The sequence below is a fragment of the Macaca nemestrina genome, chromosome 1 (assembly GCF_043159975.1).
Source record: "Macaca nemestrina isolate mMacNem1 chromosome 1, mMacNem.hap1, whole genome shotgun sequence".
Lineage (NCBI taxonomy): Eukaryota > Metazoa > Chordata > Mammalia > Primates > Cercopithecidae > Macaca > Macaca nemestrina.
Window position 1 is genome coordinate 627,499 of NC_092125.1, and position 66,572 is coordinate 694,070.

Here is a 66,572-nt window from a genome sequence, read left to right on the forward strand (position 1 = left end):
CAGTTGACTCCACTTAGATCAACGTCATTTAGATCACCGTTCTCATTTACCTGGTCTCTATGTTTTTGGTCTTGCACATCTCCAATTGATTACCACACAAATAACATTTCCAAAACGCAAATCTGACCATTTCACTATTGTTTTTAAAACCCTGGGCCACACAAGGGCAGGAAAGGAGGCTAAAATGAAATAAGAAGGAAGGATCTCCTGGAGCATTGATCTCTTGCTTGGTGAGAGCCTGTCTTTGCCCATGCTGTGCTTTTCCCTTCAGCATGTCTCTGAGCACGTTTCCCTGGCTCCGCTATCACACACTCAGCTGAGGGTAATTCCTAGTCACTATTCATTCAGCACTGAGCCGCAGAGTCTCCTCTCAGCTCCTTGTTTGAACTCAGCTGTCACAGATGGAATTAGTGTGTCTTTATGAGCTGTACCCTTCACACAAGAGCATCAAAATGATTTATTACATTTGTTTGCATAAATTACATATATTTCTCCAATTCCTTGGAAAAAGTAGCCATGTGCTATTCCAAATTTAATCTTATTTAGCTATTTTTAATAAAGCACAAAATGTTTGTTGAATAAATGAAGGATTGAATGCTGATGCCGTCAACTCTCATTGTTTGTATAACAAGTTACATGTTTGAAATCTCAGCTCAGGAATCACCCTGGGCAGGTAACCTTCCCTAAAACTCCTTCCACTCAGGTGTAATATTTTTTCTGCAGTCCATTATGTGGTCTTACATCCTCGGTATACCATATGGCACTGAATATTTCAGAGGCAATATCGACTAGGTGCTGTCAGAATCGGACCATGCAGAAAAAGGTAGCCCTCAATAAGGACGTGATGACTGGATTTTCTCAGTAATTACTAGACATAATGAAATGAGCATGATTTCTAAGATGTCATAATTCCACCAAGCAGAAAGAATATTTTCAAAAAGGGAGAAAAGCCTGGTATTATTTGTAAATGATTTGAAATTTACAGAAAACTATCACAAATAGAAAATAGTACAATTAATACATATACACCCTTCACCTGGATCCACCTGTGGCAGCAACATTCAATTCATGACCTTTTTGCCTTTAAATATTTTATTATGCATTTCCTAAGGTTAAGGATTTTTTTTCACAAAATTAGAGAGCAATCATCAACTTCCAAAAATGTTCCATTACTAAAACACAATCGTATAAGAATTTTGGGTGGACAAGGACAGTAAAATAGAGTTTCCACACAGTGGAAGAATTCCTCAACATGAGATGAATATGAGATGAGACATCATTGTATGAGTCTAAGGAACAACATGGGGATAAAAATCCTAAGTATCTGATGGGTAGAGAAAAGGAAAATAAATCTTTATATCCAAATGTCCCACTTTTTAATTTCCTAAAGGACAATTCTCACAGTTAACATTTTCTTCAGAGCCCCCATGACATCCTTATTCCTAAGACTATAGATTAAAGGGTTCAGCACTGGAGTGAGGATGGTGTAGAAGACAGATACCATCATGTCCTTCTCAGGGGTGTGGTAGGAGCTGGGGAGCATGTAGGTGTAGATGGCAGCCCCGTAGAAGAGGATGACCACAGTCAGGTGGGAGGAGCAGGTGGCAAAGGCTTTCTTCCGGCCCTCTGCTGAGTTCATCCTGTGGATGGTGAGGAGGATGAGTAAATAGGAGCTTGAAATGATCGTCACAGGGATGAGGAGCATGAGGACACAGCATAGGTACATGAGGGTCTCATAGAGGGAGGTGTCCGAGCAGGACAGGACCGTTACAGCAGGGACTTCACAGAAGAAATGATGAATCTCCCGGGATCCGCAGAAGGGGAAGGTCATGGTGATGGGAGTGAGCATGAAGCCATCCACTGAGCCCAGGAGCCAGCAGCCCGATGCCAGGAAGAGACACACCCTACGGGTCATGAGGACAGGGTAATGGAGAGGATGGCAGATGGCCACGTAGCGGTCATAGGCCATGGCGGCTAGAAGGAAAAATTCCGAACCTACTAGTGTCACATAGAGGAACATCTGCATCCCACACTCAGGGGCTGAGATCTGATTCACACCCATGACCTGGTCCAGGAGCATCTTGGGCACAGTGACAGAAATGTACACCATGTCCATGAGAGACAATTGACTGATGAAAAAGTACATGGGGGTGTGGAGGTGAGCGTCAGAGTGTATCAGAAGGTTCAGGACAGCATTTCCAGACAATGCCATCAGGAAAACCACAAAAATGACCACACACAGTAGAGCTGGATGTTTGGATCGTCTGAAGAGTCCCATCAGGATGAAATCCGACCATCCAGTGTGGTTGGCCATCCAGGTGGTGTTGGCCATGAGGTTTCACCTAGGCCACCAAGAAGAGTTTTGGAGTTAGTGTAATGCATCCCTTTGTAACGAGTGTTTAGTGAGTACTCACGTTCGTGTATGCTGATTGTGCTAACCTGAGTAAGTCCTGTGGGTCTGGGGAGTTGAGTATATAAATGACATATAACAAGTTTACAAAACAAACTAAGAATTCACAACTCTAGACCAAGAGAATTGGTAACTGATAGTAAGGTTGTCATGGTTCAAATTAATAAACTTCCCTGATAGTGTCATTTATCAACAAGTGCTGGAAATTTGCAGAACCACCCTCCTCTGCTAACACAAATGTGACTCATTGAAAGATAAATCAAACTCGTTATTTCTAGAGTTTTTGTCGTAGAGGGCTGGATTGAATTAACATCTCTGGTTTAAGAAAATAGGCATCTTCAAAATACTCTGAGGTATATTTGATATAAGAAAGATGTAGCAAGTAACTAAAGCGTAACTTGGAAAAGTTATACCAGATGTTTGAAACTCCTCCCCCCATAGGATCGGGCCATGCTGTGAGGCTCTGTGATTGCATGAAGCGAGCCTCACATTCTCGTGAGCAGGGAAGGGTCCTCACACACGACTGACCCTTTAGACATTGAGGGACATGAGTAAGGAGCACACACACAGACTCCAGCCATAGGTCCATCTTTTTCTCTATCTGCCACTCCCTTTCTCCAGTCTACATCAAAAAGGATAAAAATCATGTTTGAGCTCAGGTGTGATGAGGGTAAAATGAGGAAATGTAATGAAAGTGCTTAGAATAGTAAAGTTTCCGATAAATAAACACATATACTCTTAAAGAGTTAATATCTATACTATTCTGCACAACCTACCTAAGATGGTTGCTACTATTATTATATAAGATGCATTACTTCCATTCTCCAGATTCAGTGCCTATTCATACATTTAAGAGGCTGATTTTCCAAATAAAAATGGCAGAAGGTCTGCAAAATAAAGTATATGACCCACTTGAAAAAAAAACACTTTGGGTTTTATATGTGTGTTTATGTGTAAATATTCTGGTTTTATATAAATATAATGTAAACATATTTATGTAAACATACACAGGTTTATAATATATAAATATAACTATATTCTACATTTCTTATTTTAACCCTGGTTATGCAGAGCTTTTTGGAGAATCCCATGTCCTTCCTGTCTAGTATGTGGTCCTCCAACCTCATCTCCTTATAGCTCCTCTCATTTTAAAGCTCATTAAATCTTAGCAAGGAAGAACTAGCATTTGGAGGGTCACTGCTGTTTATCAGACAAGGCTTTAGTTGGTTTTGCAAACATCATGTACTTCACTGCCTGCCACAATCAATCTTTCCTACCCACTGAGCAGCAGGGAGGAAAATCAAACACTGAGATACCTCCGACTTCACCTCACTGTTTCCTTCTCTACCATGACACTCACAGCCTGTCTGTGTTATATGCTAAAGATGAATCAAAAACGAATTGAACTTCAGTGCACTTAAAGTCACAGTCAATCTATTCAGGAAAAATTAATTTGTCAATGTGATTTAAAGTGGAATTTTTAAACAGCTACAAAACAAGGGCAATAGACACAAAATATACCTGGCCTTTCTGAAATAGTCCATAACAGCTTCTTCCACGTTTTCTCTGAAAGAAATTAAACTTTTCCAACTTTTCAACTTCTGACATGTTAAATGTTAAATTTTGATAGCCCTTGTCAAGAATAAGGACAGAGTAACTCCTCTTTCTGGGAAGACTTTAGTTGCAGATATGATGCAGAGACATTTTGGAATGAATTTACAAGTTTCAAATACATTTTGTATTCATGTAATAATTGTAAAAACTAGCTAAGATGTTCAATTCACCAAAAGTTCCGATATTCTGGGAGGCTTTGATGCTTTAACATAAATATCCAACAAATCTGAGACACATTTTATCTGTCTATTTCTATACATATGAATAGATGATAGGTAGGTAGGTGAATGGATAGATTATTTGTATCAACCACGGTCCCCACTGGCAAATGGTGGCTGAGATCTGTGCACAATTTAAAAACATTCCTATAAACTGCAAAACACACCTGCTGATCTTGTCTGTATTTGTGGCCAAAGTGAAGCAAGGACCAGAGTGACCAGCACATGTGAAGCCCTAAAACGTGTTTGCTCAGTAAATTGGGGGGTAACAGGAGGGCAGGGAGATGCGGGGTTTGCTAAGCAAATCTTTGCACTTTGGTAAATGGGGATCACTATCATTAAGCCACTCAGAAAGCTCACCCAGGACATGGGACAGATATGCAAACACTGTGTCCACATGTAGTGACTGGCCCCCTGTTCATTCTTATTCTTCTGTATCTGCTTGTTTGGGTTTCATGTAAATTGCTTAATGCATGTTTAACTTGGGGATTTATTATAAGTATAAATGGATTCATATCAAATCTTTATTTGAAGCAGACACCATCCCAGGAATTGTTCTAATACCAATATTAAAATTGTTTAATACTTTACATTTCTTATTTCCCAAGAGCCTATGAGTTACTTCGTCATAGTATTTGCTCTTTTTACATATTAAATTCAGGTTCTCAGGGTGCCTGCCTAATATCACACACCTAACCTGAGAAAGAACGCGTGTCTCAGCCCAAGAGTGGGACCCAGAGCACGTGACTCTGCCTCAGTCTCTAACGGACACCATCCTCCCTCCGCAGTCCATACTTGGGTTTAGGCCACGCTCTGTGGGTTTTATTAGGGAAACATAAAATGATTGAGACATTGTTTCTAGAGTTTTGTAACCCTCAGAAATCATCCCCACTCAAAAGAAAATCAGTCACTTTTCCTCTATAAAACTTTAGTGACAGGAAAATAAATGCATCTTTGTATAAAAATCCAAAAATATAGAAAAAGATTTTTTCCATAAATGGAAATTAAAAATCCATTTACAATTATGTCACAGTAAATAAGTGTTATTATAGAAGTTTTAAGAAAGAATCACATGTGTTTTTCTCCATTAAAAAATAAGGACAAAATGAGGAAATACTGTGAAGAACTAACAGAATGTTTCAGAAGCAGAACAAGTGGAGAGCCGTGATTACCCTTTTGTTTCTATCAGTACTGCCTGGCAGAACTCACCAACAGACGCTGTCTTGAACCTCACCCTAGACGAGCTGGTGGTGTGTGGTCAGGTTAAGAGCACAAAGAGAAGTAAGGAGGTGACATCATGCCTGCTTTTACCATGTCCACCAGGGGAGTGGATGAAAGCTTTCCGTTGACACATCACCTCTGGGATTTGAAGAAGAATGCAATTAAGAGAGCTAAAGAGGTCAGTAGGTAGCTCTCCTGAACCATTCTGGTTTTCTTCTAATGGCTTTTAAAATTTTTACCTCTGTTTATAAATGCATACTCTTAACCAATATTTATAATAATCTCAGATCTCATCATCAAAATCTTATCTGTGAAACATATGAGTTAGTTAATAGACTTAGCCTTTTCCACTTTACAAAATATATTCTATATGTATGTATAGAATAATAAGATGTATATATTCTATATGTATGTATAGAATAATAAGAGCTAGTCCTGATGAGAGATACGGTGTCTGGGCAAGGGGTTTGTGGTGGAGGAGGTAAAGTTGGATTGCTATTTATACACACAGGAATTTGGGGGCTGGGCAGGTTGGCATGGAACGCTGAAACAAATTTGGGACTCCAGTTGCCCAGTACACATCGACCATGAAGATTATGCAAGGCTAGTGCATCCATGAATCCAGAGTTCATAAGAGAAGGCAGTCCTGAAATCATGGGTGTGAGAACCAGTGTGTATGGAGGAAACAATGGGATTGCACGAGGAAGGAGGGTCAACATCCTATGCCAGAAGCCAGAGCAGGGGAGGCTAAGTTTACACATGATCTCTTCTTTTCCATTGGTCTTCCACTGGATTCCTTTAAAATACCTTGTTTTATTGGGTGTTCCCCTCATGACGATTTTAAACATCTAGTGAAACAATTCTTGTCTTCCTGTATGTTCATGTTCAAAATAGTCAAGCTTTTAACAGTTATTTTTTCCTTTCAGTTGATCTATTTGGCTAGGTTCAAAAGATCTAACTAATCGTACTGATTGGAATACAATAAAATATATTTGGAAAGAGCTGATATTGTTAAAATGTTGCAGATTTTTATAAACAAGCGTGATAGGTCTCTCCCAGGCATCCAAACACTTAGAGGTCAAGTCTGGATTTTAAAATAATTTTAATAAAATTCTTCCACAATAATTCAGATTATTGAGATTTTTATATTTTTTGAAGAGAATATTTTTAAAATACTTAAAACGTATTTTAAATATTTTATTTAAAATACTTAAAACATATTAACAATGACAAGAGCTATTGATATATATTTTTTTCAACAGTAATATTTATGGTGGAAATCCTGCTTAAGTTTTACCTTTTTTACATTTTAAATGTAAACTGAGAAAATATTTATAAAAGCAAAAATAAAATGTGAAGAGCTATAAACATATAAAACATGTCAAAAATTTTGTAATCGATCCTGAAGACGCCATCAGAGATATAAAGAAATGGAAAGATACATGCCCAGAACAAAGGAAGAGGGGCCACCACCTTTATGGACTGCAGGTCAGGATATCAAGCCAAAGAGGACCTCAAGTCCTAAAATCTAATGTAACTTTCCCTGACAGGTTTCAGGCTTGCTTTGGCTCCAAGATTTCTTTATTACTTCCAATTTCTCTTTCAGAATAGGAATGTCCATCCTACACATCAGTGTCACTGTTGTATCTTGACAGCAGATAACTTGCTGTCTGGTTTCACAGGTTTTAAATTAACTTACTGAGTAAAATCCAAGTTGAAGAATGTGCTAGAGAACTATTCTTAATACAAAGATTAAAAATATTAGCATGATGGTAGAAGAGGAGCTCCTATAATCATATCCCCTCAAAGCAGCAATAATATAGCAGCCAACCAGGCACAAAAGTCCCTTGGCCGGGAACTTCTGGATCTTGGTAGGAAGTGTCAAAACTGTGGTGAATCCCAGCACTGAAAAGAGCTATTTTGAGAAGGCAGGAACTCACCCAGGTGGCAAGCTCACTGACTGTGGTCCTGGCTACAGACACAGAAATAACATCCCTCCAGACTCAACTAGAGCCCTGTTGGGCATCGGTCCTGCCACCTGAACCATCTGCCAAGGGACCCAGAGGCAGTCACACTGACAAGTACCTCAGGTAACAGGCCTGCTGACCTTAGTTCTAGCTCTGGACCCTGAAGCAGTCCATGACCAAGCTCCAGCCTCCCTCAGCTATAGTCTGAGAGACCTGCCAGGAGACAACCCTGTTTCATGTGCCTAGAGGCGGGCCCACAACTCTAGGTCCAATGCCAATCTTGAAGCAGCTCTGTTACTTGGCACCCTTTTTCCATTGCTCAAGAGCAGTCCTGCCCACTCAGTGACCTCTTGGGTGACACATTCATTGATGCCCCAAAAAACAAGACAGCCGACATCAGTCAGCTGGAGTTCCTGAATCAGCCCTCTTATCCAGCTCCAGCTTCCATTCAACCACAGCTTGGGGATATCTTACATTTACAGGTACTACGCAGGAGGTACACCCATCCATGCAGGACAGAAGACCTCAGACTCAGCTGTGGTCCATGACAGCCCTGAGACTCAGTTCCAGGTCCTCTCAACTGTGGTCTGGGGACGATCTTTCCTGCCCAGAGACTTTCCCACCAGGGTAATGGGAGTCCTTCGAGGGACTGAATAGAATCCACACCCATCTCCGTACCTGGTAACAGGCCTGCCCTCTACAGAACCAAATGTGAACCCTGAAGCAGATCCTAGTGATCCTAGTGATAGCCCTATTGACCAAGGTGCTAGAGCCAGTCCACTCTACCCAGGGGCCAGACAGGATTTATCCTCAACTCCACTTCTGGTAACAAGCTGCCAACTGAAAATTCTGCTGTAGACCCAGGAGTAGCCACATGACATAGCTCTAACCCTGTTTAACTACAATCCTGGAGGTAATTCTTATTAGCCTAGAGAAAGAACAGAAGAATGTCTTTACCTACTGAAACCAGTCTACACAGACCAGAAGAGCTGTTGGCACCTTCAGATGTGTACACATCAATGCACAGCTACTTGAGTCACAAGAAATCAGGCAAATGTGACACCACCAAAGTAATAAATACCACCAAATAGTAAAGCTCCATTAACCAACCCCAAAGAAATGGAAATCTATGAATTGCCTGACAATTTTAAAATCATATTAAATAGGATCAAAGAGCTTCAAAATAACAGAAATCTAAAGGTAATGAAAAAAATGTATAAACAACTTGAGAAATTTAATAAAGACTTTGAAATCATAAAAGGAAAAAATTCATGCATTGAGAAGATTTGTAGTCAAATTTGCAACACACTCTAGTACTGTAATGGAGGTGTGTATATCATTTAACTTCAGTGTAAAGCTTGTGAAGTATTCTGAATACAATTACAGAAGTGAAAAGTTCAACAGAATACTTTAACAACATGTTTCATCATACAGAGAAAAGAAGCAATGAACTTGAAGTTAGATCATACACTTAGAGGAACAAAAATTTTTTTAAAATGCAGAAACATCTGGGAACTATGGGACAACATCAAGCAAATACGTATGTGCATTATGACATTCACAGGAGGAGAAGAGAGAAAAACAAAGCTAAAATGACAAAATTTAACTTTGTGAGGGATAGGAACACACAGATTCATAAAGTTCAAAAGAACCCAAGCAAGAACAAACCAAAACATTATACCTGAGACATATTATGATCAGTTTGTCAAAAGTCAAAGACAATTCTATAATTCGGAAAAATATGGATGAGGCCAGAGGACAATATTTTTTAAAAGCCTGATATAGGACAAATGTTGCACAATTTCATTTATATGTGAAGCGTCCAATAGTCAAACACATAGAAACAGTAAAATGTTGGTTACCAGAGTTTGGAGTGATGAAGGAAAAGAGAAGATGTGGGTCAAAGGATACAAAATGTTATTTAAGTAGGAGAAACAAGTTCAGGAGGTTTATCGTATGTCATGGCGACTGCAGTTTCAACAATCATATACTTGATAATTGCTAAGAAAGTAAGTATAAGAGTACTCAGCACATGAAATGATCACTTGAACACAGGAGGCGGAGGTTGCAGTGAGCCAAGGTCACGTCACTGCACTCCAGCCTGGGTGACAGAGTGAGACTTCATCTCAAAAAAAAAAAAAAAAATCTCCCAAGAAAAGCCTAGGACTAGAAAACTACTTGGTGAATTTGTCCAAGCTCTTCAAGAATTAACACATATCCTTCTCTAATTTTTTCAAATATTTGAAGAGGAAAAACACTTCCAAATTCATTACTGAAGCCAACATTCCCTTTAAACCAAAGCCAGGTAAGAACACTAACCCCCAAAATATTATAGGTCAATATTCCTGACAAACAGCTTTCACAATATTATAGGTCAATATTCCAAGACAGCTTTCATAATTTGATAAAAATTAACAAAATACTAACCAACCAAATTAAGCAGTGCATTAAAAGCATACTTCACCATAATCAAGTGGGATTTATTCCTAGGATGTATAAACCAAAAGTATCTGAGACATGTCTCAACAGTTTGAAAGTTCATTTCACCAAGGTTAAGGACATGCTCAGAAAAAAGAACACAGAATTACAGAAATAGACTGTGGTCTGTGCTTTTCTTTAAAGATAATTTTGAGGACTTTAATATTTAAAGGGGAAAGCAGGCTAGAGGGGAAAGAGGGAGAGTGTGATAATCCACAGGTTGTAAGAAGAAAAGCAGCAAAGGAGCGGGTAGGTGAAGAGTCATGTATTCCTTTCTCACTCAGGAGAAGGATCCTCGCTTTACGCGAGGTGAGGAGAACATGGAGTAACTGCCTGTTACTCTAACCTTTTATCTGTAGCTAACCAATTAGGAAAACACACACACACACACACACACACAAAACAAAACAAAAGGAAAGGCAGTTTCTTGCATAACAGCTTTCAGCTTAATATCTTTTTTCCTTTTGGCATAGTCAGTTGGGGTCCCAAGTTCCCCCCCACCCCCAGATGCCAAGATGGTTGAACATACACCAGTCAACAAATATGCCACATTAACAGAATAAATGACAAAAACAATTGTTCACCTCAATAGACATAGAAAAAGCATTGGATAAAATTCAACATCTTTTCATGATAAAACACTCAGCAGATTTGTTATAGAAGGAATGTACCTTTACATAAGAAATCTCACAGCTAAATCATACTCCATGGCGAAAAACAAAGATTTTCCACTAAGATCAGGAAAAAGACACGAGTGCTCACTCTCACTGCTTCTATTCAACACAATACTGGAAACTCTAGCCAGAGCAATTAGGTAATAAAAAGAAAAAGGGCTTTCAAATCAGAGGAAGTTAAATTATCTTGCCATCTGTTTGCACATGACATGATTTTACATATAAAAAACTCTAAAGACTCCATCAAAATCCCTTCAGAGTTAAAGAATTCAAGAAAGTTGCAGGATACAAAATCAACATATATAAATCAGTAGTATTTCTATACACCAAAAAGGAACCATCCAAAAATGTAATTAAGACAAGAATACCATTCCCAATGCCATCGAATAGAATAAAATACATAGGAATAAATACAGTGAGGGGGTGAAAGATCTGATCACTAAAGACGAGATAAATAGTGGAAAGATCTCTCATGTTAATGGGTTAGAATAACTACTATTCTTTAAACGTCCATATTACTCCAGAAAACGTCTAATTCAGTGTAACCCCAACTAAAATTCCACAGGCACTTTTTCCATAAATAGAATAAAACAATTCTAGAAATTTTGTGAATACTCAAAAATATTGAATAGCCAAAGCAATATTGATAAAAAATAAATAAAAAAGAACAAAGTCAGAGGCTTCAGACTGATTTCAAGCTATATTACAAATTATAGAAATAAACCCATGCTTATACAGCCAATTAGTCTTTGATGAGGGTGCCAAAAATGCAGCATGAGGAAAGGATAGTCTGTTCAATAAATGGCATTGGGAAAACAGGATATATACATACAGAGGAATGAAACTGGACTCTTATCCTACACTATGCCCCAAAACCAAATCTAAATGGATTGAGGACATAAGTGTAAGACCTGGATTGTAAAAGTCCTAGATGGTGACTGGGGGAAACGGCTCTTTGACACTGATCTCGGCTATGATATTTTTGATGACATAAAAATTAAGGCAACAAAAGCAAAATAAACAAGCAGGACTGCATCAACCTCCAAAAACTTCTGCACAGAAAAGGAAACAACAAAATGAAAACGTAATCTCTGCAATGGGAGAACATATTTGCAAACCATATTTTGGATAAGGAGTTAGCATCCAAAATATAAAAATAAACTGACATGAATCAATACCAAAAATCAAACTGGGGGGCGGAGCAAGATGGCCGAATAGGAACAGCTCCAGTCTCCAACTCCCAGCGCGAGCAACACAGAAGACCGGTGATTTCTGCATTTTCAACTGAGGTACTGGGTTCATCTCACTGGGGAGTGCCCCACGATCGGTGCTGGTCAGCTGCTGCAGCCCGACCAGCAAGAGCTGAAGCAGGGCGAGGCATTGCCTCACCTGGGAAGCGCAAGGGGGAAGGGAATCCCTTTTCCTAGCCAGGGGAACTGAGACACACAACACCTGGAAAATTGGGTAACTCCCACCCCAATACTGCGCTTTAAGCAAACAGGCACACCAGGAGATCATATCCCACACCTGGCCGGGAGGGTCCCACACCCACAGAGCCTCCCTCATTGCTAGCACAGCAGTCTGTGATCTACCGGCAAGGCAGCAGCGAGGCTGGGGGAGGGGCGCCCGCCATTGCTGAGGCTTAAGTAGGTAAACAAAGCTGCTGGGAAGCTCGAAGTGGGTGGAGCTCACAGCAGCTCAAGGAAACCTGCCTGTCTCTGTAGACTCCACCTCTGGGGACAGGGCAATAACAAACACAGTCCAAACCTCTGCAGACGCAAACGACTCTGTCTGACAGCTTTGAAGAGAGCAGTGGATCTCCCAACACGGAGGTTGAGATCTGAGAAGGGACAGAGTCCCTGCTCAAGTGGGTCCCTGACCCCTGAGTAGCCTAACTGGGAGACATCCCCCACTAGGGGCAGTCTGACACCCCACACCTCACAGGGTGGAGTACACCCCTGAGAGGAAGCTTCCAAAGCAAGAATCAGACAGGTACACTCGCTGTTCAGAAATATTCTATCTTCTGCAGCCTCTGCTGCTGATACCCAGGCAAACAGGGTCTGGAGTGGACCTCAAGCAATCTCCAACAGACCTACAGCTGAGGGTCCTGACTGTTAGAAGGAAAACTATCAAACAGGAAGGACACCTACACCAAAACCCCATCAGTACATCACCATCATCAAAGACCAGAGGCACATAAAACCACAAAGATGGGGAAAAAGCAGGGCAGAAAAGCTGGAAATTCAAAAAAGAGGAGCGCATCTCCCCCTGCAAAGGAGCGCAGCTCATCGCCAGCAACGGATCAAAGCTGGACGGAGAATGACTTTGATGAGATGAGAGAAGAAGGCTTCAGTCCATCAAATTTCTCAGAGCTAAAGGAGGAATTACGTACCCAGCACAAAGAAACTAAAAATCTTGAAAAAAAAGTGGAAGAATTGATGGCTAGAGTAATTAATGCAGAGAAGGTCCTAAACGAAATGAAAGAGATGAAAACCATGACACAAGAAATACGTGACAAATGCACAAGCTTCAGTAACCAACTCGATCAACTGGAAGAAAGAGTATCTGCAATTGAGGATCAAATGAATGAAATGAAGCGAGAAGAGAAACCAAAAGAAAAAAGAAAAAGAAATGAACAAAGCCTGCAAGAAGTATGGGATTATGTAAAAAGACCAAATCTACGTCTGATTGGGGTGCCTGAAAGTGAGGGGGAAAATGGACCCAAGTTGGAAAACACTCTTCAGGATATCATCCAGGAGAACTTCCCCAACCTAGTAGGGCAGGCCAACATTCAAATCCAGGAAATACAGAGAATGCCACAAAGATACTCCTTGAGAAGAGCAACTCCAAGACACATAATTGCCAGATTCACCAAGTTGAAATGAAGGAAAAAATCTTAAGGGCAGCCAGAGAGAAAGGTCGGGTTACCCACAAAGGGAAGCCCATCAGACTAACAGCAGATCTCTCGGCAGAAACTCTCCAAGCCAGAAGAGAGTGGGGGCCAATATTCAACATTCTTAAAGAAAAGAATTTTAAACCCAGAATTTCATATCCAGCCAAACTAAGTTTCATAAGTGAAGGAGAAATAAAATCCTTTACAGATAAGCAAATGCTTAGAGATTTTGTCACCACTAGGCCTGCCTTACAAGAGACCCTGAAGGAAGCACTCAACATGGAAAGGAACAACCGGTACCAGCCATTGCAAAAACATGCTAAAATGTAAAGACCATTGAGGCTAGGAAGAAACTGCATCAACTAACGAGCAAAATAACCAGTTAATATCATAATGGCAGGATCAAGTTCACACATAACAATATTAACCTTAAATGTAAATGGACTAAATGGTCCAATTAAAAGACACAGACTGGCAAACTGGATAAAGAGTCAAGACCCATCAGTCTGCTGTATTCAGGAGACCCATCTCACAGGCAGAGACATACATTGGCTCAAAATAAAGGGATGGAGGAAGATTTACCAAGCAAATGGAGAACAAAAAAAAGCAGGGGTTGCAATACTAGTCTCTGATAAAACAGACTTTAAACCATCAAAGATCAAAAGAGACAAAGAAGGCCATTACATAATGGTAAAGGGATCAATTCAACAGGAAGAGCTAACTATCCTAAATATATATGCACCCAATACAGGAGCACCCAGATTCATAAAGCAAGTCCTTAGAGACTTACAAAGAGACTTAGACTCCCATACAATAATAATGGGAGACTTCAACACTCCACTGTCAACATTAGACAGATCAACGAGACAGAAAGTTAACAAGGATATCCAGGAATTGAACTCATCTCTGCAGCAAGCAGACCTAATAGACATCTATAGAACCCTCCACCCCAAATCAACAGAATATACATTCTTCTCAGCACCACATCATACTTACTCCAAAATCGACCACGTAATTGGAAGTAAAGCACTCCTCAGCAAATGTACAAGAACAGAAATTATAACAAACTGTCTCTCAGACCACAGTGCAATCAAACTAGAACTCAGGACTAAGAAACTCAATCAAAACCACTCAACTACATGGAAACTGAACAACCTGCTCCTGAATGACTACTGGGTACATAACGAAATGAAGGCAGAAATCAAGATGTTCTTTGAAACCAATGAGAACAAAGATACAACAGAATCTCTGGGACACATTTAAAGCAGTGTGTAGAGGGAAATTTATAGCACTAAATGCCCACAAGAGAAAGCAGGAAAGATCTAAAATTGACACTCTAACATCACAATTGAAAGAACTAGAGAAGCAAGAGCAAACACATTTGAAAGCTAGCAGAAGGCTAGAAATAACTAAGATCAGAGCAGAACTGAAGGAGATAGAGACACAAAAAACTCTCCAAAAAATCAATGAATCCAGGAGTTGGTTTTTTGAAAAGATCAACAAAATTGACAGACCACTAGCAAGACTAATAAAGAAGAAAAGAGAGAAGAATCAAATCGACGCAATTAAAAATGATAAAGGGGATATCACCACCGACCCCACAGAAATACAAATACCATCAGAGAATACTATAAACACCTCTATGCAAATAAACTGGAAAATCTAGAAGAAATGGATAATTTCCTGGACACTTTCACTCTTCCAAGACTAAACCAGGAAGAAGTTGAATCCCTGAATAGACCAATAGCAGGCTTTGAAATTGAGGCAATAATTAAGAGCCTACCAACCAAAAAAAGTCCAGGACCAGATGGATTCACAGCTGAATTCTACCAGAGGTACAAGGAGGAGTTGGTACCATTCCTTCTGAAACTATTCCAATCAATAGAAAAAGAGGGAATCCTCCCTAACTCATTTTATGAGGCCAACATCATCCTGATACCAAAGCCTGGCAGAGACACAACAAAAAAAGAGAATTTTAGACCAATATCCCTGATGAACATCGATGCAAAAATCCTCAATAAAATACTGGCAAATCGGATTCAGCAACACATCAAAAGGCTTATCCACCATGATCAAGTGGGCTTCATCCCTGGGATGCAAGGCTGGTTCAACATTCCCAAATCAATAAACATAATCCAGCATATAAACAGAACCAAAGACAAGAACCACATGATTATCTCAATAGATACAGAAAGGCTTTTGACAAAATTCAACAGCCCTTCATGCTAAAAACGCTCAATAAATTCGGTATTGATGGAACGTACCTCAAAATAATAAGAGCTATTTATGACAAACCCACAGCCAATATCATACTGAATGGGCCAAAACTGGAAAAATTCCCTTTGAAAACTGGCACAAGACAGGGATGCCCTCTCTCACCACTCCTATTCAACATAGTGTTGGAAGTTCTGGCTAGGGCAATTAGGCAAGAGAAAGAAATCAAGGGTATTCAGTTAGGAAAAGAAGAAGTCAGACTGTCCCTGTTTGCAGATGACATGATTGTATATTTAGAAAACCCCATTGTCTCAGCCCAAAATCTCCTTAAGCTGATAAGCAACTTCAGCAAAGTCTCAGGATACAAAATTAATGTGCAAAAATCACAAGCATTCTTATACACCAGTAACAGACAAACAGAGAGCCAAATCAGGAATGAACTTCCATTCACAATTGCTTCAAGGAGAATCAAATACCTAGGAATCCAACTTCCAGGGGATGTAAAGGACCTCTTCAAGGAGAACTACAAACCACTGCTCAGTGAAATCAAAGAGGACACAAACAAATGGAAGAACATACCATGCTCATGGATAGGAAGAATCGATATCGTGAAAATGGCCATACTGCCCAAGGTAATTTATAGATTCAATGCCATCCCCATCAAGCTACCAATGAGTTTCTTCACAGAATTGGAAAAAACTGCTTTAAAGTTCATATGGAACCAAAAAAGAGCCCGCATCTCCAAGACAATCCTAAGTCAAAAGAACAAAGCTGGAGGCATCACGCTACCTGACTTCAAACTATACTACAAGGCTACAGTAACCAAAACAGCATGGTACTGGTACCAAACCAGAGATATAGACCAATGGAACAGAACAGAGTCCTCAGAAATAATACCACACATCTACAGCCATCTGATCTTTGACAAACCTGAGAGAAACAAGAAATGGGGAAAGGATTCCCTATTTAATAAATGGTGCTGGGAAAATTGGCTAGCCATAAGTAGAAAGCTGAAACTGGATCCTTTCCTTACTCCTTATACGAAAATTAATTCAAGATGGATTAGAGACTTAAATGTTAGACCTAATACCATAAAAATCCTAGAGGAAAACCTAGGTAGTACCATTCAGGACATAGGCATGGGCAAAGACTTCATGTCTAAAACACCAAAAGCAACGGCAGCAAAAGCCAAAATTGACAAATGGGATCTCATTAAAGAGCTTCTGCACAGCAAAAGAAACTACCATCAGAGTGAACAGGCAACCTACAGAATGGGAGAAAATTTTTGCAATCTACTCATCTGACAAAGGGCTAATATCCAGAACCTACAAAGAACGCAAACAAATTTACAAGAAAAAAACAAACAACCCCATCAAAAAGTGGGCAAAGTATATGAACAGACATTTCTCAAAAGAAGACATTCATACAGCCAACAGACACATGAAAAAATGCTCATCATCACTGGCCATCAGAGAAATGCAAATCAAAACCACAATGAGCTACCATCTCACACCAGTTAGAATGGTGATCATTCAAAAGTCAGGAAAGAACAGGTGCTGGAGAGGATGTGGAGAAATAGGAACACTTTTACACTGTTGGTGGGATTGTAAACTAGTTCAACCATTATGGAAAACAGTATGGCGATTCCTCAAGGATCTAGAACTAGATGTACCATATGACCCAGCCATCCCATTACTGGGTATATACCCAAAGGATTATAAATTATGCTGCTATAAAGACACATGCACACGTATGTTTATTGCAGCACTATTCACAATAGCAAAGACTTGGAATCAACCCAAATGTCCATCAGTGACAGATTGGATTAAGAAAATGTGGCACATATACACCATGGAATACTATGCAGCCATCAAAAAGGATGAGTTTGTGTCCTTTGTAGGGACATGGATGCAGCTGGAAACCATCATTCTTAGCAAACTATCACAAGAACAGAAAACCAAACACTGCATGTTCTCACTCATAGGTGGGAACTGAACAATAAGATCACTTGGACTCAGGAAGGGGAACATCACACACAGGGGCCTATCATGGGGAGGGGGGAGGGGGGAGGGGGGAGGGATTGCATTGGGAGTTATACCTGATGTAAATGACGAGTTGATGGGTGCAGCACACCAACATGGGACAAGTATACATATGTAACAAACCTGCACGTTATGCACATGTACCCTACAACTTAAAGTATAATAATAAACTAATTTAAAAAAAAAAATCAAATTACCCAACTTAAAAATGGTAAAGACAGTGTGAATAGGCATTTTTTCAAAAAGGGCATACAAATAGCCAACAGGTGAATGAAAAGATGTCCAACATCACTAATCATCAGGGTCATGCAAATCAAAACCACAATGAGGTATCAGCTCACACCTGCTAGGATGGCTGTTACCAGACCAACAATGTGTAACACATGCTGTCATGTGTGTGGAGAAAATGAAACCCTTGTACATGTACATTGTTGGGAGAAATGTAAGTTGCAACAGCCTGTGTTGAAAACTGTATGGTAGTTCTATAAAGACTAAAAATAGAGCGACTATATAATTCAGCAATCCCACTCTGTACACTTTCCTGAGGTCAATAATGTATAATTATATAAATAATGTGATGACAACATAACTACTAACATTGTTAGTCTGTCGTCTCTGGTGTCCATTTGAGCAGTTTTGCCCATTTGTTTAATTACAGCGATTTCTGAAACCAAATTTTACCGACCTCTAACAATCCCCTCTTACATTATGAGTGAGATTTCTGCACCACTTGGTGGAATTTACTTCCACATTCAGATCTCTGTACATAAACGCAGACAAACTGCCTTCATGCCCTGCAGGAATAATTTTCAGTGAGAAGCAAAAGTGTTCACTCGATGTGTCATGTAAACCGAGTACTTGTCAGTTCTCTCCAAGATGCCGCAGGCATGGAGCACCTGGCTTCCATTCACTGTGAATCGGGCCAGGTCAGGGCTGTGCCAAGGGGAAGTATATTAACAGCTTCGAGATTCAGCTCGAGATCTGGCTTCTTGCATATTAATTAGAGCAAATGTATTTCTCTAATTTCTCACATTCCAGAAACATTAGACACATGCGTTGTTTTGTTAATGAAAATGATAGTGAGCTGATGCTCACAGATCAACAGAAGTTCTCTCTGTAGCATGATATACGTCTGGCAAACTGAAGGCTGGTGACAAGTTTACAACTATTTTGCTGGTTTTCCCAGTTTCAGAAGAAACATGCTGAGGGGGTTAAGCTTTCCTAAATCTCCAATATCCCAGAGACTGTTACAATATTTACTCTAAATGTAGTAGACAATTGTCTGGAATAGACTAAAGAAACTAAATGTGGAAATACTTTTATTTACATACAATAGAATAGATGAACCTATTATCTCTTTGAATTTTAAAATGGATTCATTTTTCCTTTAGGTGGTTTTGGTAGTCAAACAGTGTTAAAATTATTGGCGTTTACATGATAAAACTAACTTTAGCCTTTGGAAAAAATGTGTTTCTTTCTACTTACTGAGATACAATAGCAGAAACGTTGAAAGCCAGAGGCTGCCAAGTGAACCGAGGTTTACAATGTACTGCAAAGTGAGGAGCAGCCGACACTCCTCTAGGGCTCTGCTAGGATTCCAAGTCTTTACACCGAGTCTCCTCCAGGGGTAAAGTGTTTACAACCAAGTCTCAGACTAAAATGATCAGTGAACCTGGGATGGGAGAGGAGATAACAGGCACCCTATAAGGTCTTTCATAGGTCAGCTATTGCAGCACAGCTTTAAAAAGAGATATTAAATCTAAGGAGATAAATAGGAGCAATGCGCAGTGTGGAGGGAAAAAGCCAGGTACAAGCAAGAGGGAAAATATGAGTGGCTTTGTGCTGGGGACCCTGGAACCTGAGGGCAAAAGAGGGGAGAGACAGAGAATAAAGGAATTCTAGAAAGAGGAAGGGGACGATGCTCGCTATTTACAGCTTTTCTTGGTTCATTCTTGGCTGCATCATGCTCCTCAGAGCCCCGGTGACATCTTTGTTGCAGAGACTGTACACGAGGGGGTTGAGCACAGGAGTGAAGATGGTGTAAAAGGTGGACATCGTCACGTCCTGCTCAGCTGTGTGGTAGGAACTCGGGAGCACGTAGGTGTAGAAGGAGGCACCAAAGAACAGCAGCACCGTGATCATGTGGGAGGAGCAGGTGGCCAAGGCCTTCCTGCGGCCGGTGGCAGAATTCCTCCTGTGGAAGAGGCACAGGATGAGGGTGTATGAGCTGGAGATGATCGTGATGGGCACGAGAAGCATGAGGATGCAGCACAGGTACATGAGTGTCTTATAGAGGGAGACGTCAGAGCAGGAGAGCTTCAGCAGGGCAGGAGTCTCACAGAAGAAACTCAGGAGTTTCCTCGACTGGCCAAAGGGGAAGCTCATGGTAATGGGGGTGAGCAACAAACCATCAACCATTCCCAAACCCCAGCAGGCTGACACCAGGAGCTGGCACACCCTCTGGTTCATCAGCAGCGGGTAATGGAGGGGTCTGCAAACAGCAGCATAGCGGTCATAGGCCATGGCAGCCAGGAGGAAAACCTCAGCTCCAGCCAGGGTCAGGTAGAAGAACATCTGGGTCCCACAGCCTGCCGGGGAAATGGTGTGATCTCCAGTGACCTGGCCCACAAGCATCTTGGGCACAGTCACGCATATGTACATGAGATCCATGAGAGCGAGCTGGCTGATGAAGAAGTACATGGGGGTGTGGAGGCGGGGCTCTGAGTGGATGAGAAGGATGAGGAGGGCATTCCCAGTGAGGGCCATCAAGAAAAGAATGAAGGTCAAAGTGTAGAGGAGGGCAGCATGCTTGCTTTCAGCAAAGAGTCCCGTGAGAATGAAATCGGTGCTTGCAGTTTGATTCTGAGAAGTTGGATTCCCTGAGCACATGACTGGCTCACAGTTTCCACTTGAGGGAAAAAAAAGAGTCATTAGTTTTGAATCTTTCCTATGTACATGACTTTCCTAACCTTTCTCTGGTAAGACATGCGCTTTGAGTTATTTTTCTAAAACTTGAGTTAAACTGATGTAAAATCCTAAGTTCAAATCTTAGAGAGATCAAGCCGCATGTTGGCCACAAGCTAAAATGAAATACGAAACAGATGTGGAGAGGTGACTCTTCATGAGCCAAGTCAAGAGTGAAGACATGTGCACTCTTTACGTCTTATTTATTTCCCCCCAGAATTAATACACATACACTGGCCTTGTGGGATGGCTCGAGACCTAAGTAGGGAATGTACATTAGGTCTGTCACACAGTGTTAGTGTTGGGTTGAGCTTTTCACGAACTTTTGGATACAGTAGCTCAATCCAGGACTCAGTGATGGAAATCACAGCTGATGTTAATGTTGTTAATGGTACAAATATCATAACTGATACCATGAAATAAGCTGAAACTTTGAAATCTCCTTAAATTTCTCTACCATGATACATCTCCATTAAAGTCCACTTTCCTCATGAAAACTTTTCAGCTTACTCTGCTGTTCCTCACAAGATTGAGTTCCAGAGGCAGCGCTGCCTGGGGCAGAGGAGCAGAGGGAGAGTCCCGCCTGCCTGCGGAGAGCAGCTTGGGGTGCAGAACTAGTGCGGAGCAGGAGAGCAGCAGGAGGGAGTGAGCCCTCTCCCAGTCCCCGGTGACATCTAAGGCATTTAATTTATTAACTGTCATGCAGAGAAATATTTTTACAAAAAATCACAGCAGTAAACGGGGCAGATGCCCTAAATATCAAGTATTTAGTTGAAATATAAAAATATTTATTTTCATTTTGTTGATACCATTTATCCCCCAAAATCATGCCTAAAATGTCCAAAATTCCGTGCGTAGTGATTGAAAAATGAAGTTAAAGACAGCACATGGGGCAGTTGTGTCGAATCTTTCATAAAACCGCAGCCCTGCAACCAAGCCTAGGGTCCTCTTGTCCTGCATCTCCTTTGCATAATAGACTAAACCGCCACCCCTCCCATCAATTCAGAGCTTTGCTCAGTAACTGCTTTGTCTGAGTATTTCTGTGTCTCATTTTCCAGTTGAATTGTTTCAATCACGCTTGACACAATTGTCTCAAAGTTAAGAAGCCCAGTAACTTCTAGACTAATGAAGAGTCAAGGAGACCCATGACTGAGGCCTGGTCATCCTCAGGGTTGCTGTACTGTAGGTTAGAGAAATAATGCTGAGGAAAATACTAATAGTGACTGAGGCACGTGAAAATGCAAAGTGAAATATAATGCACTCTTCCTAGGGCCGAAAAAGAAAAAACAAACCTGGGACCTTCAGGAAACCTAAAGTCAGAATTAGGAAGATACAGCAACAAGAGTCAGGTATCTTTGTTCCTTACTTACCCCGTTTATAAAGCACTGAAGAGACGGGTTACCGACACACCTTTCAACAAAGAGAAACACGGCACATACAGCACAAACCTTTTGCTCCACCTGTTCTACTGCATCAGAGAATAAATCGAAGCCACGCCAGCTCAGTGAAGCTGCTTTCACCATGCTAAGGGCAAAGCAAGGGCTTTAAATTCAGAATGCAAAACGAGAAAATTACATCAGTTTCTTCACTTTAGGGAATTGAGGTGAGTGTTTATTGCTTAATCATTTGCATTTTTTTTTTTTCCCTGCTTATTCAATCTTCCCTGTACTTGGCATCGTCTCTTCCCTGGAGCTTCTACTTTAAGACCATCTCAGAATCCACCATTTTCGTATTTTTGTTTTGTTTTGCTATTTTTGATTGATAGATTCTAACTTTCCACTCGCGGTCCCTGTGGGAATTAAACATATTTTCCATTTATGCGGTGCGTCTATCCAAAAGCAAATCCATCTTTTTCATGACATTGTACATTTTTTAAACTTCATTTTTCTAGTTTAAAATTCTATTTTCATATCAGACATTTAAAATCAGCTCTTTGTAAAAGCAAATCTGAATTTCGCAAAGGGAGGATCATGCAAAACCAGTGTCAGAAGTCTGTAAACTAAATATAAAATCCTAAGTCCCTTAATCAACTGAACAGACCCCTCTCTAGGCCAATAGGACCTCAGGAAACCTGAAAAGCTTAATTCCAGGACATAAGAAGGGAGACACACTTCATTATACCCCCCTCTTTTGGAGTTTAGGCACAACTGGCCAGCATTAACATTGAAAGAGAGATCCTAAGACTGACAAAACAGACTCTTAGTGGCAACAAGGTACCAAATTCCAACCTGACTCTGCTATAGCATCACATGACAGATAGCAGACCCCGAGGGAAATCAAAATATTCCACCCCAAAGTGTGTCTTTGACATATTTTGAAATGGTCCTGCAAAGCCCTCTTTTGTGGGGAAAATTTGCATCTATAGAGACTCTCCATTAACACAGCTGGGGCTTTCCCAGACTCAGGAGAAAATATTTGAGTCTGACAACCTTTGAGGTTCTAAAAAACCATTGTCCATTGATTATATTTGCTTCTAATTAATTGTGTAATCTTAGTGAAGACACTGAAAGCTCCGAGTGTCACTTTGTCAGAATCAAATAAAAGGAGGAGTATTATGTACTTGCTATGCTTCTGTGAAACTTAACATCTGTGAATCTGATGACCGAATGTGATCTAAGATTTCTCCATGACAGGGTGACCTTCCACATCACCGCTATCCTTAAAGGCTCAGAGACTTCCCTTGAAATATTAGTCTAATCGAATTTACATTATATAATTTGGGAATGAAAAAGAACGGGAAAGGGAGCCACTTTTCCCAGTGCCTACAACGTTCCAACGCTGTGCTTAGTCCTTCTCAGTATGTCAAATGCACAAGTACCGAGCAGTGTACTCATCCCTGTGTGCAGTCACCCGCTGTACAGTCATCCCTCAGTATCTGTCCTCAGTATCCGGGACATCCTGAAAATACCAAAATCCGTGATGCTAAAGCCCCTAATATAAAATGGAAGAGTGTTTCTATACAACCTACACAAATCTTCCCATATGCTTGAAATCATGTCTAGATTACTCGTAACAACTAATGCAATATGAACACTATGTAAATAGTTGTTACATTTTTTAGGAAATAATGACAAGAAAAAGTTCTGGAGGATGGAGCAAGAGGACAGAATAGAAGATTCCACGGATCATCCCCCTGCAAGAACACCAATTTAAAAACTACACAAAAACCACCTTTACAAGAACCAAAAATCAGGTGAGCACTCACAGTACATGGAATTAAATTCACATTTCTGAATGAGGCCCTGAAGTAGTCAGAAAAACAGTACTGCATCACTGACACTACCACTCCTTCATCCCCCAGCAGTGGTGGTGTGGTATGGAGAGCTTCTCTGTGCACTGGGGAGAGGCAGAGCCAGCAATTTTAAGACACTGAACTCAGTGATGCCCTTGTTATAGCAGAAAGAAAACCCAGACCAAATGCAGCTGACACCCACCATGGAACAAGGATTTAAACCAGCCATTGCTAGAGGGGAATTGCCAATCCCAGTGTTTGGAACTTACTTGAGCTACCCAAGACTCACCATGAAGGGCTAAAGTGCTCCGGAGCCACAGACAAACCTGAAGGGGAGTCTAGGTCACAAGAGTTGCAAGTCCTAGTGCTGAACTGGGCCCAGAGCCAGTGGACTGGGGTGTCACCTGACCTGTTAAAACACAAGCCAGGGCAGGTAACCTCATCCCCTAACCTCAGGCTCCACAGCCTGCGACTCCAAAGGAGGCCTCTTTCTTCTGCTTGAGGAGAGGAGAGGGAAGTGTGAGGAGGACTTTGTCTTGCATCTTGGATACCAGCTCAGCCACATCAGGTTGGATACACCAGCCAGAGTCAAAAGACCCCCTTTCCAGGTCCTAAATTTCTAGACACACACTGGGTCAGAAGGAAATCTGCTGCCTTAAAGGGAGGGACTCAGTCCTGACAGTATTCATCACCTCCCAACTGAAGAGCTCTTGGGCTCCAGATAACCAGTAGTGACACCCAGGTACTACCATCAAGGGCCTTGGGTGACACTCTGAGACATGCTGGCTTCAGGTGAGACTCAGCATATTACCAGATATGGTGGCTATGGAGCAAGACTCCTTCTGCTTGAGAAAAGTGGACAGAAAATTAAAGGAAATTAAAGGAGACTTTGTCTTGCACTTTAGTGCAACTATTGTTACCATTGTTATTCAAAATACTATTGGAAGTCCTAGCTAGAGCATCAAACAAGAGAAACAAATATAAATAAATATATATATATATGCGTGGGTGTGTATATAGATATATATGTACACATATATACATATATATGTATATACACACACATATATATATGGCATCAAACTTGAAAGGTGAGTAAAATTATCTTTGTTCACAGATGATAGGACCTTATACTTGGAAAAACCTAAAGTCTCCCCAAAAACCTATTAGAACTAATAAATTCAGGAAAGTTGCAGGATACAAAATCAACATACAAAAGGCAGATTTCTAGATGTCAATAGCAAATAGATTAAAACAGAAATTGAAAAAGTAATCGCATTTAGCACAGCCACAAATAAAATTAAACAGGAATTAACCAAAGAAGTGAAAGAGTTCTATAATGATAACTATAAAACATTAATAATTGAAGAAGACACTAAAAAATGAAAAGATATTCCAGGTTCATGAACCAAAAGAATCAATATTGTTAAAATATCCATGGTACTCAAAGCAGTCTATATTCAACGTTATCCTTATGAAAATACCGATGACATTTCTTACAGATCTAGAAGACACTATCCTAACATTTGCATGAAAGCACAAAACACCCAGAATAGCCAAAATTATTCTAAGCAAAACCACCAACCAACCAACCCACCAAAACTGGAGGAATCCCATTGCTTGACTTCAAATTATACTACAGAGCTACCATAACCAAAACAGCATGGGTCTGGCATAAAAACAGATACATACACCAATGACATGGAATAGAGAACTCAAAGAAATCCACACACCTACAGTGAACTCATTTTCTACAAAGTTGCAAGGAACAGACACTGAGGAAAAGATTGACTCTTCAATAAGCAGCACTGGGAAAAAAGTGGGTATCTATATGAAGAAAAATGAAACTAGTACCATCTTCTCACCATATACAAAGATAAAGTCAAAATGGACTAAAGACTTTAAGACCTCAAACTATGAAACTACCACAAGAAAACATTGGAGAAAATCTGCAGGATATTTGTCTGGGCAAGTATTTATTGAGTAATACTCCATAACACAGGCAACCCAAGCAAACATGGACAAATGGGAGCACATTATGTTAGAAAGCTTCTGCACAGTGAAGGAAACAATCAACAGAGACAACCCACAGAATGGAAGAAAACGTTTGCAAACTACCCACCTCACAAGGAATTAATAACCACAATACATAGGGAGCTCAAACAAATCTACAGGAAAAAAATCTAATAATCTGATTTAAATATTGGTAAAAGATTGAACAGACATTTCTCAAAAGAAGACAGACAAAAGTCAAAAATAGGCACATAAAAAGGTGCTCAACATTGATCTGAGAAATGCAGATCAAAGCTACATTGAGATATCACCCAATTAAAACAGCTCTTATACAAAAGATAAGCAATAACAAATGCTGGTGAGGACATGGAGAAGAGGGAACCCTCATAAACTCTTCGTGGGAATGTAAAGTTGCATTTAAAGTTGTATTTAAAGGTACAACAGAGACCAGTTTGGAGGTTCCTCAAAAAACTAAGAACAGAGCTAACATATTATCCAGCAATCCCACTGCTGGGTATGTACCCAAAAGAAAAAATATACTGAAGAGATACCTACACACCCATGCTTGTTGCAGCTCCGTTCACAATAGTTACAATTTGGAGGCAACCTATGTGTCCAACAGATGAATGAGTAAAGAAAATGTGGTACTTACACATGATGAAGTACTGTACAGTCACAAAACATAATGAGATCCTGTCATTTGCAACAACATAGATGGAATTGGAGGTCATTATGCTAAGTGAAATAAGCCAGGCACAGAAAAACAAACATTGCCTGTTCTCAGTTATTTGTGGCACCTAAAAATCAAAACAATTGGACTCATGGAGACATAAATTAGAAATATGCTTAGCAGATACTGGGAAGGTCACTGGGGGGGATGAAGGGGTAGGTGGGGATGGTTAATGGATACAACACAGTTGTTAGAATGAATAAGTACTAGCATAATAGAGTGACATCAATAATAATTGTACATTTAAAAATAATTAAAAGGGTATAATAAAATTGTAACACAAGATAAATGCTTGAGAGGATACTCCATTTTCCATCATGCATTATGCATTGCATTCCTGTGTCAAAACATCTCATGTACCCCATAAATGTATAGACCTACTACATAACAAAAAAATAAAATTTTTAGAAAAGTCTGTACCAATGTGACCATCATAAGCCTAATTATATTTTCAATCCATCATTGGTTAAGTCCATGATTGGTTGAATCCTCAGATGCAGAACCCAACACATAAGCCCAACTGTAGAAGCAAATACAGACACCAGGAAACAGAATGAGCGTATTCTCTCCTTGGCTGGTAACCACCCTGTCTTCCAACATTGCTTCTTCCAATATCTCCGAGTATCTTTAAACCACACACTTTCATATTCCTTCATAACTTCTCGTATCCTGCTTCCTTGCTGTGAATTTACCAAATGCATTTCTGTATAAACTCTACCAGTCATAAATGCTCAGATAATATGACAATTTCTGTATGAAGGCTTGCTCTACTCTTAATCAGTGAGAACTCTCACACCTGAGACATCACAATCCTTTTGTACTCTTCACACAAGCCTCAACTCACTTACTCTTTTATTTTATTTCTAAGTTTCAATGAAAATTCCACATGAATAATATGTATATGTATAATTAAAAATTAATGGGCTATCTAAATGCTGCATAGGTATGAAAGTTAAAAAACTAAGTGTTTAAAAATCACAGGTGGAGGGTTAATACGTAAAATTGCAAAATTCTCTCTAGATACATTTTAGGTACTGTTATGAAATTCTTAATGAGCTGTACACTTATGATTTTTTATGGATAGACTTCAATAGTTGTATAAACTTCATGTATAGCCACAAATACAAACATATTCAAGAACATAAAATGACAAAATGGTCAAATTTATCCATCATCTTAGGTCCTTGAGGGACTTTTGATGTGTGGACCCCAAGTACCATCTGACAGATTTACAGTGTGAACATCACATAATGTTTTTGTGCAGCTTGAGATGTTACTATGGCATTACCTTGTCCATTCCAATCCATAATTATATTTAAAGTTGCAACAGTGCTCCCTATTTTATGTTCATAACATATCATCTGGCATGACCATGTCATACATTTTACCTATTCACTGTTTGGGGCTTTGTTATCGCACGAGGAGTCCAAAATATATTCATTTTCTTCTCTATTGTTTCCTAACATTAGCACTGTGCCTGGCATATGTTACTTTTGCACCAACCTAACAGTAAAAATTGATTATTTGTTAAATAAAGGAAGAAGGGAAAATGGTTAGAAAGATTAGTGCAACTCTTTTAGAGATGAATTTAGTAATATCTCATAACATTGAAGATGTTCTTTCTTCACTACCTAAGACTTCCAAGGAGATTATACAAGGATAGACACTCTGGTACTTTATAAAGCATGAAAAAAGTGGTAAACCTAAGTATTCATATAAAGAAAATGCACATATGATCAATATTAATACCAATTTGTGAACATTTCAATAAGTTGAAGAAAAATATATGTTGTAGAATGATCAGTGTGCTACCATTTAAATATATCCTGCTAAAATATTACATTTGGACACATATCTGCAATAAAAATATTAAAAATTGATTTTTTTTTAGACAGACACCTACTGTCGAAAAAATTAGTCTGAGGAGATTAAGACAGGGAATTCAAGAGCACAGATAAGACTTTGATGTATCTGTAAAATAGATACCCTCCTGTTTTTGAGTTAGGATCTTGCTCTGTCACCCAGGCTGGAGTGCAGTGGTGCAATCGTGGCTCACTGCAGCTTCAATCTCCCAGATTCAAGTGATCCTCTCACCTCAGCCTCCTGAGTACCTAGGATTACAGACACATGCCACTATGCCTCCCTAATTGTTTAAATTTAATTTTTGTAAGAATGAGGTCTCACTATGTTACCCAGGCTGGTCTCAAACACCTAGCCTCAAACAATCCTCCCACCTCAGCCTTCCAAAGTGTTGGGATTATAGGCAGAAGCCACTGCTCCTGGATGATGTACCTATATATATGTGTGTGTGTATATATGTGTGTGCATATATATCTATATATATAAAGATATATATATATAGATATATAAAATTTCAATAGGTTTTTGGGGAACAGGTGGTGTTTGGTTACATTAATAAGTTGTTTAGTGGCAATTTCTGAGAATTTGGTGCACTCATCACCCAAGTAGTGTACACTACTCAATGCGTATTCTTTTATCCCTCACCTGCTCCCACCCTTTCCCAAGTCCACAAAAGTCTATTGTATCATTCTTATCCCTTTGCATCCTCATAGCTTAGCTCCCACTTATGAGTGAGAACATACAAATGTTTGGTTTTTCATTCCTGAGTTGCTTCACTTAGAATAATGGTTTCTAATTCCATCCAGTTTGCTGCAAATGCCATTATTTCATCCTTTCCATGGCTAAGTAGTATTCATATATGTATAATTTTTTTTTCTTTATCCACTCATTGATTGATGATCATTTGGGCTACTTCCATATTTTTGCAAATGTGAAGTGTGGTGCTGTAAACATGTACGTGCAAGTATCTTTTTCGTATAATGACTTATTTTCCTCTGGATAGATACCCAGTAGTGGGATTGCTGGATCAAATGGTAGATCTACTTTTAGATCTTTAAGGAATCTCCACACTGTTTTCCATAGTGGTTGTACGAGTTTACATTTGCACCAACAGTGTAAGTGTTCCCTTTTCAGCACATCCACACCAATGTCTAGTTTTTAAAAAAATTTTTGATTATGGCCATTCTTGCAGGAGATGGCATTGCATTGTGGTTTTGAATTTCGTTTCCCTGATAATTAGTGATGTTGAGCATTGTTTTCATGTTGGTTAGCCATTTGTATATTTTATCTTGAGAACTGTCTATTTGTGTCCTTAGCTCACTTTTTGATGGGATTGTTTTGTTCTTGCTGATTTGAGGTTCTTGTAGATTCTGGATATCAGTCCTTCGTTGGACGTATAGACTGAAGATTTTCTCCCACTCCATGGGTTGTCTGTCTACTCTGATGATGTCTTTTGCTGTGCAGAAGCTTTTTAGTTTAATTAAGTCCCATTTATTATTTTTTGTTGTTGCATTTGCTTTTGGGTTCTTGGTCATGAAATCTTTGCCTAAGCCAGTGTCTGCAAGATCACATTTTCTCACATTATCTTCCAGAATTTTAATAATTTCAGGTCTTAGGTTTAAGTCTTTGATCCATCTTGAGTTGCTTTTTCTATAAGGTTAGAGATGAAGTTCCAGTTTCATCCTTCTACATGTGGCTTGCCAATTTTCTCAGCACCATTTGTTGAAGAGGGTGTCATTTCCCCACCTTTATGTTTTTGTTTGCTTTGTTGAAGATCAGTTAGCTGTAGTATTTCATTTTATTTCTGGGGTCTCTATTCTGTTCCATTGGTCTATAGACTGATATTTATGACAGTACCAAGCTATTTTGGTGACTATGGCGTTATAATATAGTTTGAAGTCTAGTAATGTGATGCTTCTGGTTTCATTCTTTTTTTCCTAGTCTTGCTTTGGCTATGTGGGCTTTTTTTTGGTTCCATATGCATTTTAGGATTGTTTAGGATTGTTGTTCTGTGAAGAACGATGGTGGTGTTTTGATGGGAATTGCATTGAATTTGTCCATTGCTTTTGGCAATATGGTCATTTTCAACTGTTGATTCTACCTATCCAAGAGCATGGGATGCGTTTCAATTTGTTTGTGTCATCTACGATCTCTTTCAGTAGTGTTTTCTGGTTTTCCTCATAGAGGTCTTTCACCTCCGTGGTTAGGTATTCCTAAGTATTTTTATTTTGCAGCTATTGTAAATTGGGTTGAGCTCTTGATTTGAATCTCGGTTTGGTAGCTATTGCTGTATTAACAGAGCTTCTGAGTTGTGTACATTAATTTTGTATTCTGAAACGTTGCTGAATTTGTTTACCAGTTCTAGGAGCTTTTTGGATGAGTCTTTAGGGTTTTCTAGGTAGACGATTATACTATCAGCAAACAGCGACAGTGCACCTTCCTCTTTACTGATTTGGATGCCCTTTACCTTCTTTCTCTTGTCTGATTTATCTGGCTAGAACTTCCAAAACTATATTGAATAGAAGTGGCGAAAATGGGCATCCTTGTCTTGTTCCAGTTCTCAGAGGGAATGCTTTCAACTTTTCCCCTTTCAGAATGTTTGCTGTGGGTTTGTCATAGGTGGCTGTTACTACCTTACAGTATGTCCCTTGTATGCTGATTTTGCTAAGGGTTTCAATCATAAAGGGATGGATTTTGTCAAATGCTTTTTCTGCAACTATTGCGATAACCATGTGACTTTAGCTTTTAATTCTGTTTACGTGATGCATCATATATATGTATTGACTTGTATATGTTAAACCATCCCTGCATCCCTGTTATGAAACCCACTTGATCATGATGATTTATCTTTTTGATATGCTGTTAGGTTCTGTTAGCTACTATTTTGTTTAGAGTTTTTCCATGTATGTTCATCAGCGATATTGGTCTACAGTTCTGCTTGTTATATCCTCTCCTGGGTTTGGTATCAGGGCGATACTGGCTTCATAGAATGATTTAGGAAGGTTTCCCTCTCTCTCTTGTGGAATAGTGTCAATCGGATTGATGCCAATTAATTCAGCTGTGAATCCATCTGGTCCCAGACTTTTTTTGTTGGCACCATTTCAATCTTCCTGCTTGGAACTGTTCTCTCTTCAGAGTTTCTATTTCTTCTTAGTTTAATCTAGGAGCATTGTATATTTCCAGAAATTAATTCATCTCCTGTAGGTTTTCTACTTTACACACATAAAGCTGATCATAGTAGCCACGAATAATCTTTTGTATTTCTGTGGTATCGGTTGTAATATCACCTGTTTCATTTCTAATTGAGCTCACTGGGGTATTCTCTTTTCTTGATTAATCTTGCTAAAAGTCTATTGTACTTATTTTTTTAAAGAATCAACTTATTGTTTCATGTATCTTTTGTATATTTTGTTTCAATTTCATTTAGTTCTCCACTGATCTTTGTTATTTCTTTTCTTCTGCTGGGTTTGGGTTTAGTTTGTTCTTGTTTCTCTAGTTCCTTGAGGTGTGACTTTAGATTGTCTGTCTGCTCTTTCAGACTTTTTGACGTAGGCATTAATAGTATGAACCCCATGTGATTCAGGAATTCCATTACTAAGAATGTATCCAATTTAAATGGGTATGTCAAAGAGATATCTGCACTCCCATGTTCATTGCAACATTATTCACAATAGCCAAGATATGGAATCAACCTAAGTATCCATCAATGGATGAATAGATACAGAAAACAAGACATATCCACAGTGAAATGTAATTCAGCCTTTAAATAGAAGAAAATCTTGTTCATTTGTGTCAATGTTGTATATTGTTATTGTATATATCAAAATTATATAGTTGCATATATAATATATACATATGTATTATATGTAATATATTATATTATATATAATACAAAATTATAATTACCCATGTACTATATATGTGTTGTATATCAAAATGGCTAAGTGGGTACGTTTTAAATGTCTCACCACAAAAATTGGTAAAATGTTCATTAATCTTTACAAATATACACATATCCAAATATCACATTGTACCCCATAAAATATGTATTTTAGTATTTCAATTAAAAATATTTTTGAAAATAATGCAATAAGAACACAAAGTGGAAAAATGATTATAGACCTTTTGATGTGGAACTGAAATCAAACACGGATATTAACCTATGATTTCTACATACATTTATAAATAAATAGATGGTGTCTACTTCATTGTTTACTCTTTCAACATTTTGTAGACATAATTTGAGACTTTTAAATTCTGTCTTCTTGAAATAGACTCGTCAATATTTAGCCTTTCTTCTTTCTTAATGATCTACAGGGATAAATTTTTCTGTAACCACTGGTTTAGCTGCATCCTACACTTTTTTTTTTTTTTTGAGACGGAGTCTTGCTCAGTCACCCAGGTTGGAGTGCAGTGGCGCGATCTCGGCTCACTGCAAGCTCCACCTCCTGGATTCATGGCATTCTTCTGCCTCAGCCTCCCTGGTAGCTGGGACTACAGATGCCCCCCACCACACCCGACTAATTTTGTTTTGTATTTTTTAGTAGAGAAAGGGTTTCACAGTGTTAGCCAGGATGGCCTCGATCTCCTGACCTCATGATCCTCCCGCCTCGGCCTCCCAAAGTGCTGGGATTACAGGTGTGAGCCACTGCACCCAGTCCATCCTACACATTTTATGTCATGTCTATATTATTGTTCTGTCAAAGGCCCACCTGTATTTGATTTTGGTGAGAATCCCATGTGCACTAGAAAAGAACATGACTTTTATTATTGTTGCAAGCATTGTTCCATATGTACAAGTTTTGTGGCCATTATGTTGTATAAATCTTCTGTAACTTTAGTGATTTGGAGGTTTATGTACTCTATCACATATTGGTGTGTTAACATATATACCATTACATTGAGCAATGACTGGGCAAAAGGAAAAATCAAAAGAGAAAATCTCAAGACAAAAAATACAATATGCTAAAACTTATGAGATGGACCAAATCTAGTACTAAAAGTTGATTGCAATGAATAGCTATATTAAAGAATTCAAATTAGCCAACTTCATACCTCAAGAAACTAGAAGCAGAAAAGCCTAAGTCCAAAGTTATCATAAAGAAATAATATTAAAGTAGTAATAAATGAGACTAGAAAAACTAGAAAAATCAGCAAAACTAAATTTTTTTTCAAGTAAAAGGTGATAAAACTTAGCCTAAGAAAAAAAAGAGTATCCTCAAATAACTCTCAAATAGCTAAAATAAGAAATAAGGAGTCATTAGAACAAATGCCTCAAAATGAAAAGGATTATAAAAGACTATTATGAAAATTATGCACTTATAAATTAGATTATCTATAAGAAATCAAACTTCTTTATACAACCTACGAAAACTAAATCAAGAGGAAATAGGAAGCCTGAGCAGACCAATAACAAACAAGATTAAATTAGTAAACAAAAACTTCCCAAAGACCAGAACCAAATGGCTTCATGGATGAATTCTAAACATTTGAAGAACAGCAATCCTTCTTAAACTCTTTCAAAACACAAAAGAAAGAATGACCCAAACTCATTTTATGAGGCCATGATACACTTTTATCAAAGCCAAAGATAATCACAAGAAAATAAAACTACAGGTCAATATCACTGATAAACATAGGTGTAAAAATCTTCAACACAATACTAACAAACCAAATTCAATAGCCCATTAAAAAGATAATAAACCATGGCCAACTGAAATGTATCTCTGGGATGCAACAATGCTTCAACATAGGCAAATCAATCAGTGTGATATAACACATTAAGAGAATAAAAAAATTTGCAGCAAAAGCATTTGACAATTCATGTCAAAACTCTGAAAACAGGTATAGAAGGAACTTACTTCAACACAACATACCATATATGAAAAGCCCACAGTTAACATAATAAAAAATGAAAATGTTTCTCCTATTATATGGTACAAAGCGAGGATGTCCATTGTCACCACTTCTGTTTAACATGGTACTGAAAGTCCTAACCAAAGCAATTAGACAAAAAAGCATCAAAATTAGAAAAATATTAAAATCATTTCTATTTGCAGATGATATGGCCTTAGGGTTTTTATATACAAGATGATACCAAAAAACTATTTGAATGAACAAATTCAGTGAAGTTGTAGAACATAAAATAGCACACAAAAATCAGTGATATTTCTGCAAACAATGAGTTATTTGGAAGGAAAATAAGAAAGCAATCCCATTTAAAATAGCAAAAAATAATGCATTTAGGAATACTTAATCCAATGGGGCAGACAACTTGTACACTAAGAATCATAATACATTAGTCAAAGATATTGAAGGAGACACAAATCCACGGAAAGACACTGTATTCATTGATTTGAAGAATTAACATTGTTAAAAACGTCCTTATTAAGCAAAACAATCTATAAAGGGCAATCTATAAAATATCAGTGGTATTTCTTTACATCTAGAACCAAAGATCTCAAATAGCCAAATCAATCTCAAACAAGAGCAAAACTAGAGACATCACATTTATTTCAAAATATATTACAATGTTATGGGAATTATCACAGTAAGGAACTGTCATAAAAAAGAAAAATGGACATATAGACCAATGAAACAACAATAGGGAGAACAGAAAGCAAGCATATTTCACCCGAGCATATTTGGCCAACTGATCAACAAAGTGAAAAGACAACCTACAGAATCGGAGAAAATATTTGCAAACCATGTATCTATAAAGGAGGTAATACCCAAAACTTATAAGGAGCTTAAACAATTTAGTAGCAAACACCAATTACCTTGATTTAAAATAAGCAAACGACATGGGTAGGCCTTTCTTAAAAGACATAAAAATGGCCACCAGGTAAATAAAAAGAGCTGAACATCACTAGGCATCAGGCAAATGCAAACTAAAACCACAACGAGGTATCACCTCCCACCTGTTAGAATAGCCATCATTACAGATGAAACAAGAGGGAAAGTGGAGAAAGAGAAACCTTTGAACATTGTTGGTGAGAATGAAAACAGCAATTATAAGCAAACAGCATAGCATTTCTTCAAAGAGTTAAAAATAGTACTATTGTATGATCTCGCAATCATGCTTCTAGGTCATTGTTCACCCAAAGAAGTGAAATCAGGATCTCAAAGAGGTATCGGCACACCAGTGTTTATTGAAGCATTATTCACAATAGCAAAAATAGAAAAATAACTAAATGAATGAATGAAAATATACATACACATATTTGCACAATGAAATATTCTTTATTTTTTAGCCCCAAAGTTACTCCTACCGTTTGGGACAACATGAACCTGAATATTACGCTAAGTGAAAAAATACACAGAAAGATGAATACCATATATTCTCACTTATCTAAAATAGGCTAGCTCACAGAAACAGAGTAGCATGTTGGTCCCCAGTGATTAGGAGTTTAGGGAAATGAATAAGGATTGGTCAAATGGTACAAAGTTCAGTCATGCAAAAATGAATAATTTCTAGAGGGCTAATGTACAGCATGGTGACTACAGTTAGCAATAGTCTTGTACACTTGACATCTGTTAAGGGGATAAATCTTGTACACTTGACATTTGTTGAGAGGATATCTTAAGTGTTCTAACCACACCACCCCCACCCCCCAAAACAAAACTATGTGAGGTGATGGAAATGTTAACTAGCTTGATGGTGGTCATGATTTCACAACGTATACATAAAATCAATGTGTACAGCTTTCACCTATACAATTTCTATTCGTCAATTGTACCTCAATCAGGTTGAAAACAAGCCAGACGAAACACATTAAAAAAAAAAAATCTGCCATTGTGATTATGGATTTCCATTTTTTCATTTTTTATGTATTGTGAAGATTTGATATTAGTTCTATGCAAGATTAGACTTGCAATATTTTCCTGGTGTGTTGGTTCCAGTCATGACTATCTCTACTAGTGTTTATTGTCTCAAATGCTGCGTTATTTCACAGTTTTTTTTTTTTTTTTAAACATTTTTCATTCTTTGGTTTGTTATTGCCTGCTACATCTTTCATTCTTTTTTTCCCCCCCTTGGGCCAAAGAATTTTATTGCCAGTTCAGGGGAAGAGCCCTTCCTTCCTGTCCCCCTAACCCAGGAGACACCCTCTGAAGAAGGGCAGAAGCCCCGGAGCCTGCCGCCTCAGAGGCCCTTGGAGGTGGAGAGTTTGTTGGAATGATCTCCCTGGCTCTTGAGCAGGCTGCGGTAGGTGGCGACCTCCTGCCCCCGCCGTGACCTCATGTCCACGAGCCGCTGGTTCTCCTGATTCTGCTGCCGTCAGCTCGCACAGTGGCCAACCGGCCCTTCAATACGTCTCCTCAGCGCCCGGATCTGCGCCAGCTGGGCCCCAAAGCGCGCCGCAGTTTCCACCAGTGTGGCTTCCAAGGCAGCTTTCAGGCCGAGCTGCGACTGCAGCTCAATCTCAAGACCCTGGAGGGTGCCCCGCAGGTCGGTGACATTGGACCTGCTCATCAGGAGCTGCTTCGTGTGGCCAGCGACCTCCCGGTTCGGCTCCTCAGCCCCGCTGGTGAACCGGACGTCAGCTCCTTCCGGTTCCGCCACGACCTCACATTGGCTTGCAGGTCACTCGGGATCTCGGCGAGATCAGTGCCAGGGGCGGAATCACCTCCACACTGACCTGGCCTCCCGCTTGGCCCCTCAGCCACCAACTTCCTCCTCGTGGTTCTTTTACAGGGAGGCCAGCTCCTCTCTCAGGCCACGGATCTGCATCTCCAGGCGGGTCCTGCCTAGGTCAGCTCGTCTCGCACCTGCGCACTTTGATGGCGCCTAGCGCATGCGCAGAGCTTTCCGTCTCAGGATTGGCCCGGAAGTGCTCTGCGGCCGCACGGGCGTTGTCAATCTGCAGGACAGTCCTGCGGTTCTCAGTGGTGGCCCCAAGAATATCTTTTCCCACAGGGTCCTCGATGGTCTTGTAGGAGCTGCTGGAGTCGCAGGAGGGCCCGGGCCCAGGCCCCTGCTTCTGGTACCAGTCGCAGATCTTCGTCTCCGGCTCGCCATGGTCCACACATTCAGGGCACACACCTTGTCCAGGCAGGAGCCAAGCGGTGCTGAGGTTCTGCGTGAGCTTCTCATTCCCCGCCATCAGCCCGTCAGATCCATCCATAGCACCGCTGTAGCCCCAGGAGGAGGATGAGGACACCAAGCAGGCGGAAGACACCTACACAGCTGCCGGAGCCCCACTGCATGCAGTCTTCTTCTAATACGCCATGTCTTACCAATTACCAAATTTATATTCTGTATACACCCTCCTTTAGGTGCTAAAAAGATGAAGTTTATTTGTTTTGCTCATGAATGCATCCTCAGTTTGTAGAACAGGGCCTGGCAGACTTTGGGGGCTCAGTAGGTATTGGTTGAATGACAGAATGACTTGGGGCCTAAAGGAATGTAACAGTCATGGAAAGTTATCTTTGTATCCTTGTACTTACAGATGAAAAAGAGCATTCTGAAGAGAGGGAAAGCTATGTGAAAACACTGGATATAGAAAGAACTAGTGATTCCAGGATTGGAGTATGGCCCTCCCAGATGGAGAGACGCAGTGTGGAAAAGGCCACAGACTCCACAAGAGGTAGCACATGCAGTGGTCAGGGGCAGGGACTCCAGCCTGCTTGCCTGGACTTACATCCCTGTTGAGCACTTTCTAAGCTGCATACCCTTGTTCAAGTTTCTCAAACCCACAGAATCTCAGTTAAATCAACTGTAGAATAAAGCTAATATTGGGCTGTGAAAATAAAAGTGTTCCATCCATGTCACACACTAAAAATGGTGCCGGATCATAAGCACACAAGGTGTTATCATTGTTAAATAAGTTAATACGAATACAACCATGTGCATACATAAAACTGATTCGAAATTATATTCTAAGTATATGTCACCATTGGCTTGAACAGGGCAGAAGTGTGAGAAACTTCCATATTTCTCTGGTTAAGAAAGTCTAAATGAACCAATTCTACTCCAAACAAATGTGTTCTGGATAGCCCATGTGTCTGGTCTAATTTGAGGTTGGACTTCTTATGCTCACAGAAAATAACTTGAGAACATTCTAGAAATTCTGATGGAAGAAAAATCTCAACTGTACATTTAGCATCTCTGAGGTCTTGAATGTGTTTAGCCCCAAATGCCTATAGATGAATGAACCTCCTTCCCCTGAGGATCTCCTCCTTGGGGCAAGTCAGGGGAAGCCTCAAAGGCTGTTTTGTCACTTGTGAAATGTGGATGACCTTAGCTTCAACCACAGAGGGTGAGGGTCTAATGAGGTGGTAAAATGAAGTCTTTAGCACAGAGTGGATGTGGAGAAACAATCTGAATGTGGGGTTATTTCATATTCAGTGAGCCCATGATATCAAAACAAATTTTCTCTCTGGTAGAAGGTGCTCAAGGGTCGTAAACACATTTATTTTCATATTTCTCAACTCCAATCTAAAAAAGGACTGTTGGCCCTGAAGGACTGGACTACAGATCAATGCTATGAGGGAAGAGGGGAATAAGTGAATATCCTCTCAAGTGTGATTATAGGAGAGAAGAAGAGTGGACAGAAACCCCCTGAATGGCAACTCAGGGAGTCAGACACCACCACAATATGCTGATTGTTTTATAGGAAGGACACCTAAAGTGAAGAGAGAGACCCTAAGAAGAGAGGACCAACCTACGTTCTTTCACACTTTAATATGGAGCTTTCTGCATTCTTAGCATTTTTTTCAAAGCCCCTGTGACATCCTTATTCCTGAAACTGTAAATGATAGGATTCAACACAGGTGTAAGGATAGTGTAGAAAAAGGACACCATCATATCTTTCTCCGGGGTGTGGTGGGAGCTGGGGAGCATGTAGTTGTAAATAGCAGCTCCATAGAAGAGGCTGACCACTGTCATGTGGGAGGAGCAGGTGGTGAAGGCCTTCTTCCGACCCTCAGCTGAGTTCATCTTATGGATGGTGAGGATGATAAAGTAGTAAGACACAGAAATGACTGTCACAGGGATCAAGAGCATGATGACACAGCACAAGTACATGAAAATCTTGTAAAGTGAGGTGTCTGAGCAAGAGAGCTTCAAAACAGCAGGGACCTCACAGAAGAAGTGGTGAATCTCATGAGATCTGCAGAAGGGGAAGGTCATGGTGATGGGAGTGAGCATGAAGCCATCCACTGAGCCCACGAACCAGCAACCTGATGCCAGGAGGAGACATACCCTCTGGCTCATGAGCACAGAGTAATGGAGAGGATGACAGATGGCCACGTAGCGGTCATAGGCCATGGCAGCTAGAAGGCAGTACTCTGCACCTCCCAACTGCAGGTAGAAGTACATCTGGGTCCCACACCCAAGGACCGAGATGGTCTTCTCTTTGGCCAGCTGGTTCACCAGCATTTTGGGGACAGTGACAGAAATATATGTCAAGTCTATGAGGGAGAGCTGGTTTATAAAGAAGTACATGGGAGTATGCAGAGAGGAGTCAATGTGGATCAGAAGTATCAATGTAATATTCCAAGTCACAGCCATCAAAAATATACTGAAGATAAGCAAGCAGAGGAGGCCAGGGTGTGAGATCTGGCTAAAGATTCCCAACAGGAAAAAGTCACCACCCAGGGTCTGGTTGGCCAGCCACATGTGGTATGATCGCTTGAAGTGGCTTTACCTGGAGGACAAAAGTAAACTTTATGTTATTTATAATCCTGTGTGTGCCACAAACTATATTTGCTTCACTTCAACTTTTAAAATTCCATGTAAAAATCAGAGTTTATTTCTGACGTCAGCTGTGAATTTGCACTAAAGAGACAGCACGTTAGATTGTGAATCTGATTCCCATCTAGAATGGGAATGAAATATTATATTCTCAGTGAAGAGGTCCATACAGCTGACATTAAAATACTTCCTATAGGAGATGATATAGTCACTAGTATGTTATTTTTACTTGTATATGTTCACATTGGTTATTTTTTGTGTGTTAGTATCTTACAGTTGCATGTGCCTGTATTGCCCGAATTCCATTCCCATGGGATTTTACAGCTAATAATCAATATAAATATTTCTATATTTGACCCTCAAGAGTCATTTCTGCAAAAAAGGATTAGTAATACTTGTTTCTTATTAAATATCTTGTTACAAATCTATGAACATACAATTTTTCAATATTTAAAAGCAATATATTAAGCAACCAGTAATTGTAGACATTTTAAACATAAAATTCCAAACCTTTATAACAGGTACAAATTTAGTCAAATTTCTTTAAATGTATTAAAGACACTAGTACAACTTGTCAATTTTTCTAAATGATTTAAATGCTTTTACACACATATGATTTATAAAATACATTTTTTTACTTCCACTTATCCTCTTACAAAGACATTAATCTTGTGATTTATTTATTCATATTTTCATGATTTCCATCAAGATGTTCTGATCCATTGTGGTTCTGCCAATCTTTTAAGATATCAAAAAAATTATGGCTATATCCTCAGGGGTCCCTGAAGTTGCAATATTTTAAAGACTACTCGAGCATATTAGTGAGAGAGAGGAAAACATAGAACAAGGAATTCTACCTGTAACTGGCTGTGAACAATCGAGATAACTCACTATCTTCAAATCATCCAAATTCCAGTTTCTTCTCAGAGCATCTAGTCAGTTAATCACCTTGTAATAGACTGTAGAATTCTACCTGGTTATTTTTGGGGATCAGTGGTGCTGGTCAGCCCTTTTCCATTGATAGCACTCTTTCTCTTGTTCAGAATTCTGTGATTTACATGTGGATGCTATTATTATTCGCTAAAGAAAATGCCTATCTATCCTTTATAAAATGAAGTTTTAGATACTAATGTTCAATATATTAACGTGTCAAATGTTTATTTAAATCAAACACATATTCATCCTTTTATATTGCAACTTCTCTTATGTAACCTTTACATTGCAACTTACACTTTATTCTTTATCATTAAAATTTATGAATAAGAATTATTGCAATTGGTACCATTATTTCCTTTTTTATTTCAAATATCTTGCCCTGGCCAAGGCTAATCTCGTGGGTTTTCATTTTGTTTTGGAGATACTTAGTACAGAGGACACAGAAAGCATAAGAGTAAAGTAATGCCAGTTTTTAACAAATTGCTTATATTAAGAGATTTAAAACCAAAGTGACTGAAGGTATTTTCAGTAAATAAACATTGTATCATTGGCCATAACAAATGGTAGATTTTAGTCAATCAATTATTAGACTAATAAACTATTTTTTCCTGGAGCAGAAAGTAATTTTCTAAGTATAAAGGCAAAATAAAGAATTCCCAATAAACTTGAAAAATTGAATGATAATCATCCATCTGTATCACATCATATCTCAAAGAAAAATCGGGAAGTAGACGGAAAAGGTATAGGGAAAAGACTCAATGGAATTTCCACAACATAGGAGGTAAGTATTTTCACTTGTTGCCCGGCTCTCAGTGAAATAAGTATATTTAATGTCTACTCCCAAAAATGGAGTTCTTATAGGGACAGTGTCCATGATAAGATTGGTGCCTGTCAGAGCTAATTAACTCTAGGTCTACGTAAGGAGGCCCTTTTCCAAATTGAACAGGTGGTTTACAATGAGTAGAGTTATGCAAATCAGTAGAGAGATGGACATGAGCTAGTCAGGGTAAGCATGTCTCAGGTTTATTCAGGAGAACAAGTGAGAGTGGATATTGCATTTCTTGGCCATATAGTTCAATCTACTGTTCTTCCACAGACACTGAAACACGGGGAACTCAGTCCATAAAGCTGCAGAGCAAAAACTCTCCTTAACCAAATCAATTAATTTGTCCACTTGTAGGAAACAAATGACACCAGCACAGCCAGCCATGCAAGGCAAAGAACAGCAATTAGGTTCCTTCAAAGCAATAAAATATTTTAAAGAAGAATTGCTCTTGCCAAAAGTAAACCTTCATAAACAAAGCAGACCACTTGTGACAGGCTTCCCAGTAGTAACATCTGCACTGTAGGAAGGAGAGCACCCCTCCTTCTTGAGTGGGCATTCATACTCCAAAGTGATGGTCATGCTTCACCCAGGAAGGAGAATTATGTTGCTCACCATGAAGCTTAAACCTCTATCAGACATCTTCCACTCATCCATGTGTTCCTCTTTCAGAGTCTTCGAGATCATTTTTTTTTTTTTTAATAAAGGGGAAAAGGGGAAAAGGGAAAAAGGGAAAAAAGGAAGAAAGGAAGAGGAAAACTAATATTCAACATTGCTCCAATTTTCAGAGAAAAAAATGTTAATTTAAGTCAGATTTGCCTGGAAAAATATATCACCAGGAGGAAGAGCCTCAAGATCTGAAATCAGTTATGTTTGAGTTTCTTTCTTTTCTGAGGTACGTTGCAAGTCACCTAAAACTTTTGAATATCTTTTTTTTCCATTTATACCTGTAGGGATACTCACTACTTATTTCTACAGCCTAATAGGATTGCAGAGAGTTTCAGAGATAATATGCACAGCAAGTACTTTCTAAGTTATAGCTTTGTGTGTAGTATTAAGTTAAATATGCTTATAATAAATACAAGTTATTTTATGTAATCTGTAACAATATATAACACAATATTAGTATATTTTATCAATTATATTTGCTGTAATGTTATATTGGTGATTAATATCAACTGATAATTCTATAATGCATATATTTATGGATTAAAAGTTAAAATAACCTTTTATTTAATAAATTATTTTTCTTACTGGAGCAAAGGAAGAAATGTGATACCCTGAGGAATTCGATTTCCAAGAAGGTACCTCCAAGTACAGTCGTCTTGAGTTACAGCCTTGTCATTTTCACTGTGATCTGTCCACTTTGTCTGTGAAACACCAGCCTGCTTTTCTGCGAAGGAAACACTTACAAACTCGATGACTCTCCCTGAAGAGCAGCTGATGCTGCCGAGTCTCACATGTGCAGTCCTGGGACGACAAACTCAAAGAACGATGCTCTCCTCAGGGACCCTCCCAGGGCTGTGGTGGCCTCCATGGGAGCAGCCCTGGAGGAGTCTCCTCGGCCTTTAAGTTGTCGGGCCTGATTCTCTAGACTTTTCTAATTGCCTAACTCCTGTAACCCTCCAAAGGAAAATAAGCATCTACTAATGGCACACAGACTTCACCAGAATGTTTCTCCTTGAAGACCATTCCTCTCACAGCTCAAATCATTGCATCATGTTGCCATGAGCGAAAAGAGTGACACAAACCCGAATTAGACAATTAACACATTTAATAGAGTATATTATTCCATGTTTATTGGTTTTCATAGTAATAATTGTAGAAAATTTAAAAACTAAGTATTATAAAAAAGGAGAAATAATATATACTCTAGAAAGCCAAAGATAACTAGTTTGAATTTTCCTTGCTTTTAGGCATTTTCATGATTTTCTTTATAGAATTTTGTATCCATTTGTCTTTGAAAATATGACATTTTAAACCAAAGTGTGTATTTGAGTGTCCATAAAATGTAAAACTAGAGATTTGTGTTATTTCTAATTTTTCTTATTTAACCCAAACAATTGCACATAAGAAACTTTTTAAATTATGAAAATGGATATTTGTAATTGAAATTGCTTTGTTAAATGTATAAACCCTTTTAATTGAAATTTTCATGAAAGGGTTATTTCTGAGAATTTGAAAAGCATAGAATTATGTAGATAATACAAAATAACATTTTTTACTTTTAACCCTTAGAGGCACAAATTTAGGAATAATGTAGCATTTCCCTCCAGGATGTGTTTGGAGACAACCGATATATCCAAAAATTTGGTTTTTGCATTTCAAGCAGATTATAGAATGGTCTTCTTTACACCATAGCATATGACTTTGAAATAATTCATGTAGAACATTGGCTGAGTAAACAAATTATATGACCTCCCTGTGTCTTAAGTCTTCACAGTGTGTCAGATTTTGTAACCTGAGTGATATTTCAATAAACAGTTCTCTGTTCAATGTGTTTATTTTGGTGGAGTTACAAATTTGAAATTCCAGGTGTGATGGTCAGAGGATCTATACCTCTTAGAACACTCCACTAAACGACTTTCCAAAATGTAACCACTATTAAAAGTTTTATAGTTATTTACGGTCCCAAAACAACACATTCGTTATAAAAAATTTACAGATACAAACTTCAAGGAAGGAATAATCTACAGAAAATTAATGTGCCATTGAGTGTTGTAGTGTTTTATACTGAAAAGTTTATCAAGCATACTTTACCGTGTCAGCGTTAACATAAATCCACCTCCAAAAACTATGTGCATGTCACATGCAGATACATTCCAAGCACACGGAATGTGTTCAGTGATTGATCCAATCAGGAGTCATGCAGAGTAGGTGCTAATCAACCCTACCCCGAGTGAGGATGCAGACACGGAGACACAAGGGGCATCAGGGAATTTCCCCAAGTCCGACAGATGAGTGACAGGACAGCTGGACTCAAGACAGATGAGTAATGGGGCAGCTGGACTCAAGAACATGCCCCTAGAACCACGATGCCGCACTAACTCCCTTATTGCAATTCCTGGTAACAGCTGAAGGATATTCTGATTATACTGTAGTCTGTATTTAGTAAACTTTTTAGAAAATAAACAGACCCAAAATGCAAAAGTCACTAGTGTACAGCTCAAGTAGTTCTTGCGAACTGAACTCACCACGGCCTGCCCAAAGATACACAATCAGAAGTGGGTTAGCCCCCAAGTAGACCCCAGCCTGCATCCCAATACCCTCCCCAAGAAAACTGACTCTGCCTTCCTATAAATTAGTTTTGTCTGGATTTGAAGTTTATGTAAATAAAGTCACAAAATATGCACTCTTTCATGCCTAGCTTTTACTAAACATTATGTAAGATTCAACCACATTTACATGTAGTTAGAGTGGTGGTTTGTTCATTCTTACTCTGTATTGTACGTATGCTACTATAACAATAAAGACCAATTTGTTTTGTTGTTCACGGCAGCTTGTTTTCTATTTATGGTTATTATAAATAATACCCTATGATCATTTTTAAGTTGAAACTCATAACCTAATGAAATAGCACACCTTTACATCCATTAATAAAACACAAATTGCATAGTACAAGCTAAAAGGATAACACATAAAAATACAGCAGCTAAATTGACCATTTTGATTTTTATTAATTGGAGAAATTTATTGCAATCATTTAAATTTTATAAAACTTTTTAAAAATATATATTAACCACCACAACAAATTCATTCAGTAAAATATTTCACCCACATTTTAAAACATGTATTTTGGTAAACACATATTTGCATTTCTGTTGCATATATAACCAGGAGTGGGATATCTGGGTCATAGATGGGCACATGTTCAGCTCTATCAGATACTATCAAACTGTTTTCCAGAGCTTTTATCAATGTATAGTCTCATTAGCAGTTATTTTAATCATCATAACCACACTGACAGATGTGCTATTTCGTTGTGGTTTTAAAGTGTCATTTTTTGACAACTAGCCAAGTTGAGCACCTTTTCGTGCATTTATGGGAATTTATTGGAATCATGGCTATCATATTCATAAATGCCCATTCTACTCTTTTGTCATTTGTAAGTGGATTTTTCTGCTTCCGTATTGATTTGTAGGAGTTTCTCCTCTATGTTCTATATGAATCCTTCATAGATATATCTATTGTAAATATTTTCTTATTTTCTGTGGGTTACTTTTTTACGATGAATATTTTTAAAAATAAATTCTAAATTTAATGAAGTCCAATTTGCTCTGTTTTCCTTTAGGGTTAGCACTTTTCTGTTTAAGAAATACTTGTTTACCTCATGATTGTAATGTGTTCTACATTTTCTTCTAAGATTATTTTACCTTTTATATTTCAATCTGCAGCCCATCTGAACTATATTTTCTTATCCTGTAATATAGGGATCAACATTTTTTCCATGTGGATGTGCAGTGGAGTCAGAACTATTTATTAAAAGCATACTCCATTTCCCAATCTGAATGGCTGCCCTTGTCATAAACCTGATGTACGTATAGGTGCTGATCCATTTCTAGGCTTTTTCTGTTCCATCTGTTCATTTGACCATTTGCACAGACACCATCCCACATAAATCGGTATAGTTTTAACATCAAGCAAACGGGAATTGGCTGTGGTGGCCACCAGCAAGGAATGGTGGTATCTGTGAGAGGAGCTGGCATTTGAAGAGGAGGAACTCCCAGGGCTGTGTTTGAGAGTGCTAATTTAGAAGAGTACAAACAATGGCTGGAAATAATGTGTTAACATCCACCACTGGGGACACTAACTTGGCTGACTCTTCCATTTTCAATTCTAAAATTTACTGAAACCTCCAAGGAAAACTCTTACTTCATATTTTGAAGAATAAATGCCTCAGATGGAAGTGAGTGATATTGATTCAAGAACCTGGAAAACAAGAATAATACATAAGAGGTTTAAAGACTTAATATAATGGAAGTCTTTGTTAGGAAGATAAAACAAAGTTGTCCTGGAAATTCACATGAAAAAATCATACAAAGTGTTATTAATATGGAAATTAAAGTGTGCTTTGTGAAGGAGTCAGCAGATGAATTTGAAGATTTGGATTCTCCAGAATTTGAAAATGTATTCATAGTCATGAACTTTAGGGTTTCGCTTTTAATGACCTGTGCAAGGCTGAGTGTAGAGTTGTGGGACCACCAGTCATATTCAATTGTTCACATAAAGGAATGAATGTTCTGAAAGCAGTGACATCCCAGCAGCAATGAATGAGCACATGGAGTGCCTAGATCTTGGTTTCTAAATGTTAATGGTAGTTTGTATTTTTGTGGGATCAGTGGTGATATCCCCTTTATCATTTTTCATTGTGTCTATTTGATTCTTCTTTATTAGTCTAGCTAGTGGTCCATCTATTTTGTTAATCTTTTTTAAAAAGTAGCTCCTGGATTCATTGGTTTTTGAAGGGATTTTCGTGTTTCTATTTCATTCAGTCTTACTATTATCTTAGTTATTTGTCTTCTGCTAGCTTTTGAGTGTGTTTGCTCTTGCTCCTCTAGTTCTATTAATTGTGATGTTAGGGTGTTAATTTCAGATCTTTCCAGCTTTCTGTTGTGGGCGTTTAGTACTATAAATTTCCCTGTTAGCAGTGCTTGAGCTGTGTCCTAGAGATTCCAGTATGTTGTGTTTTGTCCTCATTGGTTTCAAGTAAGTTATTTCTGCCTTAATTTCGTTACTCAGTCATTCAAGAGCAGGTTGTTCGTTTCCATGTAGGTGTGCGGTTTTGAGTGCATTTCTTTTTTTTTTTTTTTTCATTATTTTTTAATTTATTTATTATTATTATACTTTAAGTTGTAGGGTACATGTGCATAACGTGCAGGTTTGTTACATATGTATACTTGTGCCATGTTGCTGTGCTGCACCCATCAACTCGTCATTTACATCAGGTATAACTCCCAATGCAATCCCTCCCCCCTCCCCCCTCCCCCCTCCCCCCTCCCCCCTCTCCCCTCCCCATGATAGGCCCCGGTGTGTGATGTTCCCCTTCCTGAGTCCAAGTGATCTCATTGTTCAGTTCCCACCTATGAGTGAGAACATGCGGTGTTTGGTTTTCTGTTCTTGTGATAGTTTGCTAAGAATGATGGATTCCAGCTGTATTTCTTAATCCTGAGTTCTAATTTGATTGTACTGTGATTTGAGAGACTTATGGTTTCCATTCTTTTGGAATTGCTGAGGAGTGTTTTACATCCAGTTATGTGGCCAATTTTAGCATACATGCTATGTGGCACTGAGAATGTATATTCTGTTCATTGGGGGTGGAGAGTTCTGTAGGTGTCTGTTCAGTCCACTTGGTCCAGCCTCTCTTACCACTCCTGTTCTACATAGTATTGGATGTTCTGGTCAGGACAATCAGGCAAGAGAAATAAAAAGTATTCAAATAGGAAGAGAGAAAGTCAAATTGTTTGCTGAGGACATGATTGTGTATTTGGAAAACCCCATCGACTCACCCCCAGCTTAAAGGAGACTTTTAAGCCTCTTTCTGGTCTTTCATTATTTTAAGCTGTTTCTCTTCATTTGTTCTTAACATTTTTTATTTTGCTTTTATCTTCTATTTATTACCTAACATCTGTCACCTCAATATTAATTTCTATTTTTGCTTGATACTGATTCCTTTGACCCTAATATGTACCATTTGAATTCTATCACAAAGAAATATCAGATTTCATTGCAACTTTATTTCAAGGGAACCAACTTTTCATAATTTTAGATTTGTACATTTTCTATTTTGCTTTCTTTTTATGTTGCCTAAAATGAAATACTTTATTTAAATGTGTTTCCATTACTAGCTACCTATGTGTTTTAGGCATATGAGTTTTGAAATGTGTTTAAAGTCTTTTGGATCCTTTATGTATCCTATGTAGCTTTCATAGGACAGTAAGTGATGAAATGTTTTAAAGCCTTGTATATCTGTCCTATACATCATTACATGTCTGAGACCAAATTTGGCTGTTTTTATCATTTCTCTTATACTTAAACATCAGAACCTCATCCTCATCTCCATAATTTTTCTGCAAACCTTGCTTTGAATTCTTCAGTGTCCCCTGTGTTTAGTTATCTAATAACACACACAATTTAATTCAGACTGATAAAGGATCTTGTCTTTAATCTTTTTGCCTCTTTTGTCCTTACTGTGCCCCCAGTGACAAGCATAGGAAGAGGCACAAAGCAGGCACTTGACTGGAGTGAATAAACCAATGCCTGGCAACATTTATAATTTATAATGGGCAAATCGACTACTTCATTATATTGAGAGGATTAAAACAATCACCTGAAAATAGTTAAAATGATAGCTCAGTTCATTTACTGAAAACAAAGGAAGCATTTAAAACAAATTATCTTCGTCTTCATAACCTTTCAGGACTAGCCCCTAATTACCTGCAAGGAAGCCCAAATTCCTGTGTGTTCCCGCTGTGGGAAAAAAAAAAGTGATTGCACCTTTCTTTCCATTTCCTAATCCTACATAATGCCTTGCATTTGGCTGGAGACTTACTCAGAGTGGGAGAGCCTGAGATAAGAGATCGAGACAAGGTGTGCAGGGGATTTCAGGGCAGGCCGGCCCACGACCTGGCCAGCCCTGCCACTGACCTGCTTTCCCATCCAGGTAAGCTACTTACAACTTCCAAGGTGAAACTGTTAGAAAATTAAGAAAAAAAAATAGACTTGTGTAAATTTAGGAGGCACGACATTTCCCTGGAGTTGAAGGGAACTATACTAAGTTCTACAGAACTTGAGTATTTTAAGATGCTTAAGTTATCATTGTGCTGCTCTATTCAGCCACAAGGATCTTGTGCTATAAATTTATTGTAGAATTTGCATGTTAAAACACACCCACACTCAAGCCACCACATTACTGTATTTGTGACTTTTGTTGCAGAAATGTTACTATACATTTTTATTTTTCATATTTCAGCTGTGAATTTTTAAAAATATCTCAACATTCAAAGGCATGAAGAGTTAGGTAGTGAATTGTTTACTAAAGTATCATTTTAAAAGACATTCAAAAGTATATTTTACAAGTTTGAACATCTCATATATACTAATCAGGGTCAGCCTTAATGAAGCTTTGGTCTACTTAGAACAGAAACCTGCATATTAAGCTATTAAATGTTCCTCAACGAAGTCACTGAAGGTTTCTAGTGCCATAATCTGATGAAAACAGGAGAGATGTTTCTCCTCAATAGATTGTCAATGGTTATGGTAAAAAAAAAAAATTAACCAATGAAATGTGTTGTTCCTTGGCACGATTGCAACACAATTCTGGGAAAATACAAGTCTCAAAATTTCCACTGCAATTCAGTGAACTAAAGAAGCATTAACTCAGTAAATTATTATGAAAATTTAGTAAAAAGTTAGGTGAACCTAGATCCTGTTATCACATTATTTAAAATATCAAATCAATTAAATGTTTAGATATGGAAAGTGCAAATATAAAACAAGACACATGAATGGGTAAAGATCTAGCTGAACTATGAGCAAAGGCAATGAAGAAAACATGGAAAGTAAAATTAGCTTTTGGAAAATGAAAATCTGAATGAAACAATTTTTTTCTAATTAGGAAACTTATGGTTCATATGACAAATGAAAGGCTAAGGATCGGTAATGTGTAAGATTCTCTTGCATATTAATAAGAGAGACATGTCAATTTTTAAAAAACATTAGTAAAGAATTTGTGGAAGATTTGTACATACAAAATAAGACATTAATGATAAAAAGCACAAAAATGTCCATTTTTTAATTTGTTGAATAACAGAGGCAAAAATGTATGATTATCAGTGTTGCTGTGAGTACAGTGGAAACACCAAGTGCCGCCTTTTGTGGTATGTCAGGGTCATTCCCTGATGGGTACAATGCAAATATATGAATATGAGAGGGACACTGTTTAATAAAAATGTAACAACTGATAAAGGAATTTCTTACACAGATTCATTATAGTATTGTTTTAGATTAATAAAAAAATCGGAAGAATCTACATTGGAAATAAGAAAACTCAGATTCTGTTAAGGTAAAATATTATGAAGTTATATTCAAAACAATATTTCTAAAAAGTATTTAAACACTGAAAATATGGATAACAAGCACAATATGCAGATGTAGAGTTATATACAGCATGACTCTAGTATTTTTATATCTATGTATCCATCTATATATTAAAAATATGTTCTCCCACAAAAGATGAGTATGTGAGATGATGGATATGTAAATTATTATGACACGGTCATTCCACAATGTGTACATGTAATGAAACATCTCACTGTAACCCCCAAATATATACATTTGTCAGTTAAAGACAATATTCAAAATCCTGTCTTTTAGCTATTTTGAAAATTTTATTTTAATTATCCTGATTATACAATGTATGTTTGTATCAAAACATCACCCCATACCCTGTAAAAATATACAATTGTTATGAGTTGACTAAAAACAAAAACTTAAATTTTACAAAGAAAACAAAACTTTACAGTAAATAAAATGTGGTGGGATTAGAGATACCTTTATTTCTTTCAGTTACATCTATGTCTTAAATTATCTATAGCACTCACAAATGTCCAGAGTGAAAAAGATGTTTTAAAAGATGAAAACCATGACACAAGAACTATGTGACAAATGCACAAGCTTCAGTAACTGACTCAATCAACTGGAAGAAAGTATCAGTGATTGAAAAATGAATGAAATGAAGTGAGAAGAGAAATGTAGAGAAAAAAGTAAAAAGAAATGAACAAAGCCTCCAAGAAATATGGGATTATGTGAAAAGACCAATTCTATGTCTGATTGGTGTGCCTGAAAGTGACTAGGAGAATGGAACCAAGTTGTAAAACACTCTGCAGGATATTATCCAGGAGAACTTCCCCAACCTAGCAAGGCAGGAAAACATTCAGATTTAGGAAATACAGAGAATGCCACAAAGATACTCCTCAAGAAGAGCAACTCCAAGACACATAATTGTCAGATTCACCAAAGTTGAAATGAAGGAAAAAATATTAAGGGAAGCCAGAGAGAAAGTCAGGTGACCCACAAAGGGAAGCCCATCAGACTAACAGCAGATCTCTCAGCAGAAACTCTACAAGCCAGAAGAGAGTGGGGGCCAATATTCAACATTCTTAAAGAAAAGAATTTAAACCCAGAATTTCATATCCAGCCAAACTAAGGTTCATAAGTGAAGGAGAAATGAAATCCTTTACAGACAAGCAAATTCTTAAAGATTTTGTCACCACCAGGCCTGCCCTACAAGAGCTCCTGAAGGAAGCACTAAACATGGAAAGGAACAACTGGTACCAGCCATTGCAAAACACATGCCAAAATGTAAAGATCATTGATGCTAGGAAGAAACTGCATCAACTAACAAGCAAAATAACCAGCTAATATCATGACAGGATCAAGTTCACACATATTAACCTTAAATGTAAATGGGCTAAATGGTCCAATTAAAAGACACAGATTGGCAAATTGGATAAAGAGTCAAGACCCAACAGTTTGCTGTATTCAGGAGACCCATGTCACTTGCAGAGACACAAATAGGCTCAAAATAAGGAATGGGGGAAGATCTACCAAACAAATGGAAAACAAAAAGGCAGGGGTTGCCATCCTAGTCTCTGATTTAAAAAAAAAAAAAAAAAAAAACTTTAAACAAAGATCAAAAGAGACAAAGAAGGCCATTACATAACAGTAAAGGAATCAATTCAACAAGAGCAGCTAACTATCCTAAATATATATGCACCCAATACAGGAGCACCCAGATTCATAAAGCAAGTCCTTAGAGACTTACAAAGAGACTTAGACTCCTATACAATAATAATGGGAGACTAACACCCCACTGTCAACATTAGACAGATCGAGACAGAAAGTTAACAGGATATCCAGGAAGTGAACTCAACTCTTGCACCAAGTGGAACTATTAGAACTCTCCACCCTCAAATCAACAGAATATACATTCTTCTCAGCACCACATCACACTTATTCCAAAACTGACCACACAGTTGGAAGTAAAGCACTCCTCAGCAAATGTAAAAGAACAGAAATGTTAAACTGTCTCTCAGACCACAGTGCAGTCAAACTAGAACTCAGGACTAAGAAAACTCACTCAAAACCACTCAACTACATGGAAACTGAACAACCTGCTCCTGAATGACTACTGGGTACATAACAAAATTAAGGCAGAAATAAAGATACAACATACCAGAATCTCTGGGACACATTTAAAGCAGTGTGTAGAGGGAAATTTATAGCACTAAATGCCCACAAGAGAAAGCAGGAAAGATCTAAAATTGACACCCTAACATCACAATTAAAGGAACTAGAAAAGCAAGAGCAAACACATTCAAAAATGCTAGCAGAAGGCAAGAAATAAGATCAGAGCAGAACTGAGGGAAATAGACACACAACCCTTCAAAAAAAAAAAAAAAAATCTATGAATCCAGGAGCTGGTTTTTTGAAAAGATTAACAAAATGGATAAACTGCTAGCAAGACTACTAAAGAAGAGAGAAGAATCCAATAGATGCAATAAAAAATAATAAAGGGGATATGGCCACCGACCCCACGGAAATACAAACTACCATCAGAGAATACTATAAACACCTCTACACAAATAAACTAGAAAACCTAGAAGAAATGGGTAATTTCCTGGACACATACACTCTCCCAAGACTAAACCAGGAAGAAGTTGAATCCCTGAATAGACCAATAGCAGGCTCTGAAATGGAGACAATAATTAATAGCCTACCAACCAAAAAAAGTCCAGAAACAGAAGGATTCACAGCCAAATTCTATGAGAGGTACAAAGAGGAGCTGGTACCATTCCTTCTGAAACTATTCCAATCAATAGAAAAAAAGGGAATCCTCCCTAACTCATTTTATGAGGCCAACATCATCCTGATACCAAAGCCTGGCAGAGACACAACAAAAAAAAGAGAATTTTAGACCAATATCCCCGATGAACATCAATGTAAAAGTCCTCAATAAAATACTGGCAAACAGAATCCAGCAGCACATCAAAAAGCTTATCCACCATGATCAAGTGGGCTTCATCCCTGGGATGCAAGGCTGGTTCAACACATGCAAATCAATAAACCTAATCCAGCATATAAACAGAACCAAAGACAAAAGCCACATGATTATCAACAGATGCAGAAAAGGCCTTTGACAAAATTCAACAGCCCTTCATGCTAAAAAAAACTCAATAAATTTAGAATTGATGGAACGTATCTCAAAATAACAGCTATTTATGACAAACTCACAGCCAGTATCATACTGAATGGGCAAAAACTGGAAGCATTCCCTTTGAAAACTGGCACAAGACAGGGAAGCCCTCTCTCACCACTCCTATTCAACATAGTGTTGGAACTTCTGGCTAGGGCAATCAGGCAAGAGAAAGAAATCAAGGGTATTCAGTTAGGAAAAGAAGAAGTCAAATTGTCCCTCTTTGCAGATGACATGATTGTATATTTAGAAGACCCCATCATCTCAGCCCAAAATGTCCTTAAGCTGATAAGCAACTTCAGAGTATCAGGATACGAAATCAATGTGCAAAAATCACAAGCATTCTTATATACCAATAACAGACAGAGAGCCAAATCATGAATGAACTCCCAATTCACAATTGCTTCAAAGAGAATAAAATACCTAGGAATCAAACTTACAAGGGATGCGAAGGGCCTCTTCAGGGAGAACTACAAACCACTGCCCAGTGAAATAAAAGAGGACACAAACAAATCGAAGAACATACCACGCTCATAGATAGGAAGAATCAATATCGTGAAAATGGCCATACTGCCCAAGGTAATTTATAGATTCAGTGCCATCCCCATTAAGCTACCAATGACTTTCTTCTTCACAGAATTGGAGAAAAAACTGCTTTAAAGTTCATATGGAACCAAAAAAGAGCCCACATTGTCAAGACAATCCTAAGTCAAAAGAATAAAGCTGGAGGCTTCAAGCTACCTGACTTCAAACTATACAAGGCTACAGTAACCAAAACAGCATGGTACTGGTACCAAAACAGAGATATAGACCAATGGAACAAAGCAGAGCCCTCAGAAATAATACCACACATCTACAGCCATCCGATCTTTGAGAAACCTGACAAAAAACAAGAAATGGGGAAAGGAGTCCCTATTTAATAAATGGTGCTGGGAAAATTGGCTAGCCATAAGTAGAAAGCTGAAACTGGATCCTTTCCTTACTCCTTTATCTGAAAATTAATTTGAGATGGATTAGAGACTTAAATATTAGACCTAAAACCATAAAAACCCTAGAAGAAAACCTAGGTAATATCATTCAGGACATAGGCATGGGCAAGCACTTCATGTCTAAAACATCAAAAGCAACGGCAACAAAAGACAAAATTGATAAATGAGATCTAATTAAACTAAAGAGCTTCTGCACAGCAAAAGAAACTACCATCAGAGTGAACAGGCAACCTACAAAATGGGAGAATATTTTTGCAATGTACTCATCTGACAAAGGGCTAATATCCAGAACCTACAAAGAACTCAAATTTACAAGAAAAAACCAATCCCATCAAAAAGTGGACAAAGGATATGAACAGACACTTCTCAAAAGAAGACATTCATACAGCCAACAGACACATGAAAAAATGCTCATCATCACTGGCCATCAGAGAAATGCAAATCAAAACCACAATGAGATACCATCTCACACCAGTTAGAATGGCAATCATTAAAAAGTCAGGAGACAACAGGTGCTGGAGAGGATGTGGAGATATAGGAACACTTTTACACTGTTGGTGGGATTGTAAACTAGTTCAACCATTATGGAAAACAGTATGGCGATTCCTCAAGAATCTAGAACTAGATGTACCATATGACCCAGCCATCCCATTACTGGGTATATACCCAAAGGATTATAAATCATGCTGCTATAAAGACACATGCACACGTGTGTTTATTGCGGCACTATTCACAATAGCAAAGACGTGAAATCAACCCAAATGTCCATCAGTGACAGACTGGATTAAGAAAATGTGGCACATCAACATCATGGAATACTATGCAACCATAAAAAAGGATGAGTTTGTGTCCTTTTTAGGGACATGGATGCAACTGGAAACCATCATTCTCAGCAAACTATTGCAAGGACAGAAAACCAAACACTGCATGTTCTCACTCATAGGTGGGAATTGAACAATGAAATCACTTGGACACAGGAAGGGGAACATCATACACCGGGTCCTATTGTGGGGAGGGTGGTGGGAGGGATAGCATTAGGAGATATACCTAATGCAAATGATGAGTTAATGGGTGCAGCACACTAACATGGCACATGTGTACGTATGTAACAAACCTGCATGTTGTGCACATGTACCCTAGAACTTAAGATAAAAAAATCACACACAAAAATGACTTCATACTGTATGATTCCAGGTATATAAAGGAAAAAAAGCAAGTAAACTAATCAATGCTATTGATATTGGTTTCCAAGAGAGGTTTCAGAGATAGATGTATTGAGTATTTAGATGCATTAAATTTGTAAAAATTCAGAGATATTTTTCTGAATGTTATACTTCAAAAATGACGTTTATTTTTTCTTTTCTGATAATCTATTTTCAATTAACAATAATTATACATATTTCTGGAGTACAATGTGGTGTTTTGATACGTTTATGCTGCAGAATTAAACCAATATAATGAATGGAAAAAGGTCATTTAATATAATTTTAATCACAAGAAATATTATTGACATGAGTTTTTTTTTTTTTTTGGTCACCATGCAGGGCCCCCTGGTTTGGGCCCAAACACAGCTGCCCCTCTCTGGGCTGACCACACCTATTGGTAGCAGCTCTGCATCTCTCTGGGCTGGGGTCCAAGAAACAAGTGAAAGCCCCTCATCTACAACCCTGCCAGGTCCCTCCCCCCCACGCTGCCTCCAGGTTGAGGGAACAAAGCCTGAGTCACCCCAGAGGTGTGGCCTGTAGCCCAGGAAAAGGAGCCCACACTTTCAGACCACTGAGAGGGAGCATGGCTGCAATGGTGAGGAAATACAGAGGAGCCACGGGGCTGAACAAGGGCCTATCTACTGGCCATTATGCTTAAGCACCATCTACTGGATCACAGCCCAAACTTCAACATCAAAAATACTCTAATGTACCTCCCTGTGAAACCAAGGCCAAGAACTCAGCTATGAATAAAGACCCTGCACAAAGCCTCGGCCTCTGAAAACATCTGGAAGTCAACTGACTGTACTCAAGTTACACCACGGTGAAGGGGACATGAGCCCACACAGATGAGAAGGAACCAGGGCAAGAACTCTGGCAACTCAAAAAGCCAGAACATCTTTTCTCCAAACAACTGCCCTAGTCCCCAACTAGGGCTCTTAAGTAGTCTAAAATGGTTGAAATGACAAATAGGATTCAGAATATAAATAGGAATGAAGATCATCAATATTCGGGAGAGTTGAGACCCAAAGAATCTAAGAATTACAATAGAGGAGTGATAGATGAAATGGTTATTATAGGAAAGAAACAAACTGATCTGTGAGAGCTGAAAAACACAAGAATTTCTTAATACAGTCACAAATATTAACAGATTAAACTAAGCTGAAGAAAATCTCAGAGCTTGAAGATGTACTCCAAACTCAGAAAAAATAAAAATTAAAGTGAAAACATCTGAGAAATATGGAATTATGTAAAGAGACCAGATCTATGATTTATATGGTATCTCTGGAGGAGGGGGAGAAGACAAGCAATTTAGGAGACATATTTCAGGAAATTGCCCATGAAGATTTCCCCCACATTGTTAGAGAGGCCAATATTCAAATTGAGAGCACTGAGTGAGAACACATTTGGTCTCCCCTGTGAGCCCTTTGGTCCCCTGCTCATCACCAGGAAGGGCCCCTGGTGTAGGCCCATGACACAGCTGGAACACTCTGGGTCAGTCACACCTATCGGTAGCAGCTCTGCATTTCTTCATATTCGTGTGGGGTAAAGTGTGATTGGTTGGAGGAAAGAAGATACTCTGGCTTTTTGAGTTGCCAGAGTTCTTGCACTGGTTTGTTCTCATCTGTGTGGGCTCATATCCCTTTAACTGTGGTGTCATTTCAGCACATTTCAGTACTTCTTTTTTGCAAGACACAACACAAGTCGTCCATCACTAAGATACATAGTCATCAGATTATCAAAGATGGAAAACAAGAAAAATGTTAAAGGCAGCTAGAGAAAAGGGGCAGGTCACCTACCAAGGAAACCCCATCAGGCTAACAGCAGATCCTTCAGCAGAAACCCTACAAACCAGAAGAGGTTGGGGGCCTATGTTCAGCATTCCTAAACAATTTTCAACCAAGTATTTTATATCCAGCCAAACTAAGCTTCATAAGCAAAGGAAAGATAAGTTTCTTTTCAGACAAGCAAATGCTAAGGGAGTTCATTACAACCAGACCTGCCTTACAAGAGGTCCTGAAAGGAGTGCTAAATGTGGAAAGAAAAGACCATTACCAGGCACTACCAAAAGACACTTAAATACATAGACCATTAACACTATAAAGCAACCACACAAACAAGCCTGCGGAAAAACCACCTAGGAACAGGATGACAGGATCAAATCTACATGTATCAATGTTAATCTTGAATGTAAACAAGCTAAATGCCTCATTTAAAGGGCACAGAGTGGGAAGCTGGGTAAAGAAGATTCAAAGATATGCTGTCATCAAATGACCCATTTAACGTGCAATGACACCAATAGGCTCAAAGGGATGGAAAAAAATCTACCAAGCAAATGGAAACAAAAAAGCAGGGGTTTCAATTCTAATTTCGGGCAAAACAGACTTCAAAACAACTAACGTCACAAAAGACAAAGATGGCCATAATATAATGGTACAGGTTTCCATTCCACAAGATCTAACTATCCTAGATATCTATGCATACAACACAGAAGCACCCAGGTTCATGAAGCCAGTTATGCAGAGACCTACACAAAGATACTTAGACTCCAACACAATAAGAAAGATTTCAGCAATTTCAGCATCCCACTGACAGTTTTGAGGCAAAATAACAAAGATACTTGAGACCTAACCTCAACACTTGGCCAAATGGACCTAACATATCTTCACAACTCTGAACCCCAAAACAGTAAACATTCTTCTCACCTGTACGTGGCATATACTCCAAAATTTACCACATAATCTCACACAAAACCACCCTCAGCAACTGAATTATAGCAACCATACTCTTGGATCACAGTGCAATAAAAATAGAGATCAATACTAAGAAAATCACTCAAAACAAAGTTATATGAAAATTAAACAATATGCTAATGGTGACCTTTGTAGACAACAAAATTAAGGCGGAGATCAGTAAATTATTTGAAACTAATGAGAACAAAGATAAAACATAACAATCTCTAGGATATAGCTAAAGCAGTGTTAAGAGGAGTTTGCAGCACTAACTATCCACATGAAAAAGTCAGAAAGACCTAAAATTAACAACTTAACATCACACTTAGAAGTAGAGAAACAAGAGTAAACCAACTCCAAAACTAGGAAAGTAATCAAAATCAGAGCTTCATGGGAGGAAACTGAGATGTGAAAAACCATATGAAAAAGAAACAAATCCAGTAGTATTTGAAAAAAATAAAGACTAAAAATAGACCACTAGGATAGACTAAGAAAAAAGAGAAGCTACAAATAAGTACAATCAGGATTGACAAAGGGTTCGTTACCATGAACCCCACAGAAAAACAAAACCCTCAGAGACCACTATCAACAGCTTTATGCACACAAACTAGAAAATCTAGAAGTCAATTTCTGGACACATACAACCTCCCAAGATTGAATCAGGATGAAGCTGAATCCTTGAACAAATAAAAAGTTCTGAAATTAGTAATAGAAAGCCTACCAACAACAAATAGCCCAGGACCAGACAGATTCATAACTAAATCCTACAAGATGTAGAGAAAGAGCTCATGTCATTCCTCTGAAAGTATTCCAAAGAATTGAGGAGGAGAGACCCCCTCCCTAACTTATTCTATAAGGCCAGCAGCATCCCGATACCAAAGCCTGGCAGACACACACACACACACACAAAGGAAAACTTCAGGCCAATATCCTTGATTAACATAGATGAAAGAATCTTCAAAATACAAACAATCTAACAGCACATCAAAAAGCTTATCCACCATGATCAAAGTAGGCTTCATCCCTGGGATGCAAGGTTGGTTCAACATCACATCACATTGACAGGGGTAAAAACAAAAACCACATGATTATCTCAATGCATTCAGAAAAGGCTTTTGATAAATTTCAACTCCCATTTGTGTTAAAAACTCTCAATTAAACTAGATATTGAAGAAATATACCTCAAAATAACAAGAGCCTTCTATGAAAACTCCAGTGAACATCATACTGGAATGGGCAAAAAGCTGGAAGCATTTCCTTAAAAACCAGCACAAGACAAGGATGCCCTGTCTCACCACTCCTACTCAATATAGTACTGGAAGTTCTGGCCAGAGCAACCAGGCAAGAGAAGGAAATAAAAGGCATCCAAATAGGAAGAAAAAACCTCCAACTATCCCTGTTTGCAGACATACTATAGCTAGCAAACTCCATGGTCTCTGTCCCAAAGCTCCTTGATCTGGTAACTTCAGCAAAGTTTCAGGGTAGAAAATCAAGGTACAAAACTCAGACTTCCTATGCACCAATAGCATTCATGCTGAGAGCCAAATAAAAAATGCAGTCTCCTTGATAATTGCCACAAAAATAAGATATCTAGGAATACAGCTAACCAGAGAGGTGAAAGATCAATACAATGAAAATTACAAAACACTACTCAAAGAAATGATGAAACATCAAATGGAAAAACATTACATGCTCATGAATAGGAAGAATCAATATCATGAAAATAGTCATCCTGCCCAAGGCAATTTAGAGATGCAATGCTATTCATTTAACACTACCTATGGAATTCTTCACAGAATTAGAAAAAAGTGTTTTAAAATTCACATGGTACCAAAAAAGAGCCCAAATAGCCAAGGCGATCCTAAGCAAAAAGAACAAAGCTGGAGGCATCACACTACCCAACTTTAAATCATACAACTAGGGCTACAGCTACCAAAACAGCATGGTACTGGTACAAAAACAGACATAGACCAATGGGACAAAGTAGAGAGCCCAGAAATAATGACACATCTAAAACCATCTGACATTCAACAAGGTGAACAAGCAATAGGGAAAGAACTCCCTGTTGAGTAAATGTTGCTAATAACTGTGTAGCCATAATGCAAAAGATTGAAACTGGAACTCTTCCTTATCAATCTTGAGTTGATTTTTGTATATGGTATAAAACACTTATGTGTAAAATCTAAAACCATAAAACATCTGGAAGGTAACCTAAGAAATATTCTAGACATACGACCCGGAAAAGATTTTATGGTGAAGATGCCAATAGCAAGGTGAAGCAAGGTCAACAAAAGCAAAAACTGACAAATGAGATCTAATTAAACTAAAGAGCTTTTGCACAGTGGGCAAAGCATATTAACAAATACTTTTCCAAAAAAGACTTACATGCAGCCAACAAGGATATGAAAAATGCTCAATATCACTAATCATTAGAGAAGTCCAAATAAAAACCACAATGAGATACCATCTCACACCTGTCAGTGTGGCTACTAAAAAGTCAAAAAATAACAGATCCTGGTTAGGTTGCAGAGAGTAAGGAATGCTTATATACTCCTGTTGGGAACGTAAATTAGTTCAGCCATTGGTGAAAGTAGTTTGGTGATTTCTGAATCACCAAATAGTTACCTTTTGACCCAAAGGAATGTAAATCATTCTGCCATAAAGTCACACACACACACACACGTTCATCACAGCATTCTTCACAATAGCAAAGACATGGAATCAACCTAAATGCCCATTAATAGTAGACTGGATAAAGAAAATCCTGTACATATACGTCATGGAATACTATGCAGCCAGAAAAAACAATATCGTGTTCTTTGTGGCAATGTTGATGGGGCTAGAGGCCATTATCCTAAGTAAACTAACACAGAAATGGAAAACCAAAACCCACATATTTTCACTTATGAGTGGGAGCTAAACAGAGTACCTATGGACACAAAGAATAGCAGACCCCCCGGGCCTAGCTGAGAGTGAAGGTAGGGAGTAGAGTGAGGACTGAAAAAGTACCTACCAGGAACTATGCTTATTACTTGGGTGGTGAAATAATCAGTGACATGCAATTTACCTGTATAACAAACCTGCACACGGACCCCTCAACCTGAAGTTAAAAAAACTCTTAAAGAAAAAAAGAATGTCTCAAGGGCAAATGCTGTTAGAAAACTACCAATCCTGAATTGTCAACTCAGCTATACTATCGTTCAAAAGGGTACTCAGACAGGAGAAATAAGTTTAGATCTATTGTATAACATGATGATTGCAGTTTATATCTATGTATTATGAATTTTCAAATGGCTAGTGTATAGGTTTTAAATATTCCCACCACTCAAAAATTACAGTATGTGAAGTAATTGATATGTTGATTAGCTTGTCTTTCCAAAATGTATATATGTATATATATAAAAACAATCTGTTGTACACCATACATATATGCAATATTTGTCAATTAAAATATAAGTTTAAAAATTTGAAACAAAATGGTAAGAAATTTAAAAGATCAAATTAACAAAATATATTTTCCGGCCTGTTTTGAAACACGAGTGTTTACCACTCAGTGAATGGACTATTATGTTTAAAGCATAAACACAGAAGAATCGAGATGTTGGGAGAAAAACCAGCAATGAAGATTTAGAAGCTGGAAAGCCAAAAGAAACCGTTTCTGACATAAAAATCTCAAAGTAGAACACTGAACTGGTGACTGAAGAAGTTCAGAAGCAAGTTGGTTCCTATTGGAAGAACTCATCAGGGCTAAATGCTACAGGTAACGCTGAGACGGGAGGCTTGGCTGAAAGTTTGTACACAAACCGCTACACACCCACTTCAGTTAGACGACCCTTCCTCCCTGACCTGACAACACTAGCTGGGGAGGTGTTGTGCCCGAGGGGCTCTGGGATTGGAAAACAGACGTCGTGTGGGTTAAGTGGGAAGTCTGCGCCCCGCATCGTGAAGCACACCAGCTCATTCCCCAGCGTGGGTTCTCAGAATGCTGGCAGCCCCCAGAAAGATTTGCAGAGGAAGCAGACCACACCAAAGAAAACACCTAGCAATACCAACATTGGAGGTTTCCAAAATAAATCATTTTCATCATAGTTTAGTGAATCCCACTTGTTATCAAAGACTGGTCCTTATCCAGAGACTTTAACATTAGGAGAAAGACAGGGATTATACCACTTGAGGAAAACTTCTAAAATAAAAGGCAGAAATCATACGAATCAGTGAGAATCAGTGAAAATACAGTATGCAGCAAGTAGAGAAACTCTTTCTATAAAAGATAACTGACTAATATGCTATGAGAGATAAGAACACAAGAACAGATATTAAACTAGAACAGGGTGTTTCGGGAGTTCTTGAACATTTAGATTATGACAGTGTAGACCATAAAGTAGGACAAGACAGAGATGCAAAAGGTAGAAAAAGATCCAGTTAGAGTCAGGAGGCAAATCAAGTAACAAATTCCAGAGGAAAAGAATGTTTTAAATGGAAGGAAAGCACCTATTCCAGAATTCTGGAACTGAAAGACATTTCAAGACTAAAAAGTTCATCAATTGTCCAACAATTGTTAAAAAGAGCCCTTATGAAGACATACTATGAACATTTAACACAACTGCCAAAGAGCCTAAGGCCTCCAAGGGGGTGAAAAATTAGTTCACACACAACACATCTAAAATTAAGAGCACGGAATTCCCAGTAGAAATACCGAACATTAGAAGACAATGGAGGGACATCCTCATATTCATGAGGGAAAGCTTTCCTCAACCTACACATTGACACCTCACCAAGTCTACTGTCAAGTGGGAGGATAAAAGAAAATCATTTTCAAACATACAAGGCCTCAAAAAAAATTCCTCCCACGTATTTTGTTTATAAACCTGTTGAAAGATATGCTCCTCAATGGGGGAGTTCTAAAGTAGAAGACGTGGTACAGACAGTCAAGAATCCAGAGGGTCCTGGTGAAGAGGCAGCATCCCAGGAGGACCTCGTGCAGCCCTGGGGCAAACAGTCTGGATGGAAGCAGCAGAGGCAGTAGAAGGCAGGGCCTGTGAAGACCACAGTGAGATTTCTTGAAGCAGTCACAATTTTAACAGGATATTTATCAGAAGGAAATACATACAGACAGATTAGTCAGTTTTCTTTCATATATGCACATATACATATATATATACACACACACACACGTATATATACACACATATATGTATCTCCTAGCTACTGGGGAGGCTGAGGTGGGAGGATTTGCTTGAGACCAGGAGCTCAATCTCTTTGACCCAGCTTGTCAAAGATGATCAACCCTCAAAACTCCTGTCCTGTCCCCACGCCAAAGCGATCACAACTGACTTCTGACATGGTATTCTATCAGTGTCGGTCTTCCATCTATGCTCTTTAGATCTATCTGCCTCTCAGAGCATGCTCAGAGGAGACCGCACCACACAGCCTGCTTGTGCCCCAGCTTGCCCTCTGCACTTGCTCTTCTGCGCGTCACTGATGGCAACTACTTTGGGGACCTTGTTCACCAAGTCAGGTTTTGTGAGGCGAAGTCACATTTTGTTCATAACCCTCTACACTCTTCATTAACGGCTGGGACTCGGGAAATAAGCTCATTCTGATGGAAAGGCTGATAAGGAATCTGTTTTCTGTTTTTTAAAAATTATTTTAATCTTCCCGTTTTTGTGTCTTTTGTCTTGAGTAATCTGGGATATACCCGTGTTTGAAACACACGTCTTTGTAACCAGGTCACAATGATTTTGCTTGGATTGTTTGGTGGCCTCGGACACAGGGTTCAGAAGCATCTTTCAATGTCGTTTATCTTTTTATCTCATCTTGAAATGCTTGTGTGTTTGTTGTTTGTGCACGTTTATGTCCATGTACATTGATATGGGATCTTCTCGCTACAAAAATCAGGGTCCCCTTCCTAAAATTCCGGCTAAATACTAAAGGGTTTTAAACCAAAAACAAAAGTCTAAGGCTCCCCTAACCATCTGAATAGGGCCCTCCTCTCAGCAAGGGCATTCCAAAGTTAACCTGAAAAACTAGTTCAGGCCATGATGGGAAGGAAGAGTCTGACATGCCTCACAATACCCTCCCCTCCCTTGTGGAATTACTGATAGAACAGATTCTTTAAGTCTGATAAAGATTTAAAAAAAAAAAAAAGTTTACAATCTATATTCTCTCTGAAGCCTGCTTGCTGGAGGCCTCATCTACAAGACAAAGTCTTGGTCTCCACAACAAGCTCTTACCATAACCAGACATTTCTTTCTACTGATAACTCTTTCAGCTGATTGCCAATCAAAATCTTTGACTCTGCCTCTGACTTAGAAACGCACACTTCCAATTGTTCTGTTTCCAGGTCAAACCACGGTACACCTTCTACATACTGACTGATGTCTTACGTCTCCCTAAAATATGTTACACCAAGTTGTGGCCCGGCCACCTCGGGCCCATGTTCTCCGCATCTCCTGAGGGCAGTTCCATGGGCCATTGGGTCACTCATATTTGGCTCAGAATAAATCTCTTAAAATATTTTACAGGGTTTGACTCTTTTCGCAGGTTAAAGTATACAATTCTACTTACATAATTTTCAATGAATAGTAAAAATTAAACTGTAGTATTTAGGAATATTTATCCAGTAATGCAAGAAAAAGTCCAGGGAATAATTACTATGAAATTCATTTGGCAAAATAACTGATCAATATTCTTCGCTGTCAAGGCCCAACAAAAGAAATGTTAGAAACTTAACTGTAATGTTGTGACTGATAATTTCTCAGTCAAGTTTTATTAAGCCAACATTAGAGTATGCCTAGAAAGATAAGGAGCCACACGAACACCTGTGGCCATTTTTCCAAAGAGGTTTCTAGAACATTCAGCATGTATCCATTTTCTCAGGGCAGGGGAAGGCACATAGGAAGACGGGCAGGTTAGTGATAAGGTCAGTTGGTTGCATTTCTGTGAGACTTCAGTTAGTGCCCAGTCAATGTACATTTGACACAAGATAAGGTGAATGTTTGAAGAGAAAGAAGGAGCCAAGGAGGAGTTAACTCTGTAAAAGTCCCTGGGTAGGTGGAGGAATGATTTGTCTCATCGGGTCTTTGTTCTGCTCCTGGAAAGCAGCTTGTCATCAACATTATCAGTGTGGAATTGAGCAGACTTTAATTTTAGGAGTTAGACGCAGTCCCTCACAGATGCCTGAGACTCTTACCTTTCCCTGGGATCTGGCTGATGGATAATGCTATTTAATAGTCACAGCTCTGTATTGGGAGAGGATGTTTGAGTGACAGCCTCCAAGCTTAACCTTTACTTCTGCATAAAAGTTTAGGGGTCTTGAGAGTTTGAAATTTCCTTTACAAATTGCAGGAGACTAGGCAAAAATAAAAACTAAATTCAGTGTGGGATCCTGAATGAGATCTTGGAAAAAG

General features: G+C 38.6%; 3 protein-coding genes and 1 pseudogene across 3 annotated transcripts; all 4 read right to left on the reverse strand.

The window, feature by feature from the left end:
- Positions 1-1,367: 1,367 nt before the first annotated feature.
- LOC139356391 (olfactory receptor 2T5-like) lies at positions 1,368-2,431 on the reverse strand. Its single transcript, XM_071070333.1, has one exon. The coding sequence runs from the start codon at positions 2,330-2,332 to the stop codon at positions 1,385-1,387; it is 948 nt and encodes a 315-aa protein (XP_070926434.1). The 5' UTR covers positions 2,333-2,431; the 3' UTR covers positions 1,368-1,384.
- Positions 2,432-19,660: 17,229 nt separating this feature from the next.
- LOC105466481 (olfactory receptor 2T3) lies at positions 19,661-20,620 on the reverse strand. The gene has a single exon (XM_011715446.2). The coding sequence runs from the start codon at positions 20,618-20,620 to the stop codon at positions 19,661-19,663; it is 960 nt and encodes a 319-aa protein (XP_011713748.2).
- A 14,180-nt stretch (positions 20,621-34,800) lies between these two features.
- Positions 34,801-37,655, reverse strand: LOC139355867 (keratin, type I cytoskeletal 19 pseudogene; annotated as a pseudogene).
- A 1,556-nt stretch (positions 37,656-39,211) lies between these two features.
- LOC112423412 (olfactory receptor 2T10) lies at positions 39,212-40,531 on the reverse strand. Its single transcript, XM_024787185.2, has one exon. The coding sequence runs from the start codon at positions 40,148-40,150 to the stop codon at positions 39,212-39,214; it is 939 nt and encodes a 312-aa protein (XP_024642953.2). The 5' UTR covers positions 40,151-40,531.
- Between the last annotated feature and the right edge of the window lie 26,041 nt (positions 40,532-66,572).

Coding starts and splice junctions, on each gene's coding strand:
- LOC139356391 (XM_071070333.1), bottom strand. CDS start 2,332: ATGGCCAACACCACCTGGATGGCCAACCACACTGGATGGTCGGATTTC.
- LOC105466481 (XM_011715446.2), bottom strand. CDS start 20,620: ATGTGCTCAGGGAATCCAACTTCTCAGAATCAAACTGCAAGCACCGAT.
- LOC112423412 (XM_024787185.2), bottom strand. CDS start 40,150: ATGTGGCTGGCCAACCAGACCCTGGGTGGTGACTTTTTCCTGTTGGGA.